General features: G+C 44.4%; 2 protein-coding genes across 3 annotated transcripts; one reads left to right on the top strand and one right to left on the bottom strand.

The window, feature by feature from the left end:
* The first annotated feature begins 348 nt into the window (after positions 1-348).
* ELF2 (E74 like ETS transcription factor 2) lies at positions 349-39,885 on the top strand. Of its 2 annotated transcripts, XM_049814999.1 has the most exons (9): positions 349-519; positions 8,496-8,691; positions 9,682-9,847; positions 29,347-29,460; positions 30,463-30,636; positions 32,685-32,771; positions 36,808-37,000; positions 37,381-37,734; positions 38,168-39,885. In XM_049814999.1, exons 2-9 carry the CDS (start codon positions 8,620-8,622, stop codon positions 38,793-38,795), a joined length of 1,788 nt encoding a protein of 595 aa, XP_049670956.1. In that variant the 5' UTR covers positions 349-519; positions 8,496-8,619; the 3' UTR covers positions 38,796-39,885. The 2 variants fall into 2 exon arrangements, with proteins under 2 accessions (XP_049670956.1, XP_049670957.1); XM_049815000.1 differs by lacking the exons at positions 349-519; positions 8,496-8,691; positions 9,682-9,847 and adding an exon at positions 22,075-22,218.
* A 324-nt stretch (positions 39,886-40,209) lies between these two features.
* On the bottom strand, positions 40,210-55,525 carry NOCT (nocturnin). The gene is made up of 3 exons (XM_049815002.1): positions 55,306-55,525; positions 49,873-50,142; positions 40,210-48,780 (listed from the first exon to the last, which is right to left on the bottom strand). The coding sequence occupies exons 1-3, from the start codon at positions 55,502-55,504 to the stop codon at positions 47,945-47,947; spliced, it is 1,305 nt and encodes a 434-aa protein (XP_049670959.1). The 5' UTR covers positions 55,505-55,525; the 3' UTR covers positions 40,210-47,944.
* Positions 55,526-60,948: the final 5,423 nt, after the last annotated feature.

Here is a 60,948-nt window from a genome sequence, read left to right as displayed (position 1 = left end):
CCTGTCCGATGCAGCGCTGCGGCTGAGGGCCACCGAGAACCTCGTCTGCGGCGGGTCTTCCCCTCAGCCTCGCTCTCTGCGCCCCGTACGCTGACTCCCTCCCGCTCTCAGGACGAAGACCCGACCCACCCCGGGGGGAAGGAAGGAGGCCATCGCGAAGCCTCCCAGCCCCGCCGCCCGCCAACGGCCGCTCCCTGAGGGGAGCCTCGCGCCCGGGCCAAGGCAACGGCTCCCGCCGGCCCCTGCGCAGGCGCGGGGCGGCCGCGCATGCCCGCAGCGCCCCCGCGCGCCGGGCGGCGCGAGCATGTGCAGAGGCGGCGGCGGCGGCGGCAGCGGCAGCAGCAGCGGCGGGGGGGGCCGGGGCCGGGGCCGGGCAGGTTGCGCCGCTGCGCCCGCCCCTCCCGCCGCGGGGCGGCCCTGGCCCTGGCTCTGGCCCTGGCTCTGCCCGGGCGGCGCCCACCGTCTCCTGCTCCCGGCCCAAGCTGGTCGACGGACGCGGCCTCCGGGCGCACGGGCACGGTAAGGGCGCGGCGCCGGCTCCTGCTGTTGCTGCTGCGGCGGCCGCCGGGCGGGCGGGACGGGCGCTGACAGGCGGCCGGCGGAGGGAGAGAGGGGGCGAGCGAGCGGGCGGCCGCCCAGCCATGGGACCGCGGGACCGGCCCGGCCCGAGCCGAGCCGGGGGCGGCCGCCGAGATGTTTCGGGTGGGACCCGGGCTGGCGGGGCCGGGGGTCGCTCCGGCGGTACCCTCCCCTCCCCCCCCCCCCCCCCCCCCCCACCCCCTCAGCTGCACTTTCGGTTTCGCGTGGGGATGGGTGCGGCGGGGCGGCGGCCGTCGGGCCGGGGCCATTCCCCCTCCGGTCCGCCGCCGGATTCCCCCGCCCGCCCCACGGGAGTCCGCGCCCGGGCTGCCGCCCCGCCGGCGGAGGGGGCGTTGGGGGCGGCGGGCGGTTCCCGGTGGCTGTCAGTGTAAACACGGCCCCGGGGCGGCCGCGGCCTGCCCGGCCGGGCCCCACAGTCCCTCCCGGACCCGACCCGACCCGACCGGGCCGGGGCGGTGGCGGGAACGGGTGAGGCGGCCGGGGCAGCCCCGCGGGGGCAGCGCCTTGTTTACACAGGGCGTCGGGAGAACATGGCAGCCCGGGCGTGCTGGTCAGCCGCTGTCATGCGTGCTCGCTCCGCCGGTGCTGGCGGTGGGGTAGCCCTGCCGGGCCTGCAGCCTCCCCTTTTGCCTAAAATCGCTCTGCGCCCTGCTCTGGTTGCACCGGGGGTAAATAGCTGAAGTCTGGCGTATTTTTAATTATACCTGGCCGTGCCTCTGTAACGTTGTACCGGGTTAGCTCTGGTGTTCTTGTTTCTCTCTTACCTTTTTGGATGTGTTCTGTCATGTCTCCCTCCCCCCGCCCCCTCCCCCCTTAAATAATTCAGTTCTGGGTGTTCCCTCCCTTATGGCCAGTCACTGTCATGTTCCCTGTGACTTTTTTTAACCATTTAACTTCTTTAGCAAAGACGGGTAAACCTTACCGACTGTCAGTTTAAAACGAGTCGATTTGTGAGGAGGGTTCTCTGTCCGCTGAGTTCATGTCTTGTCGTGCTTTGAAGTTGTCTGTCTTCCGTGTGCTGATAATTATTCAGCTTTGTTGCAATTTGATCGTAAAGCTTTTTGCCACTTTCCGATTAGCATATATGTGCGTCAGACTTTGAGAGCTTCCTAGTTAGTCGAGACAAATAGCATGAAATGAAGTTGAGCCTAGGGATGTAGGAGAGTGTAAGCATTAGAGAATTCTCGAGACTCATAAAAACAGCACTCTAATAATAACATTTCAGAGCCATTCAGATACTTCTGTGGCCTAAAAACATGTAGAAGTAGCATGCTTGCATGTTTTGTGCTGTAACTTTGAAATGTGGTAGAAGTGCATGAATATTGGTGATTTGGGGAAAGCTTGGAGAATGTAAGAGTTTCAGATCCCTTTATAGAAATGTCTGTTATTAGGGTAAGTTGAAAACCCCATAGTATTGTTTGAGAGGGGATGTCATGAAGCCATCTATTACATTGCGTACAGCAGGAGAGATCTGGGTCAGTGACTGTTACCACAAGACTTTATTTCAAGAATCTTAAAGAAGTTAAATACAGTTTTGTAGACTTGTATGTAATGGGTCTGATCCAAGATCCTCTTCCTCCTCCTCCCCTCACTCCACCTCTGATAGTGGACACGATCAGTTGCTTTAGGAAAAGTTCTGGGAACAGGATGGTTATTTTGTATGCTACCTCCAGTGACATACTCTTTCCATCTCTCAGGTTTCAGTAATACCTGGTTCAGAAGGTCCCTGAACTTCAGACTGTATGTGCGTCTTTGTGTTTAATAGTCCCATAAGCCAGTCGGGGGCTTTACCTCCGTAAAGCTGTCTAACTTAAATCTTACAACTTACTCTTGTGATCCCTAGAATATCCTATGAAAATTAGTTACATAGTTTGTGTGCACTACTTCCTTTTGTGTGTGTGTGTGTGTGTTGTTTTTTTTGGTGTTTGGGTTTTTTTGGTTTGTGTTTTTTTTTTTTTTTCTTTAAACCGCATCCTCACCATTTAATTTCGTCTGTCTCTGCTCTTTTATTATGTAAAACAATGAATAATTGCTCCCTACTCTGGCTTGTGGGGGAGTGGAAATGGATGTTAAGGACCAACGGTTGACATGCTGTGAAGAGAAGTGCTGGTACAAAGTAGGGTTACATGTATGGGACTTCTGACAGAGGGAAGAGAAGGTTTCAGGGGACCTTTAAATAGAGAGCAGTGGGAAGAGAGCCTGCTAATAGGATGAAATATGGGAAGGTCCAGAAGAAGCCTGCTGAAGCCACAAAGGTTTTTGCAGAACGTTAGTAGTTTTTAAGTCATTATAAGCTTATATGTTTTGGGGCTCATCAGCTTTAGCTGTTGAGGTTTCAGAGCAAACTTTGGATGGTCAGATTATCAAACGAAATATGCGTGGAAGGAGTTCCTCTAGTTTCTTACTGGATTTGGTACATCATTAATTTGATCCAATGTAATAATTTCTGTGCATTCAGCAATAAAATTATTGCCTTGTTGTATGGAAACATCTGAAGTATGATGTGGCCACGACTACTTGTTTTGATGATTCCTCATTTTGATTTCCTTTTCTGTAAATTTTAGTGATTGGTGTGATTTATAAGGTGCTACAAATCACATGGATTGTCTGTTTTATTCCCCTGATGTTGTAGATGCAAAGATTTACTTTGTATCCTCTTTTTAAGCATACCCCCCGATTCTTTAGCTATTTGCAAGTTTAATTTTTTTTTTCACTGTCAGCTTTTGCAGTAACTTAATGTTTCAGTTTTTACTTGTTCTGAGTTTCAAAAGAAAAAAAAGTTAATTCACCATTTCTTCTACAAATGTCAGCGTGAATCAGTTAGCCAGAGCAGTAAAAATTATCTGGGTAAATATCTTAAAAGAACTTTCAGTCAACATAAAAAATTTTTTACAGCGTGCGCTGTGGTTTATATGTACTGGAGTGATAGTGACATTTACTGGTATGTTTGAGGTGCTGCCTATGAAAGACCGCCTTTGTACCCTTGTAAGCCTTGTTACAGTTAATGGGATTCTGCAGTGATCTTGGCCAGTGTATTTCTGTACGTATAACTAATTTCATTTTCAAGCCGACTTCCTTAACTTTTTTTTTTTGATTAAACCAAAGGAAGGCCTTTTTGCAAAAAGTTTTGTGTGATGCTACTGCTGGCTGCAGTATTGCTCTTGCGGTTGCATCTGTGTAGGTATCCGCATAAATCTCTCCTCAGGATTTGGGATGCCAGCTGAATAAAAGGGGAACATTGTTCCAAGCACTCTTATGTTTCTTCTGAGTGCGGCGGGAGCAGCTGCCTCTGGTCGCTGCTGCCCAGTCTTCTGCATGTTTGTCTTGTTTTCATGTGTGGGTACGAGTGTGTGCATCTTTTTTTCAAGCATTGATATTTTTGTTTGTTTGTTTGTTTTATAATTTCAATAAAAGTGTACTAAAACTACTTGCAGATTTATATTTAGAGTTTTGTTCTGAAGCCAGTCCTAAATAACTTCACTTTGAATCTGGCCTAGTAGAGGTGACACTCTGCCATCCTTTCCACACTGTTTTTTTCAATTATTATTTTTAATTCTGTTGAGCTGCATGTTTGCTTCTCTGTTAACTTGATAGGTGGTTATGTACAGGGGGATTGGCTTAAGATTCTGGGTTTTGTGGGACTACTTATGCGTTCATCGCAGTTGTGATTTGCAGTGTTTTTAAGCTTCTCTGGTAGCTGCTGAAAACATAAGAGGACTGTTTGGATTTCTTGTACGCAGACATTTGGATACATAATGTAGGCCATATAAATGTACTATTAAATATGTGAATAAACTGGTATTTTGCAGCCTTTATGGTAAGTGTGCCCTGTAGTCTGAATATGTAAATGATCTTCTTGACCAGTGAAAGCTATCAAAAACTTGAGTCTTTGTTGTGTCTTTTGTAGTGGTAAACAGTTAGAAACTTCTTGCTGTGGAGGCAAAGAATTTGGCTTCAAGATTTGGATTTTTGGTTTTGTTTTTTCTGAGAGTGGGAGCACCTAGGCTTGTTTTTGTTTTCCCATGAGATATGTGTAAAAATAACGGATGATGCAGCAAAGCTGTTTTCCCGGTTGTAAGGGATATTCCAAATGTTTCAGAACTAGTTTCTCTCTGCATTTTCCATGGCCAGGAAGAACAGGAGTAGATGTCAGATCTGTAACAAAAAGATTTGATCACCTCTTTTGGAAATGTTAGATTTGCCCACCACCACCTCCCACCCCACCCCCCCGATTAATTCTGTATTTTGCTTTGTTGTAAGCACCTGTCCAGAGAGGAATTAAATTTGTAGTGTGGGTTTTTTTGGTGTGGGCTTTTTGTAGTTGTTTGGTTTTGGTGGTGTGGTGTTTTTTTGGTGGTGGTTGGGTTTTTTTTTTTTTGTAATATTTCTGCATGTTGTTCTGTAATTCAGAAACAGTCATACTTTGAACCAGCTTCTGTGCTGTCTGATTGTAGCACTGGGGATAACCTGGTCTCTTAGAAACCTGAATCATCTCTTACTTTAAGAATCTGAGTGTAACTGTCTTTTGGCCTTTTTGTCTCAGTTAGACATGGGAAATGTGAATTTTGGGACTGATTTCTGAAAGTGGCTAGGCAGTCTTTTCCTTTTACAGAAGTCAAATCAGTTGTGACTTGCTAGGGGAGAGGATGGGAAATAGATTCAGTATTCTACTGAAATTTGAGGGAGAAGCAAAAAGGCTTCCATGAAGATATACTGCTTAGGTAAAGGGACGAGGGCAAATGCTTAGCTGGTTCACTCAAAAAGGGGTGCAGCTGCAGGGATTTAACCTACACTTAAGTGTGTGAGGTGTATTTGTGCATTTGTTTTAACTTAACACTTCTAAACCAGGCTGAACTGAAACTCTTCTAACTTCCCGCTTGCTGGCCAGTGGGCTTGCCTTTTTTCCCACCCTGTCAGGTTTTTGAAAAGGTTGCTGAATAGCAAGACTCTTGGTATGAAGTTCAAATCCTGTTATATAAAGACTCTGGATCTTTCATTTGTTCCTTTCCTGGACTGTTCTGTGCATTCAGTCTAAAGATACTGTCCTTTTAATGAATGCTGAGATTTAGCATCTCACTCATTCTTCTGCATATTTTCCCCTGTAAGGTTGTTCTTATGAATTTCTGCTGGAACTGGAAAATGAGGATTCTAATTTATGTTCCTGCTTTGCCCTATCTTTGCTTCTGTAGGTAGTTGGTAATTCATGTAGAGATAAATCAGTGCAAAAGTAATCTAAACTTCCTGTAACTAGGGAGACGGAGAAATAGCAGGTTTTTGACATAACCTGATCTAGTACACAGTATTAAGTGTTTTCAGTTGCTACAATTTGGCAGCTGTTTGGCCACCTGTGTGGGATTACAGTACATAAAATATGAATGTACGGTACACATGGTCCTAGTATATGATTGTTTTTTTGCATTAATATACTGCGTGAGAGCCAGATTAGCTTTGTGACACGGTTAAGCTATTCAATGGTACTATGTGAAGCGCTGTACGTTCTTACATAGATACAAGTCTGAGCTGCAGGAATAATGCCGATGTTTGACATTGGTTGGAGACTGTGCTTCCAAATTAAAATATAATTTCCGTTCTTTGGACTTCGCTTTTGGGTTGTGATTGCTTGGCAGGATTTCTAGTATGGCTGTAGATGGAAAACTGTAGAAGGGGAAAAAGTCTTTTTACAGTAGAAGTGATTTTTAAATTTTTCCTCCTGTTTTGATCATTTTAGTGTATTCATAAATAACTGTTCTTCTACTTTACATATTTCTGAATTTAGACTTTAGAAATAATGTTGTAATTGATACACAGGTAGGGAGTAGGCTTTTTGTGCTAAAAGCCTGGAGGGTGACAGGTGTATATGGCTCTGAGGATGCTTGTTAAAGACTTTCCAGCTTGAGTCTACTTCGGGGGAGGAGGTCATTGCTTTCTTTTTCATCAAGGAAAATACTGATAATCAAAAAGTGGTGCTAGCTTTACAAATGAAACAATGGAAAATAAAGTATTACTGTGTTGTTTTTTTTTTTGTGCTAGTACAAATGAAATATTTTTAGGTATGCATCATGCTTTCTCATGTCAAGTTGACTGCCTATGTAAGCAAAAAATGCCTTGTTTTTTTCCTAAATTGCATATATATTTTTTCCTTTCTTTTGGAATATATTTTGTGCTTATTCTGCTGCTACTATGACAGTGATTTAAGATGATCTCCTGTTCTTGAGTTTTGTTTCATGAGGATTAATTACCTAGAAAGCTGCTATTAGAATTTATTCTCCTTTTTGTATGTAAGGGTGAAAAATAAGAATATCTTATTCTGTTGTGTCTGGAGTTTTTTGTTTGGTGTGTTTGTGTTTTTGTTGTTGTTTGTTTGGTGTTTTTTTGTAGTAACCTGTCATCCACTGTTGGCTAGTGACTCTCTGTGCTAAGTTGGTATGGCAACATAAATGATGCCTTTCTGAGCGTATTTTTATGGCATGCTGAAGGATCCTTAATACCTTGATATATGAAAGTTTTTAAACAGTTTTTGCATAGTATTTTTTTTGTTGACTTTCTTGCTTAGTTGACATCCACTTGGTGAGATCAGTAATGGTAATTTTTACTAGTATACCTAAGCTATAACTTAACAAAGATTTCTATGCCTATAAGAAGCCCAGTTACTCTACATGAATCTGAGCTAGCTTTTCCCTATATGTGCAAATTTAATTTAGCTTAAGCTGGCTGTCTGCTATTGAAAAGCAATACTTACTGAGTTTACCCATTGGAGTATTAATTATAATTTTTTTTCTTCAGTATGTGTTGGAAGATCCTGTTTTCTTGCAGACCTCAGTGACTGTACTAGCTTTCTAAATGGATGGATTTTATTAAAAGTGTTGGGCTAAATTCTGGCTTCTGTTATAAAGCATTGATCTCAGTGGAGTTACTCACGAGGGTAATTGATATCAGATTGGGTTCTTATGTCTCACGTGGAATATGTGCTTTCTGTTGTACAACTAAGAAGCCAAACTTCTTAGTTTGCATCTTGAAGTAGTAAACTGCTCCTCACAGCCCAAGGTTTATGAACACAGATTTTTTGTCTCTTCCAAAGACAGGATATGAGTAATAATATTTATTCAGAATAAATAAATAGCAGTTGTTTAGAAACAAAGCACTGCTGTTAATCTAGTTTTAGAGAAATTCACCAAGATGGAGGTTATATATCTTTGTAAGTTGAATGAGCCCATGGTATACCCAAATTAAAGCATTATGATGTGGAACTACTTTTTTTTGGACTCTTTAAGAATTTCTTCTATATAAAAAAACCCCAGTCACTGCTACAATACTTTTTATTTCAAAGAAAACTGTAGATTAGAAATTATGTATGTATTTTTGAGGTGTGTGTTATATATGCGTTGCTTTAAAAAGCAGTATGTTTGAAAGCATTACAAAACTTTATGAAACTATAGCTTTATGAAATGACTATAAAGCTAGTAGAACAAAGAAGAAAATGTAATTAAAAAAAATCTCCTAAATTAATAGGAAAACACTAACTTTAGAAAAGCCACACTAACTCAAACGTGTGTATGTCTCAAAAAACTAGTTGATATTTGACCTCAGTGAGAAATTCATTATTTTGGCCAATGGAATATATCTAAGGATATTATTTGTTTTTAGAACTGTGTGAAATTTAACAAATTGCAAAGAATCAAACTGAAATTGTTACCTTGGTATTAAAAATTAGTGTGAAACTTATGTTGTATGGCAGCGCTCAGCGTTAACTTTACCAAAGTCAGCACATTCTATCGCATCTGTTGTGTTCATTCTTTTGATGTAGACATGTAGCATGCAATTGCTTTCATAAATGTTGGAAGACTTTTGAATATAAACTATGCGAATAACTTATTTAAAATTATTTTGTGTTTCAGCCGCCTCTGCCTAGCTGTTTAGCAGAAGTGGATTGTGAATTTAAGCCTTGGATAACTTCAGGCTATCAGCATTGCTGTCTTCAGGATAGATAACAGCTCTCAAAGTGTCTTCGGGGGATGCACCATGACGTCAGCAGTGATTGACACCGGAGGCCCTGGCCTGGAGTTTGACAGCAATGGGATAAAAAATCAAAAGGTTAGAAAAATAAATAGCACTTATTTGCTAACAAACTTTACACCTTTTATCTTAATTTGAAAGAAAAATTCACTGTAAACTTGCTGTGAAAGCAAGTGAAATGGATTAGAGTCTGTTGTGCAAGGAGCAAGAGAGCAGTCCATTTTTCAAATACCTTTTATTAGAAGATTTTATTATCACAGAGAAGTGGAAGCAGTAAGTTTTGAAGTCTGCAGTACAACTGTAGACTGGGTTTACAATATTAAATTCTAATCTAAGCATCTCTTCTAAAGATCTCAGTTGTGTCTTGACGTGTTGAATGAGATAAGCAGAACAATACAAGGGCCTTTTTTAGAGTTAGCCAACGCAATGCATTTGCTTGTATTTTGCATTTTTATCAACAAATAAATGTTTTCTACTATTCTGTAGCTCGTAGTAAATTGAATCTGGCAGGGTTCCATGTCTGCAACACTTTAACAGATTACATGTGCTGTTACAGACATTTTGATCCTTAAATAAGTAGAGATAGGCATATGGGCTTTGAAGTAACCATTTCTTTTGTGATAGCTTATGTACTTAATCCAAAACATGAGTGTTCATAAGATACAGGTCAGATGTAGGTATGTTGCAGTATACATGCAAAGCCTTGATTAAATTTCGTGGAGCAGAGGGAGAAGAAATGCTTCCCACAGCTGAATGTCTTAATTAGAAGGCTTGCTCTTTTTCAATGTCTTAAAGCTGTCTGATGCTTTACATTTTCAGTGCTTAAAGCCAGGAAAATATATTTGAGATTCAGGAGGGTCCCTTGGTGGATGATAAGCTGGCTTTTATTTTTTTTTAATCTCTTGCTTTAGAAAAAAATTTCCTTTTAAAATTCTTTAAAATTATTGTCATTATTCCATAAAATATGCAAGAGCATAAGAGGAACATTTTAACATAGAGTTCAACAGTGCAGTATTTAGAGTGTGTTTGGTTTTTGTTTTTGTGTTGGTTTTTTTTTCCTTTCTATAGGAAAATGAGCCAGTCTCTGAATTCCCAGCAGTGATTGTGGAGCCAGTTCCTAGTGCCAGACTAGAACAGGGTTACGCTGCTCAGGTCCTGGTTTATGATGACGAGACTTACCTGATGCAAGATGTAGCAGAGGAACAAGAAATTGAGACTGAAACTGTGGAAACAGGTAGACTTACTATAATTTTTTTTTTTTCCATGAGATTTTCTTTTAGAAGTCCCTGAGGAATGTGATTTTGTATTTACCCGCAGGATGGAGATCTGACCTGGGTTCACATCTCTTTGCTTTAAACTTAGTTTTACTTGGCTTCAGTGGTGACAAAGTTGCGGCTTGGCAGGTAAAAATGTCACCTTTGGTTCAGGGTGCTGCATTGTAACACCATGTACCCTCATAAGTAGGCAGATCTTAATTTATGTCTTTTGTTAGTGCCGGGGGTTAACTAGACAACTAAACTTGGAGTTTTTAAAAATCAGCTGAGCCAGGAAGCTGGTTAGAATTTAGTTTCATAGTGTGTCTGAGCCAAATAACTGCAGGGCAGCTGGCAATATGGAGTGTGCGGCTCTATTTACCCTATCTTCCAACTCTTCCCCCTTCCCATGAGCTCTATCCTCTGTCCCTTGTTATCCTGCCTTTTTGGTCCAAGAGCGGTTTTATTGCTGGTTTGGTGGCAGGAGTGCGTGACTGGGGGGACTGGAGTTGGACTGTCTTTTTATGGGCAGAAAGCATAACAGATTGAAATTAATTCAGCTGTATGGTAAAAGAACGAGTTACGAATGAAGAAAGAAGTAGAGCTTTGGTGTTAAAGCAGCTGACCTGTTTAGCGATAAGCATGTATCTTTCCGTACACTGCTCTCCAAAGAATGTGGTCAGGAGCTTTGAACTTTTGGTGAAGGACCAAAGTCTGTTTAAACTGTCTGAAAAAACAAAAGTTCTGCTCCTATGGGAGCCTAATTAATCTGACTGCCAGGCTGCCGCTGTGCTGCAGTTCTCTTGTCCCTCCTGCTTGCTTTCTTGTGCTACCTCTCATACCTGCTGAACCTTTTTTAGGCATTGCAGTATGCTAATTTTCCAAGAAAAAATAGCAGGGAAACCCTGAACTGTTGTGTATACTTGTTGGGTTAACTTTCTGCTGGATTAGCATGCTGATATGGCTCAGCCAAGGGCCGGGTGCATGCTGGGGAAGGGAGTACATAGAAGCGCAACCAAAGGCGGGAGAGGTCCTCTTGGGCCCTCCATACTGAACTGGTGAGACCACTTGACTAGAATGTGGATAGCGTACATTCCTACCCTTGGACTGCCTAATTTAGAGCTGGACTTTGAATTCATGATGTCAGGCAAGCAAAGCAAAACTGTGAGACTCTTCTCAGTTGCTTACCTTTGCAGCCCAGTAAATATGTGTGCGTTCCCATTGGATTAGGTAGGTTTCAGTTCAAATTTCTCCATAAACGGTGGATGCAGTTGCTCATACATCTTTCTGAATCTGGATGTTCATCTCCTGTAGTACTGCATCAAAAATAACATGCATCAACTTTGTAAGATATGCACAAACTAATGGTTCAGGTTTTGGGAGAATACTTGCAATTCCAGTTTACTCAAATGTGTTTTGAATGAAATATGCTAATGACAAGTTCAACAAATTTGTGTGAAGAAAGAATATGAAATAAGGGTGGTTGTTTTTGGTGGTGGGTTTGTTTTTTTTTTTTTTTTTTTGACTATGGTAATAAAACTTTTAAGGTTAAGGTAAGTGACGAGGGTGTTCTTCGCAAGAAGCTGAGTTTAATAAATTAAACTTGTATTCAAAAACCTCTAAGAGCTTATACTTTGAAGGCTTTTGCATTCAGAAGGGGTGTTTTTTTTTAAACATTACATTTGCTGTATCCTGTAAGATTTTGGTAGGTTAATGGCTAACAGAACAGCTCTTTTAGGATAAAGAGCGACTGCAAATGAACTCTGTATGTTTTTTAGTATCATTCTCTGACCACAAGAAATTGGTGGAAATGACAATTAAAAACTTGTAGCTCTTCTGTAGGAATCTTTTTCTTTTTTCTTTTTTTTTTAAGCTACTGTTCAAGGAAGAGACATGTGGTTGCTTCCAAATCTTGATATTTGAAAGTACAGTCTTAAAATTTATAGGGTAGTTGATATGATGATTTGGTGAGTTTGTGGCTGAGATGTTAAGCGGTGTGTCTTGACTGCAGATAGTTTGGTGGTAGTTTTTTGTGTTTGTTTTTTGTTTTTTTTTTTTTAATTTCACAATAACTTTGACGTTAATAGATGCTTAAAAATTTAGTATAATATAATAAAATATTAAAATCAGTTCAAATATTTAAAACTTCAATAGGTCTGATATAAAAGTTAAAGATAATGCGTACTAAAAAGCCAATTTACAGTAGTGTAGAGGAGAAATTAACAATCTAATAAAGATTTTAAAAACTATTAATGAATGTTATCATTTGTGATTCCAAAAGGTTCTTGGGAAGAGAGGTAATCTCCCCTGTTTCCATACTCCAACTTTTCATTATTATTTGTATAGCATATACACCATTAATCCTGGGCAGTTTTCATGGTGTAATTGTATATGACAGTAAGTAAGCAAGTAATGTTTTTTGCACAGAACTTGCACCTAGTGTTGATGAAAGAAGTGCTTGGTTTAGACTGTTCTGAGGGAGGCAGTCTTGTGGGGCATGTGTTTTGACTTGACACGTTTTGGTACAGCCATGAGTCTTTCTGAATGCATTGTTCATACAGAGAGGTTAAATGGGAGAGAAAGCATAAAGGCCCCAAGAAACCTTTATTTTGGTAATGTGTCATTACTAGCAATGAATTGCAGGAGTGTGAATCTGAGTGTGGGTTTTGATTTATATTTTTCTAGGGAAAGGGAAGAGATGTGGGCTGTGGGTAGGAATTGGTTTGATGTTGGAGAGGTGATAAAAGGTGCCATAGTAAATGTTAACGAGAAAGCAGACTAAGGCAGAAACAAGTAAACAAGGTATAATAATGTTTATTTCAAGAGCATTTTAAGATGCTAATTTTGTGAAGTACATATCTTTGTTATGCTAATGATTAAAATTTAGATGGGTACAATAGTTTAATTTATGAGCATCTTAGAAGAAAAATCCATTGTTGCTAAATTAGTCTCAATTGATTTTACTTCATAAATGTCAGAATTAATTGCTGCAAAAACCCCACTTTATTTGATAAATGCATGGTTGTTGCATCAAGAATGAGTAGACTTAACTGCTTTTGTGGTTCTAAACTCTATGGGAAGCATGGTAAATACTAAAAATCCATCTTAATTCTTGGCAGTATTTGATATGATATGTATCCACATAACATAATATGCGCCCAGTTGTCAGTATTTCTACTGTTGGCTATGGGCCTGATTTCCCCCCCCCCCCCCCCCCCCCCTTGTAACAGTCCATTGGCAATTCCAGTAACTCGTGATTTATATGCTTTGCAACATTTCAACATACATATTCCAAGAGCCTCGAGCTATTTTGCAGTTAATCTAAAACTGTGTAATTTAGTAAAATGTAGCATTATTCTAGCCTTCAGAGATAGGAATCAGTACCCTTTGGGATAAATGTAGTGCGGTAGCTGATGTGGTAAAATTTGCTTAGGACACTAAAGAGATGATTTGTGCTGTGCATAAAATGGTTCTATTTGTGGTTTGCTATTTTGTGATTGGGTTTGAGGCTGTGTGGACTCGATAAGGATTGTCAGTGCTGATCCAAGGGCAGAATCAGGACCTGTAATGTTGTTCTGTATTAAAAAAACTTCTTGGATTTATGAAACCGCAATTCAAATAAAATATGCTATATAATCATTATAAATGATCATATCTATAAATACCGATGAATTTTTAGTTAATTCTAGTGGAGTATGGGGTTTTTTGCCTGTCAGACTCCTTCCAGCCTGCTTCCCACTAATCTATCTTGATTCATTAATCAAGGATCATTAATTATAATTAATCCTTTAACTATAAAATTAATCCATTAACTAAAAAAGTAAAACTCAAGAGTCTTTTAACAAACAAGAAAGACTTAATGGTTCAAATTGCTTTCTTTTTGTCCTATTCCAGACAAAACTGCCTGTCTGCTTGGAATAGAAAAAAGTCTTGACAAAGCAGTTTTCTAGAAAAAAACCCAAAACACAGGAATTTTGATCTTTTCAGGTGACCTTATGACATTCTCAGTGGAAGTAGTGAGTGCCTTTTGTGATGTTTGAGAAAGAAAGTATAAGCTTTAGATTGACATAGTGTTTAAATTTATTTTCCTATGATATCTTTCTTAGGAGCAATACCTTTAGACTTTTGGGTACTGGGTTAGTCTGCAACAGTAAAAGTGTTCGATCATAAACAATACGTCCTTCTTAACAATTTTTTATAACATCCAAATTTTATTGGCTTCCATTTCCTGAGTAGTTATTTGTCCTTAAAGTAATTAGCGCTTCAACTTTAGGATTTACTCAGCAAAACCTCTGTAGTTTACATAACAGCAGAAGCCGCTGTCTTTAAAGAAGTAGTCAGTCTGAAATTGACAGTTGTTATGGTTCTGTTTGTCACCACACAGGACCCATAATGTGGATGTGTATGTGTGTTAGTGGGGCAATCTAATCTTCGGATTTACTGTGTCTACGGTGCTGAAGGTACCACAGTTGTGATCTGCAGATCTTATACATGGACGATGCCTAGCCTTTTAGTCAAATAAGGCAGTAGATGAGTATTTAGGTAGGATAATGCTGTTTTAAAAATGCCAAGTTATCGGTAACATTGTCATTAAAATTAGTTAGTACTTTCTGAACTCCCTTCCTAAGCTCATGCCTACAGTGGTACTACTTCCCTTCTCTGTTACCTCACTTAATGATGAATTTGCAAAGTCAGCGTTGCTTGTTTACAAATCTTGTTGAACAGTAGGCAGCTATTAAGCAAATATTGCCAGAAGTACAGTAAAGCTTGATCCTTACGTGAGGTATACCAAAATCATAGTGCCAATATAGTCCCTGATTTAATTGCTTGAGTGAATCTAACTTCTCATATCAATAGTATTTTTCCGCTTAATTTTTATTAATCATCAAAGAGGCAAGTACAGGTTTGGGACTTTTTTCTCACAACTTTAAGGTTAAAGAGGAAACAAAACTACTGCTTTTGAGAAGTTGAGGTATCATTCAACTTGTGAACTGTTACCATATTTTTAAATTTGATGTTCCATCAGAAATCCTCCCTGTGGTGCAAGTTGAAAGTCTGTTTTAATTCTAAAAATATTATTGCCACAGGGGGGTAGAAGATCTGCATGAAAAAATGGGGATCTGAAAATGAGCCCCTCCAGGATTACGATCTGATGGAAAGATATTGACCTACAAAGACAACAATGATGGTATGTTTGTCTATAATATCTTAATTTTTTTTTTTCCACCAGGAAGTTCAGTTGAAACTACCATGAATTGATAGCCATCCTTAAGGAGGGAGGAAGTTGAATAAACAGTGAGTTTAGGCTTAACTCCTCCCCTAATTTAAACAAATGCATGAATAAAATATCTACTTTAAGGCAAATCTTCTTTTACAGAGGAAATTTCAGGTTGCTACTTACACTGTTATCACTGTGGAAACCAGCTTTGTATATCTATGTGAAGTCTTTAGTTATTACCTGTTCTTCTTTCTGCCCCTATATGTCTTCTGCCATTGTGATTAAAACTGCTTCCTTCTGACTTCTTTTATGTGAATTTGAGCCTGTGAACTCTTGTTTATTTCAGATGATTTTTCATCAGTTGTTAAATATCATATACCAAGACCTCAGTATTAGATCTCATTAGAATCTTACCTTTGATTACGGCATGTGTATGTAAGGGATAAACAAAACAATGTTATCATTCGTTCTGTCTCCACATTATTTGATTAAACTGCCTCTTAAAAAAATGAGTTAACAGGAACATCTGGTGTATGTTTTGGTAGCGCTGACATATCCTATTGATTGAACTTCACTTCTGTACACTCACAGCTTGATGAGAATTTTAAAAGTGGAGAGGCAGTGTCTTTAGAAGACTCTGCTGACTACAAACAAGAGTTTGGACATTCTGACAACTTGATTAAACTCTCAGCTTAAGTTGGTACTACCTTCATCAAAGAGCTAAGATGAAGCCCATTAGCTACCTAGATAAAAGCAAGATAAAACTTTGCATGCAGTACTTGCTCGACTGAGAATTATATCTCTAACATATTCATGGGTTAAGAATTTATCCTTTGAATGTGAGCTAATTTTATTTTTGACACCATGCTGCTGCTGTATCGATGTGAGTTCTCACTCTTCCAAGAAATCCATTGCATTTTTGCTGGTTAAATATTGATGACAGTGAAACAAAACTTCCCCCCTCCCATTGCATGTGCTACTTCACAGCACTTGGAGCAGTTACGCCAAGGGCATGTACATCTGTTCTCTGTAACATTCTTAATTCAGAAACAAAATTCAACTGCAGGTTAAATTTTATGTCATCTTTGCTGGTGTTTCCTTTTCTGAGAAATTAATGAAAAGAGCTGTGCAGGTGCTGTATGAATGGTAATATTTTTATGTAACAGTAACAGCCTGGTTGTGGTGTCCAGTTCTTTCTAGATTGCAGGTTTCTGCCTTGCTGTGTTCAGTGCTCCATTCATACTGAAGGAACACTGCAAGACTAAATATTTTGTAATAAAGACTAATAACTGCACATTTCAGGCATAATTTTTATTTTCTGAGGTTGATGTGAGGCTAATTGAATGGCTTGCTAGTGTGGGGCACTATGGGTTGGACTTCAGACGTACAGAGCACCTCTAAACTCCCAACTCCAGTTGCAACCAGGAGTGAGAAATTGCGGGATGTTACTAAGAAGACTCAGTCACAGCACTTTACTAATGTAAGCTGAAAAATTTTGTGGCTTGTATCTCGATATTAGAATGCAATATGGCATGCCAAAAACATTGTGGTATGAGTGCACAGGAGTCAGTGAACTTTATTGATCGAAAATATGGTGACAAACTTGACAGTAATAATTTTTAAAGGTGATCTGCGTGTTAAAGGGAGATTGTAGTTGACAACAAATTCTAGGATCACAGTAAAGCCATATGTGTTTGAGCAGGACATTTAATCTTTATAGAATAGACATTTGTTGTTATCAGAGATGTCTTAAGGAGTTGTAAATGCTAGGTCTTGAACAGAGAAATTCCTCAATAGTGGCAGAGTTCATATGCCAGCCTATTACCAATCTCAAATACTGTCAATTTTGTAAAACCATGTGATGTGCTATGCAAATACCTGATTTATAATTGTCTGTTAGACTGCCCTGAAATTAAAGAATTTCATTATAAGGCAGGGAAGTGCATATATCACTTGGTTGGGTTTTTTTGGTTGTTTTTTTTGTTTTGGTTTTTTTTGAGACAGCCAAGTTTTTCTTATTCCACATTCATAAGTATAATGCTGGAACATAGACACTTGCTATTTTGAGTAACTCCTTTTCTGTTTGTCAAAGGTAGTACCAAATCCTGAGAATACATTGGCTTTTTTGTGTGGAATCACTGATTGCTATATGAATAGTGACACCAGGATCCTGAGTTCACTCAAAGGTGCAGATTGTGACAGACTCTTGGTTTTGGTATTATTAGACTTCATATAGTGTAGTCAAGAAGATAAGCTTGGCATGGTCACTGAACCCTTTCCTCAGTATTTCCCTGGTTCCTGCAGGGACACTTAGTGGTTATTTTGCTGTACTTTCGGAGTTTTCTGCCGTGGAATCCACTGTGGATGGTAATGATTATGTTGATGTGCTGATAAAGGACTGCTGCATCTTCTTGCGTGTTTCTGGAATCCAACTGTTAAAAATGTTTCTTTTTATCGTTACCCTTGCAATGCAGTAATAATTATCAACAGTTTGATAGCCTGCTGTTGAGGACAGCAACTACTTCTGTAATTATTAGATGTGAATTTCTTCAGGATCCTGGGCAAAACTGACCTTTCTGTAACTACTTAAGATTTGTCGGTGGTTTTGGCACTTGGGACAGGACATGCCTGGACTTCTGAAGTTGCTTGGAAGGTTTTTAGCTTGGTTGGCATTTTGGTATTGTTCCTGTGTTATCATTTGCAATTTCTCATGTAGACTGCAAATACTACCCTCAGACAGATTGCCATCTACCCTTGACTGTTTACTTAAATGAAGTCAAACAAATCACCTCTGTAAGAATAAGTAACTGCTTTATGATAATTGCCTTTTCTCAGGGTAGCTTGGTCATACTAGAATACACTGTAACCCTCTGTGGCTAAAAGTAATTAAATATGTGGGTTTTTTCTTTGTGGTTCATCATTTGCTGTCAGTGAAGGAAAAAAGGTGCCATCAGAAAGTTGTAATTGTAGTGTTTCAAGTTACAAAGTTTGTAAGATAGTTTTCCAAGAGCAACTATGGCCTATTACCAGAGAATGTTTTCAACATACTTGCCAGAATTGTGAGAAAGGCAACTTTGCATAGGAGACTACGAGAGAGGAGACTGCCAATTCCTCTATAGCCACTGAATGCTGTATTAGTTTTGAGGACTGTTCAAGGAAATGCTTAAGTTAATTGATGATCCCACTCCCATCCACTTCTGCAGATCTGCTGAAGCCTTCCAGTTTTTCATATTTTGAATTTGTACATCCACCATCTTGCGTGCAATTAATCACATCCAGCCGCTTCTCTTGAGTTGTCTTTCACTTTTTCGAAATAATCAGGATGAAGTTTAACTGGTGTATACTGCAAAGAAGTGAAGCTTATTTCCTTTAATGTGAACAAAATTGTCCATATCCCTTCACAAGAAAGTATGAGTTGATAGACATTTTACTCCTGTGTTTGTACAAGTAGGGGGATACAATTCACTGAGGTGTTCTTGTTGTCCAAGTTCCTTATCTACCAAAGACTCTGAAGTGCATGCACAGGGGTGGAGGTGCTGTCAGCTAAAATAACGATTCCTTGTTGTTGTCTTGAAATTACTTGACTTACGCTTACTATGTTCCTGTGTGTCATAAGCCTATTTTTTGAATGGTAGCTTTCCTGCATATTAGAACATGTTGACTTCTTTTTGGTTTGTTTTTGTGGTATTTGGTAGATGGAGCATGTAGGTCTACTTGGCTATCTTGACAGCTGAGCTTGTGGTTTAAAAAATTGCAAGAAAGCTTAGTCTCTGTACACTCTAACAGAAAAAAAAAAAGGTAGGATACATTTCTGTTTGACAAAGAATGATGCTGTTTGTGTATCTGTTTCTATATGGTTTTTATCTACTTTTTTCATGCCGGAGAAACATAGGTTAATCTGCAATTCCACGTGGTCCTGTTACTCTATGGTAAATACTTCTTGCCTCATTGGGCCACCCACCACTCTCCGAGTAGATTTTGTAGGCCTCTCTGTTAACCTTCTGCCTAGAAAGGAGGCTTTAAGAGAGATTACAAAGTTAAGTGCATGCTTACTTTTTTCCCTATTATTTACTCTTTTCCCCTGAAATAGTAAGATTTTATTAGCATGGCAAATCAATTAGCATTCAGCATAAAATACTGGAAATCACATAGTTTAAACAGATGGAACTGCAGAACTTATGGGGAAAATTGCATTCCTCCTAAAGACACTGTTATGCTTTAATACTACTACACTTGTATAAGTAAGTTGGGCCCAGGTCAAAATGATCACTTTGTGGATTTATTGTAGTTGCCTACATTATAATCTTGAAAGTGCATGGGCTTGGACTTTTTTCAACTGACTGGAATCCCTTGGGCATCCAGTGATACTCTCTATGTACCATCAGAGAGAGCAAAGGATCAGAATAATGCGTGCAGCTGTTCAAGTCCATATCGTGTAAATTGGCAAACACTGTGCCAAGTCTATTCTCACAGTAGTAAATAAATGCTGCTTAGAAAACTGGTATTAAACCAAGAGCTTGACGTTGCATACTCTTTTTAATTTATTTCAGACACATGGTGTTTGTTAAAAGTTACACACGCACATTACTTGAATGCACTTATTCAGGGAGTCCACATATCTTAGGCAAAACTTCATTCTACCCGTAGGGGACAGAGGGAACAACTTGGATATGAGTCAAACGCTTCAGTTTGTGACTGGAAGTTGCAATCAGTAAACAATCCTCACTGAATTACGTAACAAACAGTAAGGCAAAAAACTATGAATGCATCTTTTCCAGAGTATGTAAGTGTGAACTCCTGTTGACACAGGTCTGCATCTTCGAAGGTATTTAGTGTCTTTGTGCACCTTCTGATCTGGACCTAAACTGACAAGCTATTTTTAACTGTATTTTATTGCTGCAGACCTAACTGCTTGAAGAGAAGTGCGGGTAAATTACGGTTTTTAACAACAGTAGGTACACAGGGACAAAGTGGTGCGAGTATGCAGTTATTTCAGTATTCGGTATGTAAGCTGAATCTATGGTGTCGCTAAACTACACCGCATGAGGTTTCCACTTCAATTCGAGGATGTTGTAATGAAGGACTGTGAAGTTTTGTTGCACATTTAAGTGTATGCCTACTTAAAATGCCTTTACTTGTCCTTGGGCTTGTCTCCACTAGAAAAATTCCTGCTGGAGAATACAGCAGAGTCCCCTAGTGGAAATATGCTGACAGAAGGAATTCTTGTTAACACTGCTATTCCACCTCTCTGAATAACATAAGCTGACAGGAGCACTCTGCTGTTGGCAGAGCTGTATCTGCATGAGAGCTTTTTGCCGTCACAGCTGGCTAGAGAGTGCCTTTTTTGTCCATGCTTCTGGCTGGAAAGAGCTCGGCTGGCAAAACTTTAGCACAGAGCTACCCTTAGATATCATGGCTTGAATGTGAGAATGAACGATCTCGCTTGCAGGTCTTGCTCATTATCTGATGAGGCGATGAACAAACTTGATTCCTTACAGCCAGGAATAGATGAGTGAAGTCTGCAAAATACCTGAATTCTTCTTTGTGTATATAAATATGGTGATTAAATTGTATTCCTAAAAAGCCTTGAGGGTTGCAGTAGGAATATGATCTGTCAGAAGTTTGAGGTACTGAATGTGCCAGTTGGAGGTGGTTTATGCTGGATACTACTTTGTGATTTCCATGCTGGGGAAATATGCTTCTAACTTCTTGCTTGTGACCTAGATCTTAGGACTACTAAAACTTGAGAGGGGGAGAGAGATTCCTTATTGTCAGAGCAATGCAGCTGGTGCCTGTCACATTTTTCTATTGGAGCTGTAAAGCTGTTGCATACAGGGAAGTCTCTCAGGGCAGTAAGTGGTTGCATGATACTTCTAATAATGGCTTAATAATATAGACCTAGTCAGGTGCGTGTGGCGTTAATGAAGGACTTCCGACGCCTGATCTCCATGCACAGCTCTGCGTGGGGCAAACTTTGCTTCTCTTGGCATAGCTGCTCTTTGCATGGGGCTCTGAAGTGTTACCCTGAGAATGAGTAGCACAGGGGCTCAACTGGGAAGTTTGGGGAATGTCTTCTTGTGGTTGTTGCTTCTGCATAGGGAAGGCCGTGGTGTTACTAAAGCAGGTGGTTGGTTCTTTGGATGGACACAACCCTAAACAGTGGTGGTGGTTTGTTTGGGTTTTTTTGTTGGGTTTTTGTTTGTTTGTTTTTTAAATTAAGAAAGCAATGCAACTCCCCCCCCCAATCTGCTCAGAGGCTAGATATAATGAAGGATGGGTCCTCTGGCTAACTGGAAAAGGCATCTAAAGTTCTCTTGGAGTAAGCCCTGCAACTGCCAAGGAGACAAGGTGGGTTGCAGTCAAGGACGACTGAAGTTTTTCTGGCCAGATATTACTATAGTAGGTAGCCCAGGACTTTGCCAAGGAGAAAACTTGTTAACGTGCTGGCGGTTGCCTCGGTGAGGACCACCGGGCTGGTGCCGAGAGAAACGCTGCCCTGAAAAGGGGCTGTATTGGTACGCGGGGGGGTCCGGGCTGCAGCGGCCGGGAAGCGACCCCGAGGCAGGTAGAGGGGCACGGGGCAGGCGGCGGCCCCGGCCGGGGGGGAGGACCGGCTGCGGGCCGGACGGGGCCGGACCGCGCTCTGCTCCGCGCCCGCCCTTGCCTGGGCGGCTGCGGCCGTCCCCGGCTGCGCTCGCCGCTCGGGCCGTCCGAGGAGCCGGGGCAGCGGGGCCCCGGCGGCGGCGGCTTCCCCCCCCCTCCTCCTCCTCCCCCCCCCCCCCCCCGCGGGCGGCCTCGCGCTGCGGCGGCGAGTGCCGGCGCGGCACTTCCTGTCTGAGGCCGGCGGCGGAAGGATCGCGTGCGCCGCGCCGCCCCGCAGGAAGCGCGCCCGCCGCCGACCGTCGCCGCGCCGTGGCGGTGCCCGCGCCGCCCGCCCTTGCCCGCCGCCCCGCGGGAGCGCGCCCCGCCGCCGCCGCCGCCTTCCCCCCTCCCCTTCCCCGCTCCCCCTCCCCTCGGCGCGTGCCCGGCGCGCGCCCGCCCGCCGGTCAATGTGAAGCCGCTCCGGCAGCGTAAACATGGCGACGTCCCTGCATGAGGGGCCCACGAACCAGCTCGACCTCCTCATCCGGGCCGGTAAGCTGCACCGCGCCGCGGCGGAAGCGAGGCGGGGGCCGGGGGGCGAGGGGCGGCGGTGGTTGTGGTGGTGGTGGGTGGAGGGGAAAGCCGCGGCGCACGCCGCTCTCCGGTGGCGGGCGGGGAAGCCATGGAGGGCAATCAGGAAGTGATCACCTTGGTAGCGGCCGGGCCGGCGTGCGGCCGCCGGCGGCGGTCGGTGGCAACTGCCCCCGGCGCGGGCGGCCCCGCTGCCGCCGCCGCCAGCGGGGCGGAAGTTGCGGCGGGGCGGGGCGGAGGAGTTTTGCGGGCTTTGCGCGGCCGGGGCGAGAACCAGGAAGTGTGCGAGATTGTTGTCCTCCCGCCTCCCCCGGCCCGGCCCGGCCCGGCCCTCCCCTCTCGCCGCCGCCACGCTGTTTGAGCGGGCAGGCCGAGCGGCGGGGCCCGGTGCCTCCGTCGTGTCGGTGTGTCTCCTTCCCCCCCCCCCCCCGCCCCGTGCCCTTTTAAACTCTCCGCTGGCGGCGGGGCGGGAGGAGGCGCCCGCGGCCCACGTGTGCGGGGCGGGGGGCGCGGGGGGGGGGGGGTGGTGGGTGAGGGAAGAAGCGGGGCGGGGGGCAGCGCCCCCCTCCCCCACGCGCGCTGCGTAGCGGAAGCGGCGCGTTCCCCCGGGGCCCCCCGAGCGCGGGAGGAGTGGCGGCCGCCGCGCGCCAATGGGGGCCGCCGCCGTTTGGCGGCCGGAGGGCGGCGGGGCGGGGCGGGGCGCGGCGGCCGCCAATGGGCGCGCGGCGGGCGCCGGAGTGGCGGCTCCCCGCGGCGCTGACGGGGCGCGCACGGAATTGGAGGGAAGCGGAGTGTAAACACGGAAGTGGGGTCGCCGCCGCCGCCGCCGGGCCGCACGTGGCCGCCCCGCCCCGCCCCCGCGCTGCCGGGGGGGAGGCGGGAAAGGTGCGACCGAGCCCGGGTCGCTCCGGGCAGCCCCGCGGTGCCGCTCCGCCGTGCCGCTCCGCCGCCCCGTCGGATCTGGGGGCCGCTGCCGGGACAGGGGCCGTTTACCCGAGCTGTGGCCCCTTTGTCGGGGGGGGACGTGTTGAGAACCGGGCACGGTGTGGCCTCCTTTGGTTTTTTGTTGTTGGTTTTTTTTTTTTTTTTTTTTTTTTTTAAGTTTGCCGTTTCTGACAGCAGGGCGCTCCGGTGATCCCGGGGTTTGTCTTTAAGTGCCGTTACAGACCTGGAGAAAACAGGGGCGAGGTTACACTGCTCAAAACCACACACGCAATGTCAAACCTTCCGTTCTCCATGGAAGTGGTGCCAGCTGTGATTTCATTTTTGTCTTTACAATGTGGAGCTCAACTTTTTAACATAGTCCTTCGAAATCACGCACAGTAGTATGGTGTGTATAGTCTTACAGGTAACTGGTTGTGCAGTTAGTACCTGGGCACGAACTAATTGATAGTATACCTTAATACTGGTTTTGCATTGATGCGGCAGTAGGTTTGTACAAACATGAACGTGTGCTGAAGTTAGATGCTCTGTCATTTACCAATGTATCAAGGTACCCCTTTAAAAAGCGGGGGCGAGTCGCCTAATCTTCATAAGAGTTTATTTTATTTAATGTGGGAAAACACCCAAGGTTTTGTGGAGCGGGGGGAGAAGCAAACCTCAAACACACACGCAAAAACCCCTCCCACAACAAAGCAGCAAAGAATCTCTGTTCTGCAGCAGAACAGAGAAAGGTGGAACATGTTGTAAGCGTTTAGACACTCTGTTGCATACGACGGAGAAGACAGCTTCGCTTTGCTAGTAGAATACATCTCTGATTTTTGCCAGGCTCGCTACTGCAGGAGTTTTCAGTTTTTTTACTTTCGATTGTCGATGAATAGAGAACGTTAAAGTAATTGGTTATTGTGTCAGCAGCTTCTTAAGTCACTGTAACTGGATTGCTTGTGAGCCAACCCCTAGATAAATAACAAATGAACTTTGCATTGCTCTTTCTGATGTCCTTAGCCCAATCAGCTTGATTTTTTTTTTTTTTTTTTTGATATTTGCATTGCAGCGAGGGATACAGATACCTGTGCATGTCTAGTATTCCCATCATCATGCTATCAGGATACCATATCTGTTTACTTATTTATGTATGTAGATGGTATCACATGGATTTAAGAGAGGAATCCTTTATCCTAAGGGATTATATTAATTATGCCTTGCCTTTTCCTGTGGCTGCTGGCCTCAGCGTTGACAAAACTTCAGAGTGTTTGATAACTGTGGGAAGAAAGCTGGACCAAAATTGTTAATGCTTAAGGTTATCTTAATTGCTTCTTGTAAGAGCAACTCCTAAATGACTTTACAAAGATAATGTTTTGGCTTTGTAGCTAATATTTCTCTCAATATTGGGCTGATAACATATGGCTCACAGGGAGCCAAGTGTTTTGAGATGATTGCTCTACTCTTTGTTATTGATTGCTGGTACACAGCGGGTTATGCATCATCCTCAAGTTGTATGCAGCTGAAAGTCTGCTGAAGGAACAGCGGCAGGCTTAGGGAAATGCTAAAAAACCCAAGGAATAGTTCTTCAGTTTCTGAACAAATGTCTGCTGTAAAACAAGCAGTAAACTGAAAATACTTTCTTTTCCAGTCAAGTGTTGCATACAGAAAGATTTCTGGGTATTACCTACATGGGCAATTCAGCTGTTTTTAATTAAAAATGTGGCTTAAGCACCGTTACTACCTTCTACTGCTGTTTACTATGGTCTTTTAAGTGCTGAGATAAAACAAGCATGTGAACGCCAATAAACTTTAATGAGGTCTGTTAGCGTATGAGTAGTCACTCTTGACTGAGTTCATGCTTGGAATTGTGAATTCTTCATTAAAGTATTGCTCTGGTTGCCTGATAGTATTAAAGGATAACCTATTGTAAATCAGGTGCTACAGTTAAGTGTTGACCTTGTAAATGCAGACATTGATAGACCTTCAGAAAAAGAGAGGGGAGTTGTATCACAGTTTCAAAAAGTACCATTTGAAAATTTCAAATTTTTTTCCTCTCATTACTTGCTTTAATTCATTACTCTTGTTACTCTTGTTAAAACTGGGGGCATTGTTACAAAATGGATATGTTGCCAGTATTCTATTCTGTAAAGCTAAAGTACAGCCCTGTCAGACTTAACTACCGAGTTTGGTATTTTGTAACAGCTGTTGAGAACCCTGAATAATCTACTGTACATGCTATTTGTTTAGAAAGTGGAGCTATGTCAACAGTGAAGACAGACATCAACTAGCCTAGTTAACTGCTTACATTTTAAAAATCGAAATTATTTTCTTTTCTAAGAGGATTCCCACCCCCCACCCCCCCCCCACCCCCCCCCCCCCCGAAAATGGACCAGAAACTTTTTTAATGAAGTATTTTAAAATAAAGTGCCAAGGAATCAGACTTCGTCATAAAAGCGGTAAGATGAGATTTGGGTTAAAAGAATGAAGGATAAGTGGTGGTGTTAGCTCTGATGTGTTCTAGATCGGTAAATGGCAGTTCTCATGTTACTCATTTACTAGAGTCTGGAAAATTTACTTCCATCCGTGTAGACTCCTTTGCTTCATTTGGGCAAGTGATACTCTTCCTGTGATGAGTATATAAGGAAACAGAGCTACATCTTAAGTTGTTTACTCAAGCATATGTGCACAGTATAGTAGAAAATCTGCAAATCTGGCATTTTTAAAGAAACAGGTCATACACGTCATTCTTTCGTTAGAAATTTTTCTGCCTGCTGTGATACTGGGCTTGTGCATCACAACCTTGCATGTACTGAGAGAAGATTAAGGTTGCTGTGATGTGTATGTTTGTATGACACAAGCTAAAGGACCCTGAAAGGTACTGCATAGAAAATAACTGCTAGTGATTTTCTGTGGCAAGTTGGTTTTTTTTTTTTGTTGTTTTGTTTTGTTTTTAAATTGTGGAATCATACTCCTTTGGCTTGCTTTTTCCCCGTCTTTGTTGTGAGAAGTGCTACCAAGTGTTGTGATACAAGCATAGTTTAGTTGATGATACTTGATCCTAGTCATCTGCAAGAACAGCCGCCTCGTTTTTCCTTGCCCCGTCCCCTCTCTGAGAGAACCTGTTCCCCCACTTCATCTTCTGGGATGTCTTTTCTAGCTGTATTTTTCATCATGTCTCCTCACTGAGCACCCCAGCTTGCTATCTTCTATTAGACATTTTCTAGCGTGGCAGAAACACGTCTTATGTAAAATTTGTGTTGAGATACAATCTGCACTTTCCCAAACGTGTTGGCACAATAACATTGCCTGAGCACAACTGAAAACTCCTCATGCTCACTGGGTAGACAAATGCTTCTGAGGCTAAAACCATGGACTGGCTAAAGGAGAATGTAGCTAGCTGAGAAGACTTCAGGCACTCATTTTAGTAAGTATTTCAATAGATGTCTTTTTGGCAATGTTACGTGAGTTTGTTAACTGTCATGATAGACAGATAGCATGTGTCTTGTTCCAGCCAAAGCCAGAAGTGTTACTATTTTTTGCTTGATGTTTTTTAGGTGGCAATTTTAGCGGAGTACGAAGTAACTCATGTTGGAAAAACATTTACGAAGTGTGTATTTTCAAATGTCAGAGGCTTTTGAGGAGTAGATAGTGCTATTTTTATTGGAAATGGAAGGGTTACTTAGGGCAGAGGTTGGGCAGCTCCTTTGCTCCTTCTCCCTGCTGTTAGGATATTGCAGCCGCAGTCCCTAATGCTGGGGGAGTTGTGTCTCTATTCCCTCCACTCTCGCCCCTCAGCAGAGTGCCATAATACTGGAAAAGTACAAAGATGGTTTTCGGCTATCTTTTTTGCCTTGTTCCTGCTCTCTGCTAAGTACCTCTTACTTGTGGTGCAGCATCTAAACTGTTCCCTATAGGAAATACTTTGCACACAAAAGCAGGAGAATATTGTACGCTTTTAAGCATTTAGGAGTAGATGACTTCAGTAAGCTAAATTCGGTACTCTCTTAAAATTGAAATTTGGCAACTGTTGTTTGAGTTTCTTTATAAAAGTCCTTTCTATACTGAACCTGATATCCGCACAGAAGTGAGCTAACAAGTTGCCCCAAAAATGGTAACCAGCAGAAACAGAAATGAAAAATCGTACAGGTCTTTGCTGCAGGGGAGGCAGAGGCGTTGGTGGAAAAGCTTTGCTGACCTGCTTTTAAATCTTTTTTTCGTGCTTTAGAATAATAATATATTAAATGCTGATTTGGACTTTCTAATTTCAGTATTGGTGTAGAATTGATGCATTTATAAGGACTAGCTGAATATTGTTCATGTATTCTGACGACGAGTGGAAAGTTCTCTCTGGTAGATGAGGGGAAACTTAGTCATCAATTTGTGTGCAACTGAAGCTTCTCTTCAGAAAGAAAAATGTTTAGGCAGAGGGTTTCCTGCAGGGCTACTCAGTTTCAGTGCAGGTGTTCAGCCTCCGACTCGGGACACCCCCAAACTTCTGCTTGGGAAAGAAACAGCAGCTTCCCTGGGCATAGGGAACACCCAGGACCTGCAGCTGGGGAAAGGGCACACAGTGCAAAACCCCTGCTGATTGCCACTGCTTATCCAAGGGACCGAGCATGCAATAGAGACCCTTTCCTTTAGTGTGATTTTCCTGTGCTCTTAGGTAGGTTTTTATTGTTCCTAGCCTGGGGTGAAGCCGCGGTGGAATGTCAGCTTTATCGGGCATCTACTTTTCCAAAAGATAAAGCCCTCTAAAATAGCATCCCAGGAGAGGGCTGTGGAGGGAATCACAGCAGCCAGCCAGCGGGTGGGCAGTCAGGCTGGTTCAGCGAGACATTTCAGTCGCCCAGAATATTGCATTTGTGCGTCTTCCAGATCTCGTTCGCGTTCAGCTTCTGGTCTACACATTTAGTCTGCTGCTTGTGTTTAAATAAACTGCAGTATGCTAGAAGGTTTTTTCCCCACGTGTGCCCTCAAGAATCTGTTTGTATCTAGTGTTTTCTTAAGTTGGAAGCAACCCTGGCAGCATTTCCCCTGCTTTCCACTAAATGAACCTCAGGTTGTTTCTTAGACATTTTCAGTAACAGGATAGGTGCCTTGAAGTTCTCGTAGAGAATTACTACTGAATCCTCTTTAGCTCTCCGACGCCGGAGATAGGTGACCCTACTTAACGCTAAAGATAGATTTCCTGGGCTGCCGGCTGCCTCGCTGGAGCAGTGTGGCTTTGAGCAGATGGCCATACATGGAAAGAGCAACCGGAGAGAGCCGGCGTACCTTAGCGAGAGTGCGGACGATGTGCAACAGGTGTTTCCGCAGTCGTTGCTTTCAAAAACCTTTGCGAGGGTGAGGAATATAGGGTTAGCCATGAATAGGATTGTAGTCTTAACTGATAAGTTGGGTTTGGGTTTTTTTTTGTGTTGCTGCTGTGTTCAAGTTGCTGCGATCTGCGCTGTATCAAACTTAAATCTGCGCTCTTGAAGTTACTTTAAATTATTTTTTGTTGATTACTTAGGTTTCGTAAACTTTCAGAACTTGGAAAAAGGAGATATTTTTGCCGCCTTCCCTTAGTTATCGCCTAAAAAACCCCACCCCTGCACACTGTTCGTTATGCTTTGTGTTTCGTTTTTTAACAACCAAGCCTGCTAAACACAACTCACAGATATTTTTAATTCCAGAAAATGAAACTGGATATATCTGTTTTGCAAACTAATCTTGTATTTTTATATATACATATTTACCCAAATAGACTGAAAATCTGAACAGGGGTGACCTTTAGATTTTAATGGGATAATAGCTGGAGATGGTACCATTTCCCTGCTCTGCTGTATTGGTTTGTAACCATCCTCATTACAGTCTGGTTTGTTCTGGTTAACTTGAAGGCAGAAGACAAATCCCAGAAGTCTGCTTCTGTAAGCTCTTGATCACCTCATTGAAATGAAGAGCTTGGTTGTGAACCAGAAATCTAATCTAAGAAGTGACAGTGTTGGTTCTGATTGTCTTGTGTCTTCTCTAAACATTTCTGTTGCCAGGAAGGTATAAAAGGTGTGAAGACACCAGACAATTTTGAGATTTTCATGTTTAAGATTGAGTAGTGGAGTTGTACAGCAATACATGTGGACTTTTATAAGTGATCTGTTCTCATTAATTTTTTTTATCCTTCTACAGTGGAAGCATCGGTTCATGGAAGTAATGTGCACTGTACGGATAAGACAATTGAAGCTGCAGAGGCCTTGCTTCATATGGAGTCTCCTACCTGCCTGAGAGACGCCAGGAGTCCTGGTATGTCAGCCACAGTTTCTGCTCTGTGAGCCGTTTCTCCTTCCGCTAATTAGAAAAACAAGCAAATTGGGAAATATGCTTCTGTGGAGAACTGTATGCTGTTTACAACATTTGCTTGCTTATTTCAAAACTACTGATTTGTTTGCATTTTTATGGGATTTCCCCACCCTGTAACGAGTGTACTTGTAGATTAAATCATTTATTTGAGAGAGGCTGTTGGGTAGAGATCCTTGAGTAGCTACACGTTTAGAATGAACTTTTCTGTCTGAACATCAGGAAATACTTTTTCGCTGTGTGGGTGACGGAACACTGCCACAGGTTGCCCAGAGAGGCTGTGGAGTCTCCAACCTTGGAGATATTTAAAAGTTGTCTGGACATGGTCCTGGGCAGCCGGTTCCTGGTGGCCTTGCTTGAGCAGGGGGTTGGACCAGGTGCCCTCTCAAGGTCACTTCTAACCTCAACCATTCTGTGGTTCTGTGAATTTGACATTTTAAATTGCTGAAATAAAGAGTTATATTAAGGGAAAAGTATTTTTTATCTGTCTTTGTATTTTAGAAGGAATATCTGAATACGCTGTGTTGCAAAGTGCTATCAGTTTAAAAAAACAAAACTTGTTGATTACTTTAACTTGATGTTCCTTCTGAAGTTACTTAATATATGTTGGAAGAAATAATGGTCAAACTGAAACCCAAAAGCTACAAAATAGGAAATGGGAGATTGGAATAAAGACCAAAGATTAAGCTGTAATTTGTTTCATTTAAAGTTGAGTTTAGTTCTAAAGAATATTAGTGTGATACTTGTCTTATGCCTAACAATACTGGCAAGTATGCATGTTTTTGGGAATTGCATTGATTTTCTAGGTGACAGGTTGTTGGAGCAGGATCTTGCTATATTATTGCATATGCTTTGTTTAAAATAATTTTATGTGAGATGCATTAAAATAACTAGGTAGAAACTTAATCAGATAGTGCTTTTTTTTTTTTTTTTTCCCTTCCCTTATAGTGGAAGTTTTTGTCCCTCCTTGTGTGTCAACCCCAGAATTTATCCATGCGGCCATGAGACCCGATGTGATCACAGAAACTGTGGTGGAGGTATCAACAGAGGAATCTGAACCAATGGATGCATCTCCTGTTCCAACTTCCCCTGATATCCATGAACCAATGAAAAAGAAAAAAGGTATGTATGGCTTTTTGTAGGAGCAATCACAGAATTTATTTCTGATGTGCACTGCTGCAGATGGTGTAGTTGATACTGGTGGAGATGGGCTAGATGATCTGATTTCTCTGCTCATGTAATCGGACTGATGGGAGTCTGAAATGCGAGTTGACAGAAGATGAGTCTGGAACAAGAAAAAAGAGAAGAAGTAGCAAGACAATGGGCTTCGCCAAGCCGTAAAGGAAAATGGTACCTTTGTTGGTGTGTTTATTAAGCACAGTTGAGGAAGTGGAGGAAGGGTAGGAAAGGGTTCCAAGAGGACTTGTGTGGGTAGCCGTTGGTGTCTGAAATACGGATATATTTGGAGAGTGGGTAGACTCGGGGTTCTTCTGATGAAACGGCAGGGTAAACACTAGCTTAGAAAACCATAAATCAGTTTACAAAATCGGTACAAGATCTTCCTTGCGAGAGAAGTATCTTATTTGTCTGATTGGCGTGTCTTAAAAGAGAAACTATTCAGAACAGTGTTCGAGCTCTAAGCATTCAACTACCAAATGAGAGGTTGGCACCTGGTGAGGTTTCTCTCTGGTCTAATAGTTTTATTACAGGCATCAGTACAATTCACAGAACTATAGGAATGTTGTTTTATTAGAGCTTCCAGAACTGCTAAGATGGAATATTGACTTGTAATTTAGAGGGGAAGAAAAAATGCAGTGTAGTGATAAAGTGATACAAATCTAAGGTCTGTGAGTTTTAGATTTAGTAAAAACACACACACATCACAGATAACTGTAACTCTACTGTAAATTACATAAGTAAGAAAATTATTATTAAAGCTGTTCCGTAGCTGTAGTTGTACACTGGATTTAAACTTTTTCTTTATATTACGCTGTCTGTTTGAATGGTCATTACTGGGCAGATTGCTGTGCTCAGGAAGTTCTGAAATTTTAGGGAGGTTATTTTGTAAATATTTTTTTCCTATTACTGAGTCCAGATCCCTGCTTTTAAGTGCGTAAGGTCATTCAGGCATAGTTACAGAGCCATAACTTTGGTCTTCATAATTAATGCCTTTCGAAATTCAGTGTTTAATGAGGAACATTGTTCATCAGCAAAAATTAATGCTCTTATGCCTGAGGTAGGAGCGTTAATCGTTGCTGCTTGCCTTTAACTGGAGGCAGAAGCACGGACTGTTTACAGCCTGCTGCCGTGGGGTGTGATCCTTTTCCCTATTTGGGCCTGTTTACCTTGAGTAAAAAGGTCACTGAAGCATGAAAGGGTGAAGAAGCCACAGGTCTTGCAGGGAGAGGATTTCCCTGGCACAGGAACACAGGCAGCTCTAAGCCTGCTGCCTGCTGAGGAGTCCCCTCCTAAGCCTCCTGGCAGGGGCAGGCGGAGGGTAGGAGGAGGCACATGGTAGCCCGGCTAGACCGCAGCGACCCGGGTCAGGGCAGCCCCACGCGTGGGCAGCCGGCAAAATGGGGGCTGCGGCTTCCAGCACCACCCAGAGCTGTCCTGCATCGCTCAGGCTGTGGGTGCCGTTTGTCGCCGTCTTAATGCTCTGCCCTGCATGAATCCCGTGTGGCACCACTCGTGCTCTGAGCGGAAGCTTTTATCTGTAGCTTTGAACGGATCGGTGCAAGGTGGACATGAATGTTCGTGATTTCAGTAGTAAAACTTCTTGGGAAAACTGATGCTTTGATCAGTACCCATACTAGAATACCAAAAACAGAGCAGGAGAAGAAATAATACATTTCAGAGTAAAACAGACACTGTATTAAAAGAACGCAAATAAACTAAGTTTTACTTTATACATACGGTGCTTACCTCACCTGCTGTTAACTTGTCTGAAATTGAATTAAATCTGCCTGTGAAATAAGCAACCAAATGATGGATTAAACTGGATGTGCAGTAGTGGTAATCTAAGAATTGAAGTTTATCCATACCTGTAGCAAGGACACGGCAGCGGGGTAAAAAAAAAGCATGAACTGCTTCTTTCAACAAAGACAAACTATAAATTACTTCTATTCTGCATATGATTAATAATTTTTTCCCCCATGTTTTGCTTGCAGCTGGCCGTAAACCAAAAAACCAACAATCGGCTATATCTGATGGGTCTCCAGAACTAGGTATAAAGAAGAAACCTAGAGAAGGCAAAGGTATATTTTTCCATTTATCAAATCTTTAAAATTTTGCAGTGTATATGTATCGTGTCTGTCACAGGAAATATACAGATCTTGAAAAATTTGGTGGATGAGTTTGTACTGACTTCATTACTATTTTAATTTTATTCTGTGTCTGCAAATATGTTTGTACAAGATCTAGCACAAGGATGTGTGGAACTGCTCTAGAAGTGCCCTGTAATATGCTCTGCAGTTAATAGGCTTTCTGATTTTTCGTTTGTTTTGCTTTGTGTTTATTGACTCCTGCTGTCTTTTGTGTTGTGTGTTAACTTACTGGTAGAGACATAATTTGTTAAGGCACTGCTGAAAGGCTTGTTTTCAAATAGAAGCAGCTTATGGGTGTTTGTAATGGTGATGGTTGAAAATATGTTTTCTTAGTTGATTCACAAACTTCAGTTGAATACGTTGCTTGACTAATAGATTCATTTTGCCTTAAGGGGAAAAACAAATGTTGATATGTTTCTCCACTGGTTGAGTGAGGGATTTTGTGCAGGAGAGTCATACTTCCCTAATGTTTCTCCTGATAAATAGCGTGTCCTTTCTTGGACTCCAAGGCCCTGCTATTCAACCAGCAGGGAGACAGATGAGAGCACTTGCTGGCAGGTTAGCTTTGAGTTGGCATACAGTGTTATCAGCTCTTCCCTGGTTAGAGGTGAAAAATGTGGATTGCTTCTCCACTTAGTGCACTGAAAGTTGTTTGGAGATGTTGCTAAGGCTAGGAGAAAAAAAGTTTAGTGACTTTCAGTGGCAGCATACTAGCTGAAAGAGTGCAGTGGTCAGCTCCACTATTATTTTGGGATTTGTTTGAAAGCAAGGTCTCTGCTGTTTACATAATTCCTTATCTGGGTACAGCTCCTGAGTTGTCACATTTGTCAGTAGGGCAAGGAAGAATGGGACTGAGGTTGTGCAGATGTTAGCTCAGGAAAACCAGCGCAAACAGTAATTAAACTTCCCTGCGGTGGCCACTGTTGCTGTCTTTGGATTTGGGTGTAGCAGTGAACCTCGATGAAGATACGGATTTTGCATCTGCTGCACTTAAAAGTACATCTTGTTTAATTTTCCTTTTTTTGAGTATTCTTAAAGCTTCTTAGCTTTATTTCTAATTCTGATTTCACTATTACAGCTTTCCATTATCTGAACAGTACTCATAAAGTGTCCCAGTTCCGAGTTTGCTGCATAAATAACTTTGAGAAAAGAGGCCTGTATTTCTGTTTCTTCTAGTTTTTGTCTGTGCTGGTGATTTCACTCTATAGCTGCATTTTTTAATGAAGTGGGAGGTGGTATGCCTTGGTTTTTGTGTGGTTTTTTTTGGTTGTTTTTTTTTTTTTTTTTTTTTTTCCCCTGTGGACCCTCATAATGATCTACTTGCGTCTCTTGTTCTCACAAGGTATCTTATCCCATATTTTACACTACAACTGGCATAAAATAATTTTTTTCTTAATGTAGGCTAACTTGATTTCCTGCAAAATATTTTGTTACTGGATTTATTTTTTGTTATTTACTTTTAAAAATTACTTGCAAATATAGGCTATTTTACATGCAGCGTGATTTTGGAAAACCAGGAATTATTCCTAGAACTGTCAGCAGTTAAGTCATGGAGGAGGAGGACAGCTGGTTGTGCACAGTTGGAAAGGGGATCGCTTGTTGTCCATGTAGGTACTCCTTCCTTTGTGCATTCCTGATGCTTTCTGGTGCAAAGTGAAGCAGCTGTAAATCTGATTTAATTGTGCCCTTCAGTTTATTATACAGGAGGAACTGGAGACTTATTAATATTTTTTCTTAAATTGAGATAGTATTTTTTTCTCCTCACATAGTGGATTGGCAGTTTAGGCGTGGTTTCTCTTTTCATGTTTTGTTTTTCGTTTGCATAAATGCTCTTTTTAAAGTGTAGGCACTTGAAAGGAGCAAAACTGGCTTTGAGCCTCTCCACATAGATGCTGGTACCAGTGTGGCAGTTCATTGATACACATAATGCCTTGTATCATTCACATACTTTTTGGCCATCAATTTTGAGATGACAGCTAACATTCTTAAGTAGCTGGCAGCTGTAATAATTGGCTAGCCACAAAAATTTCTTTCGTTGTGCAAAATCTACTCTGTATTGAAGTTAAGATAGGTAATAATAATGTCTAGCTCAGTGGCTGCTCAGTACTGGTTAGCGTAAGACCTTTCAGGAGTGGAGGTGAGAGCCGTATGCTCTTAAGGAAGGCTTCTGTCTTCCTAGCAAGGTGCAGTACACCTTTGTCTACCAGGCTGCACTTATGGGTGCTTAAGAGTGGCACGAACGTAAAGCTGTTAGGATAATACAACCATGTCTTTTTCTTCCTCAGGATTCTGTAAGCTTGGATTCATAGTATTGGTGAAGTCTGGTTCTAAGGAGAAAGGGTTTAAAAATGCTTCAAAAACGTATTAAACATTTCTAAAATAAGCTTTTTTGTGTTAAATGCACTGCAGTTATAGCTGACACAGTAGCCCACCTGAAGTATCACTGGGTCTTACTGGCAATAGTAGATGGCTTCTGAGTAGTATAGGTATTGCATAGTCCTGCTGTGGAAAAAAGTTGTTATTTAAGTCAGTATACAGTATGAGGGAAAAGAAGCAAGCTGCTGAATCAGCAGCATTGTTCCTGCAGAAAAATTAGGCACTTTCAGAAATGATTTCTCTTGAAGTTCCTGTTTACCTCCTACTACTGCAGCCCACTTATTTTTTGCAGAGAATCTCTTGCAGACCTACAGCATTTGGTGGTGGACCCAGAAATTCTATTTCTGAGGAGCTAAGGGGGGAAAAAAAGGCATTAATTCCCTAAAATCTAGGATGGTTTCAGGATTCCTGAGTTCTCTTGTTGACTCCTTCCTCATACAGGTCCTATTCAAATGTTTCTGACACCCAGTAGAATCTGGATTTTGGTAGCTCTTGACTCAGTACTTGCTGTTTATTGGAGCACGTGGTAAAATACACTTATTCTCTGTCTATAAAGTGGTCTTCCAGAAGATGGAAACTATAATTTTTTTTACCCTTTGAGGTTTTTCAAAGATAGCTAACTTCTTGAAGTCTGCAACAGTGGTCTTCACCCTGCCTTAATGTATTTTAATTGTCTCCAGCATGGCATAACAACTGCTATGTTGGGCCACTAAATCTCAGGAATTAATGACCCTTTTTCACAAAAAACACTTTTTTTTAATATATTTTTATTTGGCCCATGTCACCCCCTGGAAGCATGATCAAGAGAAAAATTGGGATTAATGTTCTGAGGTTGTTACTCTTGTAGCTCTTAGTTCTCCCTTCTCAGATAACTTGAGTCTTCTCCAGGTGTACAAATTGGAATGTGATCTATTTTTTTTTCTTCTGCTTCTCTTCCCTTTTTCCTAGGTGCAAATGGTATAGTCAGAGTGCAGACAATCCTCATGTTATGTTTTATGTCATCCTAATAGTCACTGTCATAAGCCCTGTTTTGGGGTTTCTCCGGTGGAAATGGTACCTCTTGAATACCTGAGAAGTACATTAAAATTCTTCTGTCCAGGTCCTGGACAGGAGGTTATATTACAAACTTAACCATAGTTGAGTTGGTTTGATATCGAAGGTTGTATGACTTTTAAAAATTAGTTATCTGTATGCTCTTGTCCTTCAGTGTCATGAAATGCACTGGCATTTCCATTCCCTGTTTGAGCAAATATGAGAAGAAAATTCTGAGCTCTCATCCTGCCTCTGCTGAACAGATGTAGGTTGTAGTGACTTGGAACACCCTCCCACGCTTCAAGAGCTGAGAATAGGCACTGGATTGAATAGGCTCCTGTGCTGTATAGCAGGTCACTTGGATTAGCTCCTTTCAGAATGTAAATATTTATGGAAGCTTTACTAAACAGAATGAATGAATATGTACAGGTTACATGAGATACCATCCACTGTGTAACATTTGCTTGTAATGCGGGTCATTCAGAGTTACCTATATGTGGAGAACTTTCTGTTATCTTTAAAAGTGGGTTTCTAATATTTAAATACTATCTGATTATAGGAAATACAACGTACTTGTGGGAGTTTCTTCTGGACCTTCTCCAGGACAAAAATACTTGTCCTCGATATATTAAATGGACTCAGCGAGAGAAGGGAATCTTTAAACTTGTGGACTCGAAAGCTGTCTCCAGACTATGGGGAAAACACAAAAACAAACCTGACATGAACTATGAGACTATGGGAAGAGCGCTGAGGTAAAAACTCTTATATCCTTAAGTTATCTACTCTAATTTTAAATCTGAATCTTAATTTTGCCTATAGAAATATAACAGCTGCGAAATTTTAAAAGCTTTTCCCTCTTGCTGACTTAGCTGTTTAAAAAGCATCAGTCTTGCAGTTCCGGTTGCTTTTTATGTTACTGGTTAATTTGCATTTAATTCCTCAAGTATGTATTTAAAAGGTCAGATTTTTTTTCTCATCTGGATCCTTCAGATACTTTGCCAGCTTCTTTCCATACCGTCTCACATTGTAGGTTTTACTGTGGTTACTTCAGATTTTCTTGTTAGCATAGAATGAGGTTCTCTTTAAAACCTGTCACTATGTTGGTTACTACTTAATTGTACTTTTCTTGCAGATACTACTATCAAAGGGGAATCCTTGCAAAAGTTGAGGGACAGAGGCTTGTATATCAGTTTAAGGAGATGCCAAAAAACATAGTTGTCATAGATGATGACAAAAGCGAGCCCTGCAGTGAAGATTTGTCCATGCCTACAGATGAAAAGTCATTGGAAAGAGTGTCTTTATCTGCAGAAAACCTTTTAAAAGCAGCAACCTCTGCACGCGGAGGAAAAAATTCCTCTCAGTTAACCTGTACCAGGACAGAAAAAGCAGTCACCAGAGTTGTGAATATTGCCTCACCAGCGCATGATACATCGTCATCTCGTCCCTCAACTACCACTACTACTGTCCCAGCAACAACAGCTCCCAGGTTTGTATTAATGTGGCTTGGCCTTGCCATTTGCTAATTACAAACAATTTTTTGGTTAGGAAGCTGTCTTCTAGTTTTTGTTTTATGTTTTAAGTGTTGGAAATAGTTTCTGATTTGCAAGCAGCAATGTAACACGATAGAATGCTATGTAAGTCTAGTTTATGAGATAGGAGCCAACTGTCAATATGCTTGCCCTCGTGCATATTTTAAAATTTTGTAGAGAGAGGGAGGGGAGAAAAGGAGATGCAAATGCTGCTAAATTTCCAAAGTTCCTATTGCTAGATGTGCAAAAGGTTGTATTTTTTTTGTTTGGTTGGTTTTTTTAAAGAACCAATTCAAAAGCTGTACATCCTAGATGTCTCTGTCCCTGTTGTCATCTCCAATGGTGCCCTGTGTTTTGGCTTAAACATACACATCTTTCTTTATTTTGCAGGACTGTACGTGTGGCAATGCAAGTGCCTGTTGTAATGACCTCTCTGGGACAGAAAATCTCAACAGTGGCAGTGCAGTCAGTAAATGCAGGGTCACCGTTGATAACCAACACAAGTCCAACAACAGCAACAACTCCAAAGGTAGTAATCCAGACAATCCCTACTGTGATGCCAAGCTCTGCTGAAAATGGAGACAAAATCACAATGCAGCCTGCCAAAATCATTACAATCCCTGCCACGCAACTTACGCAGTGTCAGTTACAAACAAAAACAGGCCTGTCTGGGTCAGGAAGTATTAACATCGTGGGAACCCCGCTGGCTGTTAGAGCACTAACCCCCGTGTCTATAGCTCATGGGACACCAGTAATGAGACTATCGGTGCCTGCTCAGCAGGCGTCTGGCCAGACTCCTCCCAGGGTGATTAGTGCAGTTATAAAAAGTCCAGAAGTTAAATCTGACACAGCGGCTTTAAAACAGGAACATGAAGTGAAAACACTGCAGTTGGTAAAAGAAGAGAAGCCGGCAGATGGAAGCAAGACTGTGACCCATGTTGTAGTAGTTAGCACGCCCTCAGCTATTGCCCTTCCTGTAACAATGAAAACAGAAGGAATCATAACGTGCGAGAAATGAAGAATGGGTTGCTTCCAGCATGGACTTCTAGACTGTTACGGTTTTGAATATACTGACATAATTGGGGGAGGGAAGTGGATGCGATCACCAAGTTGAAAAGGAGAGTTTTGGAATGTTAATAAACGTGCATATGTTGAAGACTTACTGGAAAAAAAAATTATTTTCCCGTGTTTCAGTGGGAATTGAACCACATTGATATGCTGACAAAAACTGCCTCTTCCAGTTGGGAAACAGCTGAACCTACAGAGAAGGAAAGATAGAGGGACTGAAAAGGGACCAAACAGTTCACTACGTTAACCGTTACCAAGTTACACTAAGACCTGGAACACTAAAAGAGAGCTGTGTGAGAGGTTTGCCTTGGTTTTTAGTTTTTTTTGGGGAGAGGAAAGTCTCATGGTTACAGATGGCAAATTTGATGCATTTTATATGCATACCAGCAATTACTACTGTGTGCCCACAGTACTCAACTGGTGCTATGTGAAAAACTCTGCTACTAGGTATTGTAGAATGTGAAATAAAGGAGAAGATTAAAGAGCTTCTAAAAGAAGACAGAGACCCAGAGGGATTTTTGTATCATACAGCTTAAGCAGATTCAAAATGAAAGCCTTAGACTGATTTTCAGTTATCTTTCTTGAAATAAGCTAATGGCTTGTTTGTGTAAAGCTTTTTTATTAAAACGAATTTTTTAAAAATCTTGTACCTAGCACAGTATTGTTATAGAATTACATGTAACATATTTTGTATGGTAGTTAAGTCTGTCTAAATTTCTTAATTGTGGACAAAATAGCAGCGGGCTTTCTGCCTTCTGCTGTAACATGCCTGTGTCTCTCACTTAGCCTTGACATCCGCGCATACATTTCAGTTTCAGCTCTACTCTGTCACTTGAAAGGTCACGCCCAGCATGAGCTTTTGTCAGGTAGTTCTAAACCTGTAAATTTTTTTTTAGTTGAAGTTAAGAGGGAAGTACCAGTGTTCAGAATGAACTATAATAGTTTGTATATTCAACATTTGAAGTATATTCTATTTTGTTGTACTCTTGTTTCAAAGTGTATTCAAGTAGGTTTTACTGAAATATAGAAATGAAATTTAATGGTGTTTGGTCTGCTTTTTATTATGTTTTTACCTTTTCCTTTCAACTTACTAACCTTCTTTTCTGCTTATTGGAAATCTTGCAGGCTTTCAGCCTAAGATAGCTGATACGGTGTGGAAGTTTGGAACTCCTCACTACTCTGGTACTCTGAACAGCTGACCAACTCTCCCACACAGTATACTGAAATATTTTTCATTGAAGTATCTGAGAAGCTTGCAGTAGTTGGTGAGGTAACTTCTGACAGGGGTCTAGTTCTCTTAATGCTTTTTCAGGGCGGTGAGCATATGCAGTGTTCTTGTGTTGTGGCTGATCACCTGAGTGCTTGTGGAATAACTTGAGTAGCTTAAGAAGTTACCGCCTTCCAGCTGACAGGTGGTAACTTTGTGTGTGCTCCCAATTGTTTTAATGCAAAGACGACAGGGATTGCTTAAATGACTCTGAGAATCAGAAACTTCCAGAGTTCTGTGAACAGCTGTTGTGGTTTAACCCCGGCCGGCAACTAAGCATCACATAGCTGCTCACTCACTTCCCTCACAGTCGGATTAGGGGAGAGAATCAGAAGGGTAGAAGTGAGAAAACTTGGAGGTTGACATAAAGACAGTTTAATAGATAAAGCAAAAGCTGTGTATGCAAGCAAAGCAAAACAAGGAATTAATTCACCACTTCCCATGGGCAGGCCTGTGTTCAGCCATCTCCAGGAAAGCAGGGCTCCATCAGGCCTAGCAGTTACTTGGGAAGACAAATGTCATCACTCCAAATGTATTTGTGTCCCTTCTTTCTTTTTCCCCGCAGGTTTATACACTGATCATGACGTCATACAGTCTGGAACATCCCTTTGCCCAGTTGGGGTCAGCTGTCCTGGCTGTGTCCCCTCCCAACTCCTTGTGCCCCCCCAGCCACTGGCTGGTGGGGTGGGGTGAGGAGCAGAAAAGCCCTTGGCTCTGGGTGAGCACTGCTCAGCAGTAATGGAAACATGCCCGTGTTATCAACACTGTTTTCAGCACAAATCCAAAACACGGCCCCATACCAGCTAGTATGAACAAAATTAACTCTATCCCAGCCGAAACCAGCACAACTACCTAACTATTCCTCCAGCTGCGCCTTAATTTCCAAAGGCAGCACTGCAAAGGAAAGATAGAAATGAGCAATCTTGGCTACTTTAGTCTACTAATCTGTCTAACAACCTCATAAAGGCAAGTAGAAAGTACCAGCAGGTAGAAACGATGAAAAAAGAGAAGTAACAAGTTAGACTTGCTGGTCCTTTTGATGTTGTCGCCATTGCCATTTCCAACTGTTAATATTTTGGCTTCAGCACACATAACATGACTTTACGTAGATGGTTTTTTTTTTGAATGAAGTAAGTATCTAAATAGGTTTTCCATTTATAATTGCACTGAAGTTACGGGTATCATGATACATCAGCACAGGGTAAAGCTCGGGTGAGAACACACAGTACACAAATTGCTCCATAGTTGCAGTCCACGTGCAAGAGTTTGGCTTAAAATAGATGCAGGGTGGCTTACCCTGTTTTCATGGGGACCACACAGGCATTACAGCAGTTACTGGAGAAGTAGGGTAGCCAGGTGCCCAGTGGCACCCCCAGTTTCTAGTGAGATGCCCTGGAAAGTCTTCAGAGCAGGAACTCGGGTAATCTTGAAATAATTTAAGTCTGAATGACCATCTAATTACTTCATGCCTGGAGCAGCAGTTCTAACAGAACTCTTGAACTGAGTCTTCGATAATGATGAGAAAGACCAGAATTATATACTTATATCGGAGTTTATTTTTTCCCTTTAACTTTTAATACTGAAAAATGAGTTAGCTCTAGAGTTCTAGCAGTAAGCCCCATTCTTCCCTTCAACTGATAAGAAATGTGGGAATGGCTCTATATGGCCAGGCCAGCATGTGGGCAACTTTGAAAGTCTTCTGAAAAAAGGGATTCTTTTTCATACTGTAAGTGGGGAAGTAGAGTTTAAGAACAAATGAATGAACAAGCTGAAGCAGGTGAAGTGTGGTGTAGAAGGCAGCAATCCCTTCCACCAGCAGTTAATGCAAAGAAGCAAAGGTTCTTACAGATGAGTTGTGTTTCTGGCCTGGGGCAGAGGACAAAGACACCTTCACAGGAGGAAATGTAGAAGAAGGAAGAGGATTTATGTTGTCAAGAAAGAGGTGGGACAGAAAGGGAAGTAGGGGGAAGCTGGGCAATGGGTTGACTAATCTGGTAGTCTGAGAGGCACTGATGTTCTGGGTAAAGGGAAATGGAGCAGTGTGAAGAGAGGCAGGTAGAACAAATTGGAGCTAGAAAACAAGAGAAAAGTAATAGCATTTTTAAACCCATGTTTGTAAGTCTTTTCTGTAAGAAATCCTTTTCTAAATGGCTGTTACTTGATGGTGTATGAAAGAGAGATGCTGTATCTAAGAGTGTAAAACGTCTCTCTGGAGTCTTTGTAGTTAAGATCTTTCTGACACCTAATTTAGATACATTGGAAGTCAAATGGGGACAAACTGCCTTCCTGAAAATAGATAAGGATCTCCAGCTGATGACCTCCTCTCAAGTTAGAGCCAAGACTTCACCATGTAATGGCAAAAATGAAAGGAATGAAGGTGCAGATCTCTGCTACTGGTGAGATCGGCGGCTTGCAGCCGTGTTCTGAGATGCTTCTTTCCCTGTCAGTGCTGCATCTTGCCACAGAACTGGCGGTGCTCCTTTGGCTCTCTCCCCTGGCCACCTGGTGAGCGGCACACAGCTACCGGCTGCCAGAGGGCATTTATCAGAAGTTCGCTGAGTGCTGCAAGAATCTCAAGCTGTGTGAGGATGCGCTGTAACTGAAATGGAAAGGGTACTTCACCCAGCTTCAGAGAGTGAAGACCCTTTTTGCTGACCTTTCCGTGTATGCCTTTGTACTCCTGTTTTTTAATTTAGCTGCTAGCTAGAAGTACAGACAGGCTTTTTGTCACAGGTAGTGATTTTGGCGTATCTGCTTAAGCACAGCTCTTCGGCATTGCTTTGTGTGCACGTGGTTCCTCTGAGTTGTTCTGCGATCTGGTTGTTCTTCAGAGGTGGTATGTAATGCAGGTAACAAGCCATGCTTCTTGCAAGAGGCAGCCTCTCCCTGGGGACTGCTACAGCTAAGTGTCAGAGGGGCAAGATTCCCACCTATAACTCAAAGTCTCAGATCATTCTCTAGGTCTGTGCAAGCTTGCTCTTCAACACACTGCTTTATGCCAACATTATTAATTACTACGTGGGCAAGAAATGTTTTTACTGGTGGTGCTGGAGGATGTGAACTCAGGATGAGGGAGCTTTGGTTAGGTTTGTAACATCCGAAAAGGACAAAGGGACGCTAAACCATCGAAGAAGTTAGTATCCAGCTGTAGTCCCAGACTTCTGCAGTCCTGTTGAAAAAACAGTTATTTTGTCCATGTGTGAAAGCGGAACTAGCTTTTACGTCTGAAGCTGGTGGCTTCACATAGAAGAGTCCAGGTTTAACTCATCCTTGGCAAGTAGTAACTTTTCTAGATGTATGAGTGGAATGAAACGCTAGTGTGAAGTGAGCATGCTTTACACAGAAGGCATTGAGACATACACAGCCATGGTATGACTGATTTTACAGATACAAGTACAAACATTTTTATTTTTCAAATAACTACTATTGTAAGTTATAGGATGGACAGGGTAATGGTGTGTAATCCACAGGAAAAAAGTCTACCTGTGAGTTGCTACTCAGTATAAAGATCTGAATATCAAAATCTCTGGGTTGTGGCAAGAAAAGTTGGAAGGGGAATCCCATCCCGGAGACCACTGTTTTTGTTACTCTCTCTCTTGGACAAAGTCCATCTTGGTTAGCAAACGCTTCTGTGCCTTGACACAACTGAAGTGATCCAGGTAAAGTGTCCTGCAGGGAGGGCTCTTGGGATCCTCTGCTATTTGATTTCATCAACTTTAGGACTTCAGAGCATTATCTCTGAGCTGATAAAGGAAGGAGCAGTGAGCCAGGGGCAGTCAAGAGTTGATGAGAAAGTAGAGAGGTGCCTGAAGCCTCAGTTCCTACTCGCTGTGACATGTGCAGCAGGGATCTCAGTTACATGTGAAGATTGTCACAGCCAAAACAAGCTAAATTCAATTTCTGCCTCGTAGAGACAGTTCAAATAGCAGGTATTAAGCTTATTAAGTGAAGAAGTTCTAAGTGACACTATCTACTTCTGATCTAATTGTTCTCCAAGAGAGATAGTATTTTAATAAGCTTGCAACAGCTTCTGCCTTGCAGCAAATTAAATAAGTGGGTCATTTCTTCCTTCAGCTAGCTTGAGGGTGAGGGAAAACTGTCACTGTTAAAGCTAATGTGGCTTTTATTCAAGATGAGAGCTAGGGATCTGTTGAGACTTTTTTTAGCCTTGGTGTGCTTATAAGGCAGACAGCCACAAGAAGAGCTTTGAAGACATTTTTACTCTAAGAGTCATACTGCTACATAGGAAAAAAAATTTAAAACCTTCCTGCTTCTTCCTATGAAAAATATTTACTGTACTGATATTTATAGCACACAAAAGCATTTCAGTACTGCAGGCCTGCCTCTTGCTGAATAAAACAAAGCAAGAGTAATATTTCACTTAAGTTTTCCAAAAGAGTCCACAAAAAAATACTTTATAGCAAGTACTGGAGTAAAAGGATGAAGCTGACTAGGAAGTTACCAGTTAATTTCTTTGTCTTGTTTACCTTCTATTAAAATATAGCAGAAAGGGTTCACTGTTGTGCTGTAGCAGGGATGTGTGATTTTCTGAGTATGATATTAAGAATTATGATGGGGAAAGAGGCCCCAGCCTTTTCACAGTTATTCCACCCTCCCCTTGCCTTAAAAATTACCCTTTAAGGACATGAAGCAGTGAACATTTACTGTCACATGTCCAGGGTGAAAAAAGAATCCCAGACCTTTCCACTTCAGAAGAGCTCTGCAGTGATGGGCAATATCATACAAATCATACTGTTTCGCCACAGTTTGGTTTCTTTTGTAGGAAAGTTAGTGTTGAAAGCGAGGGTCTGAGTAAAATGGCATAGGAATCGTCCAGATATACCAAATATCATCACCCTGTGAGAGTGATGGTGGGTGTTTTGTAGCTGCGATAATAGTTTAGCTCCTGCTGGTAAACAAAGCCTACCATAATCGGTGCTATGGCTCTATGCCCTGGCCGTGGTGAAACAGTACTACACTGGTGGACACCCTTGGCTGTCCTTAGCAAAATGGAGCTGCTTATGCAAAAGTAAAATGGAAATTAAGGGCTTTCTGTTGGTGGTGGGTTTTTTGGTTGGTTGGCTTTTGTTTGGGTTGGTTTTGTTTTGGATTTTTTTTTTTTTTTTTAAATACCAATCTGAGTACAGTATTATCCTTGCTCTCAAGTCACAGCTTTCTACCACAAGTGTAGTTTCTTCTAGAACCTGCCAGAAGGGTCTGAACGTACACTCCAGCTTCTGGTGTGACTTTTTGCAGTAGGATTTGACTTACTAAAGGTACCATCTTACAGGTCTACATTGTGGTGTTGCTTTTGAAAATGTTTAGCTACGAATGACTAGCTACCTCCATTAACAGGCAATTGTATTATTATTTGTCCTTCTTGCAAAGACCATTTGAGGGAAGATTCTAAGAGAAGATAACCCTAAAGAATAAGCGCTGCATCTCACCCCCTCAGAGAGCCGTTGAGGGCAGCCAGCACCACAAAAAGGAAGCCATCTCAGTCTAGCCGGTATGAAATGCTTACGGTAGGGATGCTCAAAGGTCTGCTTTTAGGAGTGTCTCATCTCTGGCCCAGAATCTCCCCCAAAGGAGCCACCCCTTCTGGCTCCCAGGGAAACAACTTGCTCTTTCTGGAATTTCAGCTGAAGGAGGCCCTGGCTGGCAGTGGTTGGTATGTCACATCTGCCTGGTAAGAGTATTCACCAAAGAAGTCAGGCTTCGTGGTGGTTGTAAAATCCTTTCTGTCTGAGGAATTTCAAATCCACCCTTGCTAGAGGAGTCCTGCATCCCAGGCTGGTTAGAGCTAGCACCTCAGCTCCTCTGGAAGCAGATCATCGCCCTCATCCTGCAAGGGTCAGGAACACGTGCAGAGCATGTTAACGCCTGTGCAACACAGCACTCCGTTCGTGTGCCTGAAAGGGAGTGTGTTTGTGTGGGAATTTGCGACTTCCAGTTACCACACTCTGTATTTCACTAACCAGTAATGCAAGTATGATAATTTGTGGGCTGTGTAAAGCACACACATGTGGCATTGCTTGCTCTTCAAATGATGTTTTAAAAGAAAGTGACAAATACAGCTGCCTGTTGTGAGGAGCCAGCTCCGCTAGGCATACTTAGCAGCCCGCAGGGAGGAATACTTGCACCCTGCTTTGCAGTACTGGCCAGGTTTGTAGCTCCACACAACTGTCAGAAAGAGTAATATTTACAGTAATACAGGGTCTAGGCCTCATCTTTAGCTAGGGGAGAAAGCAGGTGAACATCACTAAAGGTAACTCCTTTCCTTGCAGACTTGCTGTGGAATTTGGGCATCTCAAGTCTGAGAGAGAGCACTTGCCTTGAAAGCAAAGCAGCTGTGCCACCTTGTAAGATGAGGACTGCGGGGTCAGGGGAAAGAGGTCTGGAATGGGTAGCATCACCACTAACTTGAAGCTCAAACAGTCACTAGTTGAGACAGATCACCTATTTATGATAGGGAAATGAAGAAGATAGCAGCAGAGACATTACTTTTTTTTTTTTCTCCAAAGACTTTTATTAATAAACACCTGGAACATTTCAGAGTTATGGGCCTTACTTTACATGGAAGTACTGCTTTATTTGCTCTGCTTCATCTTTCCCAACTATCTAAATGTCAGCTCAACTTCAACTGTTGTCTCTCCTCTCTCCCTACCTCATTTTCCAGCATAGTGGCATGTTTACAATCCATATATGCAATACCTATGTCATACCAATGAGCACCACTCCATGCACAAGAGTTACTATACTAACACAGCTCTGTTGTAGCCTAGGTGCTCAGCCCGAGTTCCCCAGGGCCACGGAAAGAGGCTCCCGAACACTGTTGCTGTATGATTTCAAGTCGGATGCAGGATCACCAACTTCTCTCAATAAATAAATTTTATCTTCTACAGGTTCCAGTGTAGCTTTAGATTCTGAAGATAAATAAAAGACAGTCTTTCAACAAGAAGATTGGCCCTTTACTGAAGCAGCAAAATTGACAAGACTACAAATTTAAACCATTTAGAAAAGTAATACTTGAAGCAGAGGAGGAAATACTCCCTAGTTAGGTGTGTCCTCTGGAGGGAAGCACAGAAGAGACAAGGGAACAGTCACTGGGTATACATACCTACAGGCTGTACTTGTGTAACGGACACATGCACATTCATCTGGAAAAGTGAGGATATTACTACTACGACAGAGTAATTAGCCTCTATTTCCTTACCTGCTCTTACTGCAGAGTGCCTTCCTTACACTGGGCTATTATCCATTCACTTTTAATGAAATCATCATCTCAAGTCATGTAAAAATGAGAAGACAACACTAGTATGGGCTTAGATTTGTTCATGTCTAACCTGCATTAAACTTCCTTTGTATTGCAACAGAAAAAGATTTAAGAGAATCTCACTAAATAGTTGAGCCTCGTTCCCTTTGGTACTTGCACAAGCTTAACGTGAAATAAATAAAATTAGCATGCTGTCAGGGCAAGTTGTTTTACAAACACAAATGTTTTGATTTAAATACTAAGGCCCCCCATTCATTAGAGGATTAAATCCTTAAACACAGGGGTTAGTGAAAGGATAAAGCTCATTTGCCTTCCGGTGTTCAAACCTCGACATGGCAAGAACACCACGACGAGAACACCGACTCCTTTCTTCCTCCCTTGGAGGCTCCAGATTAACAAGCGCTGAACGGCAAGTGTAACTCCAAACAAGTGCCCAAAATAATGTTTAGTCAACAGTATTTCCTCATCCTTCAGTGGCTTCCAGCTTCAAAAGTTCTCTCTAAAATAAAATAGTGGTGAGTTAAGACACTGCAATACCAGGTGGCATTCCAACACATCACAGCAGTCTGTCGGGGTCTTGATTAAAACTAAAGTCACACACCAGAGACAGGTGATCAGAAGGGTAATTGAATGACGGCAGCCTGTTGGGCCCAATTTGCTCTTCAGTCAGCAAGCCCAGGGCTGAGTTCACATTCAAGGCATGCTTGGAATACCAGATATAATCCAGCGTGTGCCGGCACTCTCCTGAGGGCCGGATCTTCCAGGTGGTGTATGGGGGCTCTGACTGCCCGTCGGGGCTCAGCAGCTTGTATGCACTGTTTAAGTTGAGGCTGGAGTTGGAAAACTCTCTGTAGACCTCCTCAGTAGGCTCCGCATTGAAGTCTCCGCAGATGATCAGAGGGATCTTTGCACCTTGGGTAATACTCTTCAAGTTCTGGAGAAGATCGCAGCCTTGTGCAGACCGAAACCTCTCCCAGCCGGTACGGGCTTTCAGGTGAGTGACGGCAATGCAGAACAGTCTTCCAGTTTCATTGCACTTCAGCGTCTGAGCTATGGCCACTTGGTTGGTCTTCAGCTTCATGGCGGTTAGCCGAATGTTAGCGCTGTTGATGAGCTCAAAGCGGTCTTTGAGGAAAAACAAGGCGCAGCCATCCGGCCCGTTGTTCTGCTCCACGTCTAGGCACGGGGACCACGGCTTCGGGAAGAAAGTACACTGGTAGCCGAGTCGGCTGAGGAGTGGCTCAAACGTGTCAAAGTAGTGGTCGACTTCTTGTAGGCACAAGATGTCAGGCTTGTAGGCAAGGATTTCCTCCAGGATGAGGCACTTCCTCTCTTCCCATTTCAGAGCTTCCATGGGGCACTGAACAAAGTTGTCTTTGCCTTCTCCGAGAGCTGAAATTAGCAGGGAGGGGAGGGGAGGAAAAAAAAAAGTTACCGATAGCTGAAACGGGCTGTCTTCCTCCAGGTCTTGCAGAGGCCAGGCTCTGCTCTCGGGATCCAGCTGCCACCTTCCAGCAGCCAGTGGCTGCTGGCAGTCCTGCACGAGAACAGGCAGTCTGTCACAGCGCAAGGGCTTATAATGGGAAGTGGCATGAGGCTTGTGCCACACTTTTGCTTTCCTTGTAAAATGCGTGTATGTCATTCACATGCAGGTGAGGGGGTTTTTCAGGAGCAGCTGCTGACTTCAAGGGTGCCAGGCTTGCCAAGGGGTGTGAGAACCCCTTCTCAAAACACTGCAGTCTCTCCAAAAAAATTAAGTTCCCTTTACAGATACAAGTTAGATTAAAGACTTCTTCCCCCTCATCCCAAAAGTCACTACGCTGTGGCAAGTGCTTCCACATGTGGCTGCCACAGCTTAAGCCGAAGAAAAAACCACAGTGGGATAGGAGTGACTTAACTGCAGAATGTTAGGGCAGTCCCTACATGGGGGATTTCGCACCCCAAAAGGTTTTAAGATGAGACTGTTGCATAAGTCAATTTACAGCCTTGATTTTAGGGGTCTGAGAAAAAAAAAAAATCAGTTATAATTATCCCAAAGAATTAAGAATTGCCATAACAGAGATGAATCCTTGAATAGTTCACCAATAAAGTAACTGGAAAACTGTAGAGAAGCTTTGCAAGGAATAAAACTTAGGGAAGGATGAGTCTTTTCTGGGGGCTAACAACTATCTAAAAGTGGTGGGTCACAGCTTTTTGAATATACTGTATTAAGACAGGCGTTCAGAGCTACCCTTGGCATCACAGTTGCAAGGGGAGACCTTTTTTTCCTTTCCTACAGAACGGAAGGCAAGCCACTATTTCAAGTGCTGGAAATCTCCCCTCCCACCCCGGCCCTCAGTCAGTTGCGCCTCACGTAATTCACCTCTGTCCCTTTGCTCTGCCAGTCCCAGGCACGCCTAACTACGTAGACACTTCTGCATTTAAAGGTTTTCATTACTGCATTTGATCTCAAGGTCACACCTTGAGCTTAGAGGCAGCACCTACCTTGGGCAAGGATGTTCCACTGCATGACCCGAATGGGGCGGTGGTTGCTGGCAGTGTTTTTCTTCAGGTCCACAAAGTCCCTCTGAAACCGGGGTGGCCGTTTCTGCAGAACGATCTGACATTCCTCTAGCAAATCCTTGGGGTCTATAGGATCCAGCCGTGCCGAGTCTGGCTGCTCCAGGCAGTCCTGGTGCTGGGACACTGCACTGCCGCTCAGCGTCTTGGCGAGTGCGCTGTACAGCCGACTGGTGCTGTTTCCCATGGAACACACTGGAAAGGAAAAAAAGGTATTAAGAGATGTCCACCATGACTCTTCTGACCACTTAGGTGCCTCACAGATAACCTTGTTACAGTGCCAGCAATTTGTGGTTTGTGCAGGAGCCTGTTCCTGAATCTGAGATAAAAGAAGGATGCAGAGATAGGGTTAGTTCTGTCCACAGTCTCATTGTGTTTTGCTTATTACCAGGGGCTGCTAACCTCTGCAGCATGCAAACGGTCTGGTCTAGGACATCGTGCAGGTATCTGCTCAAGGAAGAAAGGAGTCTTTCGTCCAAAATAGCAGGGCTAAGATTAACTTCTGCACATGCTGTAGAATAGACTGTACTTTTTCCCCTCCTCACAGAGGCCAGAGGCCAGCAGGTAGACAAATGCTGCCTGCTTCTCATTTCACATGCAGCACTTGTCTCTAACGGAGACGGCACTCTGCACAGCCCGGTACCCTGCGCCTATTTGGGATGCCTCTGGGCTGCGGGCCTCCTGCCTTCAGAGCGGCAGGCAGGGTGACCCATTCCCTCAGGTTCATATTCAATAGGAATCTCTGATCGCAGCTTCATTTGCCCCCAAAGCAGCAGCGTTGCAGCAAGGTGCTTCTGCTGGCTTAGACCTTGGGATGTCGAGAGGAGACAGGGGGGGTCTCTCCAGCTCCCCTTCACGCCCCTACGCTCATTCCTTTCGCTCTCCTTTCTCCCTTTGGCTCCTCGCTCCTTCGAACTGTGCCCCAGCCTGGCAGCTTCCAGCACCCGCTGCGGTCCTCCCCAATGACCTCCCGCTCCTTTTGCCATCTTAAGCACACCTCCTGCAAATAAGCAGCTGTCCCCCACCTCTACCTGTCAATACTTGCTAGCAGTCAGCCCCTCACCCCAGCCCCGTGTCTCCTGCAGGGAGGTCCCCTCATCCCACATAGGGTCACAGCTGCCACGGGGGAAGGTGTTGTCCCCCCCTCTCCCTGTTTTGCCTTTTGGCTTATGCACAGAAGGTGGCTGCAGCCCTCTTCCCTTAGCAGGGGTGAAGCAGCAGAGCCATTCCTTTCAGACAGCAGCCCTGGTGACTAGTGTGCTGTAAAATACCTCCTTCTCCCACCTCACAAGAGCACAGCTGGTACCACTGTGCAGCTCTAATTGCCCCGAGGCTCCCTTACTGCAAACTCACTGGAGACTGTTAGTGTTAAGGGACAAGCTTCAGGGCAGCTGTGAAGGTGTTTGCCCAGAGTTGATGATATTCCTATACATCTCCATAGCCCATCCTTGGCATGGCCGTGCATGCCCCGAGATCTCTTCCAACCCTTCCGCAGGGGGAGGGTTTTGCTCTGACCCTTGCCACAACACCCAGGGAGTACTTCTCAGTGCTCTACCCAAGTAGCGTGCCTGGACACTTGGTTTCCCTTCAAGCATGGGCAGCAGCGCTTGCACCGCAGCAACTTCCACAAGAGGCAACGCTGACAAGAGTTCTGTTGCTGTCCGTTGTTGTAACTTATTTACTCTGAATGCATTTTGCAAAGGTAATTCTGAGCAAAAGAACTTCAGCGTTGCATTGCTGTTGGCCCACAGCAGTTAAGTAAGCTTATTTGTACCTTTGAGTTACTTAAAAACAGAAGAGACCCATCATCTCGCGCTCACATCTTGTGGCAGATTTGGAGTGCTATCCAACACACTTGCATGCTCAGCCTTTGCTAGCCTGAACTACAGCATTACCAATCCTAAGCGCTGTTGACAGATGTACAATAGTGACCTGGCTAGAGAGGAAGGCAGGAAGACGGAAGCCCTAACACTTCAATAAACATACTTAGAAGGAGTAAAAGAGAAAAGAAAAACCCTGCAGCAGAAGTTTCATGTCCTTGTCTTTAGGAAAATGGGTACTTTTAAAGACACTAAAAAATACTTGGTTTACCGTATGTTTTGTATGTGTAATCCGGTAGAATGCTGCCTCGGAACAGTTCTAAGAAAGTCATAAATTGGGAATTTAAATTGGATGTAGGATATCTCTCCCCATCCTTTTAGTTAAAGTACCAGGAGTTCCTCAAACGGAGATGTGAGCTTGGGCTCACAAGCATGAATGTCTTTCTAGGGGAACTGTGTTTAAAGCATTTCAGTTCCTGCAGTCTTTCTTAGTTTACAATTCTTGTCAAGAAGCCAAATGCCGCTGAAGTAGAAGAAATGCCATTTAATAGTGAGCGAAGCAGGACTCTGACACGGCTGCAAGGGGCCGGGGACTGGGAACGAAAGCACGCTCTGTAACTGGCTGCAAAAGGGTCCAGCTTACATGCTACCAGAGCTGCCAGGCAGCCATGCAGAAACCCAAAGAAATTGATGGAGCTTTTCATGACAGCTCCACAGGGAGCTCCTCATGTATTTTTGGGGTAGGTACCACCCATACTGGAGAGAAGTACACGGTGCTTTCTGGTACCGCAGGGATGCCGTCCGCAGCCAAGTACAGCCACAAGCCCCACGCCCCGCACACCCCTGCCCTTCCCTCCTGGCACAGCACGAGCCAGCCGGTGGGAAGTCCACACGAAGGCAGTGCCATGGATGAACACGGCTCAGGCAGGGCTCTCCAAAGGAATAACGGGGAGTTGCTCTGCTCCACGAAGCCATTAGCGAGCAAGGGCCCGGGCTGCTCATTGCTTGACCTGAATCAGAGGGAGGATGTTGAAAGGGACAAGCCAGGTACAACGCACCTGGAGCCAAAAGTCTACCCTAAAGGTCACATCTGTTACAGCAGGATGAAGTCTAAGTTCAGTCACGCACCTGCCAAGCTGCAAACAAAGCCAGAGTATTGTCTGAACCTCATCATCCCTGGGGTCATGGGGTAGCCAGCTCTTTGTGGGGAGTCAGGCATAGCCTAAGCTGCACAGGATATGCTGCAGCACAGACCCAACAGCTTTTCAAGTCAGTAATGTCTCAGGAAGGAAAAAAAGCTTCCATCTTATTTTGACAGCCCAGGGCAGGCAGGGTGAAAGAGGGCCTGGGCTGTAAATCAAATGCTTTCAGGCCTGTTGTAGGTGGCTTGGGAGTCCTTGGCTGAAGGGGGACTCCTGCAGGAAGACTCAGCTTAAGATGACTGATGAACTGCACAAGTTCTTTGTCCCCAAAGTGCTGAAACAGTCACAGCACAGACTGAATTGTTCCGCAGAACAGGGGCCAGACCGGCAGCCTGCGCATTGAAACTCCAAACACAAAATCCATTTGTTATTTCTGCAATGCTTAACATGTCTGTGGCAGTGAGGTAAGTACAAGGTCACCGTTCTGAGATCCTTACAGTTCAAGTTAAATGACCTGTTACTTGCTGGGTTAATGTCTGCTGCTGGCACTCTGGCACCGTGGTGCTGGTGTATGCAGAGGAACAAGCAGACTCCTGAGCTTGCACTTTAGCAGTGGGCAGTGAACATGGAAGCGATTCCCTCTGCGATGTTGCAATAGGGAACGCCAGCTCAGCAATTACTATTCAAGGTGTTTAAAATAAAAAGCCTTCCTCTCAGCAAGGGTGGTGCCTCAGCACAGTAAGGGCGGGGGAAGAATTTAAACTGTTCATTAAACTTCAGAAGAACAGGGTGCAAAGTTCAAGGTTTCCTGTATCACCCAGCAATAGCCCAGAAGATATGAACTTCTAGGACCTCAGGCAACGAGCAGTCATGGACTTGAGTTTAACCACTTTGCCTCAAAGATGAGGGCTGCAGCGTGCAGGCAGACCAGGGGGCTGAAGAGGGGTTTCGGAGCCAGGGCCCTTACCTTTTGGTTTCCCATCCTTTCATCTCCTACCTCCCAGCACTGCTTTTGGCCGAGAGCCCCCACCTTGTTCACTGCAGGGATTTCGCTGCCAGGGGAACGGCTCCGCCACACCTGCAGCCTGGTCTGTAGTTGCATCGCCCTCCACAGCCGAGGAGGCCGGTAGCAGCCGGAGACGCCCTGCCTGCAACCCCAATTCTAGGTGAAACTTCGCAGACGTCATCCCCACGTGACAAATCCTATGCTACAGGGTATCATACTACATGTATAGCCTTGTTCGGGTCAGCCATGGGATCGCAGCCCTGTGCCACGCGCATTCAAAGCGGTGGTTGCTGCTGCTTGGAGTTCGAGTCCCGATTTTAGCAACTAGGCCAGTCTTATGCAGAAGTGAGTCTGAATCCTCGTGTGAGGGTCCCAAGACATCACAGCAAGGGAGGTGCTGCCTAGTCAACAGGCAACACCAAGAAGAGGAGGGAACCTCAAATCCTTCCCCAAGTAATACACAGAATCAGCGCTTGGCACAAGCTCTGGAAACCCTTTTTCTCACGAGTGCTCTAATCACGAGCACGACTTTGCCAGCTCGCACGCACATACGCTCCTCTTCCCCGTAGCTCCGTGAAGCTTCGATCCTGCCGTTTGGCCTGGCTTCAGCGGGAGGAATGGAAGCACCCTGCCCCAGCCTGGCTTGTAGACCCCTCCTGTAACAGCACCAACAGGGAATGAACACGCTTCACCCCAACCGCAGCTGAGGACAGTAGGGAAAAGCGGATCTCCTGCACACCAGGTAAGTAGTACAGCCCCAGATATTGCATAAAGGGCGTCGGATATTTCACCTCTCCCACCAGCAGCAGCCCGGAGAAAAGGTGGATGCCGCCCCAGCTTCCACCGGGATCCTCTCCTCCACGGTCAGAGGCAAGCTGCCCATCAATCGATGCGGCTTAAGGCTGAATCCGAACGGCAGAGACCCGGCGGGCACATCACCGCTCCACGCCTCGCCGTGGGTCCTCACACGGGTCCCACGTAGAGCGTGCACCCAGGGACACGGAGGACCTCGATCGTTTTCCCAAGTCTCATTTTGGGGACGAAGAGCGGGGCGTAATCACTTAACATCACGGGCGAGCAGGAGGCCGACGGCTTTACCTGCCCGAGCGTAACCTGGGGCTTATTCCCAGGCGCTGCCTGTAGCAGGAGAAAAAAAAGCCCCAAACCCCACCGCGAGTGGAGGCCGTCCCACGCAAACCGCAACCCCGGTCGAGCGGAGAACGAACGGTTCAGCTCTCCGACGGGGCGGGATAAGGACCCTGACCCGCTCGGGCAGGCCACGAGTCACCCCGCGAGTACGTGGGTTCACTCCACGCCGCCGGCCTGCGTCCAGGGGGCAGAGCAAGGGTGTCCCGTCCCGTCCCGTCCCCCCCCCTTCCCCGGTACCCACCTGTGCGGGGCGGAGGCCCCGGGACGGGCGGGCCGCCCGCCGCTGCTGCCGCCCGCGGGGCGGCGGGACCGAGGGGAGGCGGCGGCGGCGGCTGGCGGGGCGTTACGCGGGGCCTTGGCGGCAGGAGGGAGGCCGAGGCGGGGGCGCAGCAGAGGGCGGGCAGCGCCGAGCAGAGGCAGCGCGCAGGGCTCTGGTACATGCTCCCGGCGGGACGGGGACGGGACGGGCCGGGACGGGTCAAGCGGAGGCTCCCGCACCCGCCCCGCGGCGGCGCTTATAGAGGCGGCGGCGGCGGCGGCCCGCGCAGCCGGTACATCCGGCACCTACCACCCGCACCCCGGGGGAGGGGGGGGGAGGGAGGGGAAGGAGGAACAACGGCCGCACCGCGGTGCGCCCGCCGCCCGCCCCCAGCTCTGCACCGCGGCGGACCGGCGGGGCCGCGCCGCGCCTGCCGCCGGTCGCTCTGCCGCTGCCTGAGGGTGGGGGGACGCGCTGCGCCGGGAAGGGGCCCGCGCATCCTTCCCCCCCCCCGCCGCAGTGGAGTGGTCTCGCCCGGCGGAGGTTTTCCACTGGTGACGCTAGAGGGGCGGTGTGGCGTTCCCACGGGTGTCACGGTGCGGGGGTGGGAGGCCCCGTGACCTCCCTCCCTTCCCCCCCCCCCCCGCCGGCGGTCGCTCCGGCCGGTTCAGCTTTGGGGAGGAGGAGCGGGGTTCCCCCACGCGTGTGTGAGCGCGGGACCCGCTTCCGTCAGCGCGGAGCCCCCACGCACATCTCCCTCCGCGCTGTGTCCCGGGCGCTCGGCGGGGGAGTGATCCCTTATAACAGGGGTCTGGCCCCGAAGCGAGGGGGGGGGGGTGCTCCTCCAGAGGCCACTCGTGACGGGTGGGGTGGTCTTCCGTGGGAGACCCTGCTGCAGCGCGGCCTTAGGCCTGGCTCCGCTTAAAAACCTCCCCTGCTCGCCCCCCACCCGGTTCCCCTCGTGTTTTCCCTCCCCGGGAAGAGTGGGAGCAGAGCACGGCAGCTCATCCCTGCGTTTTAGGCGTCTGGGTCCCGCTCTCGGGTGGTTTTTTTTCCCAGCTTGCTGCCCACGGGGCTCGGGGGGGGTTATGGGCAGGGAGAAACACAGGCCAGGCTCCACTGCCGAGCAGAAGTCAAGTTTTGGAGAGGATTTTAACTTTGCTTTTTTTTTTTTTTTTTTTTTTCCTTTGTGCCATCAGGATGAATTATTTGCCGGCTGCCTTTATGGGGAAGGTGCACCCTCCTTTTAAGCTGCCAGTGAAGGAAATTTCACAGCCCCTCAGAGCTCCCGGAAAGGTGCGGCTGCTTTTGTTGGTGGGCACGCGTGCAGGTGCACCTCAGGATACATGGAAAAGGGATTTTTTCGCGGCTCTGGGGACTAAACTGGCCTCCCGGGGCTGGAAACAATTGCCAGGTGTCATCAGAAAGGTGGGCTTTCCTCTCTTCCAGTGGGTTGGTGCTCTGATGTGATGAGAGCTCTGACTTTCTAGGACAACATAGGACCTTACCTCTCCTAAGCGTAACAGCATACCCTGCTTTCCCCAGGGCTGGAAGGAGATTGCATCTTGTCTTGGCTCTGGGAGACATGAAGAGCAGTTGGTCACTGCCCTTGTTCTAGCAACCTTTTAATCTACTTGAAGACCGTTTGTTATGGGCCTCTTGCTATTTCTTTTTTCTTCTTCTTTTTTTCTTCTTCCTTCCCTGGAAAAAAGAAACTTCCTTCAGATCATGTCTTCTAAACCTCTTTCTCTTAATGTTTTCTCCTCAAGCCTCTCCTTGCCTGCCCCAGCCCAGAAGCGGGATGCTGCGCTTCCCCGCCACGTCCTGTGCACGGCCCTCCTGACACCGACCACAAATTTGCCCTTGCCTCTTCTGTGGCCGTGCCGTGTTACTCTCCATTGCAATCACAGACCTTTGTATTTGCCAGGTCCTTCCCTACAGCATCTGCATCGCTGCCGGGACGGTTTGGATTTTTGTGGTGCAAGGGTCCCTGCAGTAACTCTTTCCTCCCCTTTTGAAGGCAGGTGCATCATTTGTCTTTCTTCTGTCACCTGGGACCACTCTTCTTGCCTGGATTTTGGAAGGTACTTGCTAGGGGTTCAGAGATGTCTTGGGAGAACTTCTAGAGCTTTCTGGGATGATGGAGGTAACTGTTAGCTTGCTTTCTGCCCGTCCTCTGCTTGCTTTGTTTCCCCACTTAAGGCTTTTCTCTGTCTCCCTCTCATTTCTAGAGCTGTTTTTGATGCCTTGTACCATTGATGCTCTGAACCCTCTTGGCTCTGACTGATTTCAGTTATGAGCCATCCTGATTTCATCCCTGAAGGCTTGTGCTAATCTGTTATTCTCAACTGTAACTTTATCTATCTGTCTATCTGTCTTTGTTCCTTGTTTCCTTTTTGATTATCGAAGCGTAGATGGTGGTAGTCTCACAAGCCCTCTACTGACAAGTGTTTTTCTCTCTACACTGCTCTTCTGTTAAAGAGAGTAAGTTGGAACGTGTATAGAGCTGCTGCAGTTTCAAAGAGAGCTGGGTGCTTAAACTTACACCTGGCTGTGGGTAGGCTCTACCCCTCCATAAGCAAAATGTTTCGTACTCTCATGATTAAATGATTTTAAATAAAGATAACTAAAGAGTGAGAAAGTTAATTAAACATTTTAAGGTAGGTTATTAGTACCCCTCTGACTTCTTCAGTTTTGTTTTCTGTAAAATGAAGCAGTCGTGCTGCCTGCCCTCGACAGAGGTTGGCCAATGCTGGGAGCACAGGGGAGATGCAGCCGGAGAGCCATGGAGGGAAGCGCTGGAGCTTGGCTTTCTCTGCCTTTGGACACACTGACCACTCCTTTCAGATCTCTCAGCTCTGATTCATATCCTCTCTGCTGCTTTATATCTGCATGGCAGAGAGAGAGGCTGGATTGCCATGCCAAACTGTGAGCCCTGGTTCCTGGCTAACCAGACTCGGCACCTGACTGGGCTTGTCTGCTCTCAAGCCTGGGCACCCTTATCAGAAGGGCAAACTCGTGACTAGGAGTTTGTTTCCATGCTTGTGTGTGATGATCTGTAACCAGCTTTTTTTTTTCTTTTTTTTTTTTTTTTTTTTTTTCCCCTTTCTAGAAGACCAGCCACTTGTGAAAGGAAAGAGTGATCGTTACTTGGTGATCCAAGTAATCCATGAGCTAGCCTAATGGCCCCGGTGTTTTTGGCGGGATTTGGCAAAGAAAATATATAACACAGTGGCCTTAGGGATCGGTAACTCAGGTTGTGTTGCATTATCTGCCACGACACCGCTGGCAGATTACAGACTTGGTGACAGGGAAGCTGCTGGCTGACTTTGTGGTTCTGCTCAGGAGACGAGGCAGCTGGGGCCGACTCTGAGCTCCCTGTCCTCCGCTCCTGTCGGGCGGTCGCTGACATTCAGGTGCATGTTGGCCTGATGGCTCTTCATCCTGCTTCTCCTGCCCCATGGGAAAACCCTTTGCCCCCAGAGCTGGCTGCTCGTCCTTCCTGCCGCCGCTCCCCAGCTCCTGCTCCAGCATGTTTCACAGAGCTGCTCGCTGCCCGGAGTTCTTGGCGGTCGTTAAGTAGCTAATGACTGGAAGGTGTGATACCTTACTTGGTTTATTACTCTGATGACTCAAGTAGCTGGGTTTAGGCCAAACCACCTCCTCATGTGATCTGTGAGGAGGAGGAAGGAGAGGTTTCCTGCTCCCCACTGTACTGAATGTGCTTTTCTGTGCTGTTTAGGGTGTTGGCTTTCCTATGCCGTGTGTGACCAAGCCAGCACGACAATAACGAGTTACTGGTGATGCACAATGCTGTTTTCCACACCTACTGCTTTGTCCCCGGGATTTGAGAAGAATGGTGATTTAGCTCCAAAATATGAATCAGTGTTTGCTTGGTGTCTTTTGGGGTGATTCAAAAGTCCTGATAGCCTGCCATGGAAAATAAAATCCTTATGAAAATACACAAAAGATGCAATTAATTTTAGGTCCATGTGACTTAGAGAAAAAAAGAGAAGCTTCTTTGGAAAGCAGTCTCAGCTATCTTACGCACGTCTGGCTGACGTTTCCACTAGCTGGGGACAGTGAGCAAGGCGAGAGAAGGGGGTCCAGGCCAGAGTCTGCAGAGACTGTGAGAAATGTTTTTTTCTTAACTTTTTGACTTGTTGCCCTGGAGATGCTGATGTTTCAAACATCCTGCTTAGTGGACAGACTGTTAATCCTTTTCCAATGCTGTGGAAATCCCAGGCCCAGTGGAACTATGTTATTTATTAAAAAATATGCATAGGCCTAACATTTTTCTAGCATGTAGTAAAACCAGTGATTTCCACAAAACTTCCACAACCTTCCTTGGGATAATGATCCTTCTACCTCCTTGGTCAGGCAGCTCCTCCCAACCAGTCACCCCTATGTCAGGAAAGCGCTTGTGCTGCATTTGGTACTGCTGCCCTAACATGGCCAGCATTTTCAGAAAAATACAGTCCTTGGGGGTGGGGTGGGGTGGGTGGACAGCAGTCACTGAAATATCACAGTGGATTAACAGGAAAAAACCTGTGGTGGTTTGCCTCTGCGTGGCATGGATGGCTGCGAGCGTGGTGGTTTCTAACTTCATCGTGCACATGCATCCCAGCACCTTATTTCTGCCATGAGTGAAGCCATCGCCTGGGTTGGTGGCTGCTGGCTGCTTTCCCGTGGGATGCCGCTTTGCCCTGCCACATCGCCAGGAGCCCTTTCTAGATTCCTCCAAAAACCGTGTCCCAGCCTCCCCACCATCACCCTGCTATGGGGCATCCTCCCTGCCCAGGCAGCGGGGCTGGAAGTGTTCGGCTGCTCTCCCCTTTGTGCTTCACCTCGGTTTTGGGCACCTGGGAAGAAGCTGGGAGCCAGGACTTGGTGGCAGACATGGGGATCTCGGTAGGTTTGAGGGAGGCTGCCCCGAAACGGGTTCACCTGAGGTAGCAGCGGGCAGAGGATGGATGTTTAAAACAGGCAACGTTGCCGTAGATAGCTGAGATAGCTTTCCAAAGCACTCAGCTCTGATTTCTCAAGCGTTTCAGTGACTAAAGCATCTCAAAGTGGAGCTTTGCCACTTTAACCCAATATCTGTCTCACTGAGAAATGAGTAGCAATAAGTCTGGGCAGCAGATGGTAAAGTCTTCCACGCAGCTAAGGAGGAGAGAGGGAATGATAGTGACAATGCTGACATCTCGTTAAATAAACATGCATGTCACTTCATCTCAGATACGAACATACACTGCAGCGCAGATGATTAAATAGAGTTCTTCATATTTAGAAGAGGGCATCTGCCGAAGAGGTGTCTGCCTGTTGAATCAAAATTTCCAAGACTTCTACATGCGGCAGCCAGCCTTTGGCTTGACTTGCTCAGTAACTCTCTGAATCTATTTTCGGACACTTAATAATTTTTTGAATAATTATTTATGCTCCGAAGACCTGCCACCTAGCTTCTTGGGGCAAAGCCATTTTAATTTCCTTTTACAATGCTAGTGACGTTGAAGGGGATTGGTGTGTGAATAGCTCTCTTTAGAGCCACTGCAGCCACTTGTGCTCTCGTGCTTGCCAGCATCTGAGGAAGGGGAGGACAACTCATTTCCATTTAGCACAGGGGGG

The sequence above is a fragment of the Accipiter gentilis genome, chromosome 12 (assembly GCF_929443795.1).
Source record: "Accipiter gentilis chromosome 12, bAccGen1.1, whole genome shotgun sequence".
NCBI lineage: Eukaryota > Metazoa > Chordata > Aves > Accipitriformes > Accipitridae > Astur > Astur gentilis.
Note: the sequence above shows the minus strand (reverse complement) of the source record. Positions and strands in the feature narration are given on the sequence as shown.

What these genes read in the sequence shown, in the direction of transcription:
- ELF2 (XM_049814999.1), top strand. Translation starts at nt 8,620, where the DNA reads ATGACGTCAGCAGTGATTGACACCGGAGGCCCTGGCCTGGAGTTTGAC. An exon ending in ATGGGATAAAAAATCAAAAG is followed by an intron (nt 8,692 to 9,681) that starts GTTAGAAAAATA and finishes TCCTTTCTATAG; the next exon opens with GAAAATGAGCCAGTCTCTGA. An exon ending in GACTGAAACTGTGGAAACAG is followed by an intron (nt 9,848 to 29,346) that starts GTAGACTTACTA and finishes ATCCTTCTACAG; the next exon opens with TGGAAGCATCGGTTCATGGA.
- NOCT (XM_049815002.1), bottom strand. Translation starts at nt 55,504, where the DNA reads ATGTACCAGAGCCCTGCGCGCTGCCTCTGCTCGGCGCTGCCCGCCCTC. An exon ending in GGGGCCTCCGCCCCGCACAG is followed by an intron (nt 50,143 to 55,305) that starts GTGGGTACCGGG and finishes TTTCCTTTCCAG; the next exon opens with TGTGTTCCATGGGAAACAGC. An exon ending in GTGGAACATCCTTGCCCAAG is followed by an intron (nt 48,781 to 49,872) that starts GTAGGTGCTGCC and finishes TGCTAATTTCAG; the next exon opens with CTCTCGGAGAAGGCAAAGAC.